At 37.8% G+C, this 69,961-nt stretch overlaps 1 long non-coding RNA gene across 1 annotated transcript; it reads right to left on the bottom strand.

Moving 5' to 3' along the window:
* Nucleotides 1-27,640: 27,640 nt before the first annotated feature.
* Nucleotides 27,641-28,169, bottom strand: LOC119617817. Its single transcript, XR_005234235.1, has 2 exons — nucleotides 27,941-28,169; nucleotides 27,641-27,748 (listed from the first exon to the last, which is right to left on the bottom strand). It is a non-coding gene; the product is annotated as an uncharacterized LOC119617817 (long non-coding RNA).
* Nucleotides 28,170-69,961: the final 41,792 nt, after the last annotated feature.

The following is a 69,961-nucleotide window of genomic DNA, read 5'->3' on the forward strand; positions in this document are numbered from 1 at the left end:
ACTTAGCTTAGTTACTGTACAGTTAGTTATCATATTCACTGTTAGCTAGATTCTTCGTGCCTTGGTTTAGTAATATCATGTTTTAGTAGTTTAGTTATCCTGTACCTTTGTTAGCATTGTCACGTTTTAGCTTAGTTATCTTGTCATGTTCTGTAACTCTGTCTGTAATTTTGTTCTTGTGTTGTAAAGCACCTTGAGTCGCCTCGTGCTGAAAAGTGCTATATAAATAAATGTACCTACCTACCTACCTACATGCGAGGACCCCATTCAGATGTGCCACTAACATCTGGATAATGCCAAATACAAGTGTGAATGTCCTCAATCAGCATCAAAAACATCTTAATTCAGAAAGGGTGGTCTGGACCTGTTTATCCACACATGTTTGGTAGTCTGAACACAATCTGTCCTGAGCCTGACCACCTACTGAACTAATGTAACCCCACACAAGCAGCAGAGTTATTACCTGGACATCTTGAGGTAAAACAATAATCTGCTTCAGTTGCTGGCTGATTAGAGATAATTGAATGCCCATTCTAGGGTACAATCTGACGATACAGCTTTTTTTGGTTTGTTTTTGGGGTTTGTTCGGCTTAAAGTTTCAACAAATGGTTTATGAGAATTTTTTTCAATGAAAATGTCCATTTTGAGATTTTATTATTTAGAGTGGTTACCAGATTACTACATGGTGAGTTTGTCTTTAGCTTAATATTTGCTCTGATTGTTTTAGAGCTGTTTGGACCTGTTGTGGTCACTGTAAGCTATAATGTGCTGTGTTAATCACAGCACAACTGTCTGAACAGCGTTATGTTGCATTATGTTTACCTAATTAAACACAGAGCTCATGTTCCATTCACATTTTGAAGCTGTGTAGGAAATCGTTTAACTGTGGTGTATTTTTATGTTTAAAATCGTCAGCGTCTGCTCTGACACTGATCTCTGTGATGTCACTTACCATTATATGCAGCTTTATTTCTCTTATATCACATCTGTTAGGTAATTAAAGCTATTAAGAGTTGTGTAAATAATTCCAAATAAATGTGATTCAAAAGGTCCTGAACCATGTTGATGTCAAAATAATAATGTAGTTCAGATGTTTTACAGTTTGTTGCCGCTCAGCTGCATAGGCCACTGTCTGGCGTGCCTGTGTGTATCTGCATACAGAGCGGGTAGCTGACAACTAATGACAAAACCATTTTGAGGTATGTATTTTACTGCCATGTACGAACGCTATCATCCAAAGCTGTCCACCTGCAGTCGAATCACCCAAGGAGCATGTCAGTGCCAGGTCTGAACAGGGCTTTACATGAGTGCCCGTTTGTATTAGTGTGTAACTGAGTAAGGGAAACTTTTGTGGCTCTTCTCTAGAATTACGCTGCAGACAAAAGTAGATAACAGCACAGTCACCGTGACTCAGTTTCAGCTGGTGATTAGCAGATGTGGAAACCTAAAAGATGTCAGAGTATCTCTTCGTATGCACTGATTACTTGTGAGCTAATTTTCCAGTGGAAACACTTCCTTCTTGTGTCTGCAACCCCTGTTTGGTCAAAATCAGGAGGAAACTTAAGGGTGGATTTGTCTTTTGGGAATAACAAAACAAATACAGGCATGAAGATGCTTTGATTTTAGAGGGGGTTTGTTTTTTGTTTGGCATTTTAGGCAGCATTTTGGCTTAGCATCTTAGCGATGCTCTGAGTGACATTTTTTATTTATATATTTTTAACGCTGATCTTGAATAGCCGTTGAGGCAATGAAAACATGGTTGACTAATACATATCCGAACAGGGAATCTCTGCTCCACAAACACAAGTGCACAACATACAACATCTCCTTGTTCCTCGAGCATCTGGGCTCAATTTTACACTTCAAAAACACAAGGATAAGAGAAGCCAGTGTTGGCCGGCACTGTGTGTGCGCAATTTGTGTGTGTGTATGTTGGACATCAGTTACTCAGTTGGAGAGAGATTTCACTGTTGATATTTTCCTGATTTTTATGTAGAGGGACCACCACCAACAATGCTAGGGACCAAAGTTTGTTCTCCGACGCAGAGCGTTTGGCGTGTAGTGGGCGACCTTGTTACACAAGTTATACAAATTTACAAAGAATACCACAATCTGATTTCAGAAGTTCAGAATAACACAAACACCTGAAGCATCTACAGTTCATCATGATTAATAGTAATCCAATCTCAGCCTTCAACCCAAATAAACTGAAAGATGAACTTGGAAGTTGAGCTGTGTGTTTCAGGGGGAAATCTTCTCAAAATTACCACATGAACCACTTCAAAACCAGTTTAACATTTTGTCAGAAAAGGTTGTGACAAAACCATGTTTTTCAAGGAGTCTGGCTGCAATTTCTCTTTGTAGAAAACAGTGAACCCAAAATTTGTTTACAGCTTTAATTCAGTTCTTTTGAAATGGGGTTTGGTGGAAAGATTTTGAACAATTAATATCTTATTTGTTGTAGTTAACATTTGAACAATCTCAGCTTAGAGAAATAGAGTTTAATTCTGCCTAATGACTAGTTCTAACAAGACCAGACCAAAGTGGATTCCTGCCGTCCTCAAACATCATCAGTCTAAAACATGTCAAAGTAGCTTATGCAGAATAAAACTCATAGTGGTGTAGAGATTTTGATTTCCTCTAAAAGTTTTTATGATTGATAAACAACAGCAATCCACTTTGGTCTTGGTTCTCTTGGACTTGCTGTCAGCTCGTCCATCTGGTCAGAATTCAACTCTGTTTCACAAAAATGAAGCTGTTCAAAGTTCTGTCTATGACAGGTAAGATATTAGTTGTTCATAACATTTCTGTGGAGCCCTACCTCAACACATCTGATCTACTCTTCAAGTTTAAAAAAAAAACAGCAACAACAAGGCCTCATAAAGTTGCTGTGAAACTTCATAATTTTAGCCTGTAAGACCATCCTGAGTGTTAGCTTAAAGCAGTGCTGTCCAATCATTGGGCCACTATCCTGTATGTTTTAGATGTTTCTCTGCTTCAAACATTCTCTATTTGAATAAATGAGTGATTAACAAGCTTATGTAAAGCTTGAGGACATCCTGAAGAGATCATTACATGCAGGGTATGGGGCCTTTGAGGACCAGGATTGAACACCAGTGGCTTAAAAGATCATCTTCAGATTCAATAAACGTAACTAATTAATAACGCATTAACTTGTTTAAGCTATGAATAAAAAGGAAAAGTGTAAAAATGGCCAAAGCTAGCAGCAGAAAAATAAAACATTAAATAGTTAAAAAAAAAGAGTGGAGATCCAAGGAATCAAACTTGGGTCTCCTACATAAAAGCAGAAGCTCTAAACATTTTACTAACACAGGAGCATTGGAGGTTGGGCTTTATGCTAATAGTGATGGACTGTACCACTGTTAGAATGATGTGGGTGGGGGGGTCATAACTTTTGAAAGGCATAAATATATTGTTTTGCCTAAATAAATAGTGGCTTTGCTTTCTGTTTGTTATATTGCTTAAAGTTAAAGTTTTGCCAAATGATTTATTTNCAATCTCTGTTTTTCCAAAATTGGGGGGGTCCAGACCTCCCCTGACCCCTCTGGGATTTATGCCCATGGACAGTAGTATTTATTTTCAAGTTAACTTCAAAATGGACAAAGCTGGCAAATAAAATGGGTGGTTTTTTTAGAGTTGTTTGGATTTTTGATTTTACTGGGAATCTGTCCAAAACCAGCGACAGTCAGTAGTTTTCCAGGTGAATGTGTCAAACATGCCGTTTTAATTGTACTGGGTGCAAATTAAAGATGTGAATGTTTTTCCTGGAAAACAATCGACCCTGAACAGACCGCTGTGCCTGAAGGCAACAAGACCCTCATCACAAACAGATGGATTTGAGAAACAGTTGTTGCTTTGAACGTCACTAACTACAAACGTGAACCTAAACCAGAAACCTAGAACCTGCATGGAGGCTCTGCTGTCCACAAAGAAGAGGACGTATGAGAATCATTTTGAACTTGAGAGAAGAGGAAGTAATCTCACAGAAAATTACAGCCATAAAAGTTCAAAGAGAGATGTCACGCATTAGGTTGTGGCCATTATAGGTGGAGGACGTAGAAGTTTTACCATCGATTTTAGCATGTGTTTTACTATTAACCAGACCAAGCTTAGCTTTGTTCATAAGTAAACAAATTTATAATAGAATTTTTGTGCTTTAGACTTTTAGCTAAATATCTTTCTTGGAAAAATGAGTAAATGTGCATGACTTTTTTATGGTCAACGCCTTTTAGCTTCATGAAAGTAGATGTGGGTATGGGGATAGTCCCGTATTTACAATTAAAAGTTAAGTCATCCACATATTTAGATATTTTACTGTTCACAGTACAGTAGATGATCAAACTAAATAAAGTGCCACCTGTTGATAGTGTTTTCAGATTTGTAGATGATTTGTACTTGTATAAGTGAACGTGTTGTCTGAAGCAGTAGTTCACAAAATCTTTCAGATCTTGATCCACAAAATCAAATTTGCAGAAACTCTTGACTCCAATCGGTTTTTAAAAAAGTCCCTCAACAGAGTCTCTTTAACCATTATCATTTTTTAAATCAACTTATGACTCCTTCTCTTATAACTCTCTTTGTAACAGTTGTTAAAAATGCTACTGGTAGCCATTGTTAGAGATAATTTGATTTCTGTAGCTCTTCTCAAACCCTCCTACGATGTTTCGTGACCCACAGTGAGATCCCGACCAGTGAACCACTGGTCTAAAGGGATTAACACCCTTTATTAACGTGTGAATATTTACTCTCAACAATTCTATGAAATAGGTCCAAAAAAGTCATTTGACTCTGACAAAACAAAAGTAGAAAAAGAGGTTTCAAATGTGAAACTACTAAAATAGACTTTGAGATGTCAGCAGAACACAATGAAACACTTTGCTCCCTGAAAAACATAAAATCAGAGAAAAAACTAAAACAAATAGACAAATTCTACACTTTTAACTGCAAAAACCTGAGAAAAAACAAATGTAAAATTCATGTCAAAGCTGCATCCTCCATAAGTACAAAGGTTTTGTGTTTACAGGCATGAGCAGCATAAATAAACAAAACTTTAATGAAAATCACTATAGGGACAGATAAAATGTGAATGTTTGGAAGGAACTCATCGACGAGTCATTGACTTCTACACTTATCAGATAATGTTTTTCAGTTTTGTTCGTGAGAAAATATACATTATTAACTGCAAAAACATTCGAGTTACCAATTTTTACAAGGAAAAAAGAAGAACATAAAGCAAGAATACACAACAACAAAAAAGCAGTAAATCAAGATGGCCTTAATGAAAGCATATAAAAGATTCCTAACCTCTGAACAACAATATAAAACACAAATCCAACAAAACATGACCCACATTTATTAATTTCATGGGTTTTCCTTGTTAATTTGAAATTTGTTCAAGTTTCAGGGCATCGTGTGTGCTTGTGAAATGCAAGTTATGTTCATTTATTATTTAAGAGAAACTCATCTTGTCATGACCATCTTACTTTTTCATATACTGTCTCTGTTAGAAATATTTAAGCCTAATTTTGGATCTAATCTTGTAAAGCTACATTGCACTTGTTAAACCCAGGATCCTTTGTTGCCCATTGTTTCCTGTAATTATATGTTAGATTTGAGACGATTAGCAGGAAATTGGACATGGGCTGTGACAAACAGCACTTCCTGTTCTTTATCATGGCTGAAAATGGTCTGGTTCTCTTTGTTCACTGAATGGTTGAGGAAAACGTTGACTGAGGTGAACAGGATCAGTGGGAAAGGGATTGCTTTGTATCTTGTGTCTCACACGAGCTGATACAACATTGTTTCAGAGTGTGCTCGTGTCTTGCTTCCAGGGTGGTTATCAGGTGCAGTAGGTGGGAGGGACCGCTGATATGCCTCCTATTCCTTGAGAGGACAAAATTGGACCTTGTGTTTAGTTTGTAATTGAGTGCATAAGATATGTGTTTGTGTGTGTGTGTCATCACAAACCCATGTGTGTGTGCTGGCACTGATAGTTATTTTTGTAGGCACACAGTAATTAGCTCCAGAAAGAGTCTCATTGGTTTCAATTGTTGAATCCTTTTGGAAGCTCTGTGTAAACTTTCAACACTTTGGCAGTTTTTTCACATCCTCCCTTGTGCCTGAGCACAACTCTATCTGAGGTCTGTGTAATGTTTATTGGATTCTTGTGGCTTTCCAACATACGCTGTGAGCAACGAGTCAGCTTCAGTTCTTGAGAGCAGCTATTATAAGAAAAGAATGTAATTGATGAGCTGAGAATAGGAATGTTTTGTCCTCTCTGATGGTTGATAAATCCAACTAAGGGTGGGTGAGAGCTTGAGTCTATCACAAAGGTTTCCCCATGATGTATGAAATGACTATATTGTAACTAGGGAGTACAGACAGTGATAGCTATATTTTAGCTACCTAATTCACTGGGAACTTAATTTTTCTCATGTATACTCTCCTAATGTTTCACTTAGAGCAAACAGCACACTCCCCCCACCCATCCCAAAAAACTTTCCCCTACACAGCATTTTGGTATCTGTTTCCTATGTTCCATTTGACAGTGAAATATTTAAAACACTATTCCTTGTGTTTTCAAATTAATGGCCAGGGGTAAGGGTAGTATTAGGGAATGTGATATGTCCTAAAGCCCTGCATACACTGTGATTTTTAAAAATAGTAAAAAACTTGTACTCATCATGCTGTGTGAGCTCGATATAAAATCTTGATAGTGACTGATCTCACGCTGTACAAAGATTTAAGAGATGCCGGACTGTATGACTTCTTGGGGCAGCAAAATCGTGTTACACGTATTCAACAGAGATGTCAGTCCAAGAATGAACAGAAAACTAAAACTGGTGTTAACACGCTTAATATTAGATATAAAGTCTAAAAGCAGAGGGAGAAGGATAAGGGGAAAAAAAGACAACTGTGGACGCACTCATGGGCTGGAAAAAGATGTCTGTTGCAGCAGCAGCATAATAAAAGATTTTGCCTAAACCTTGACCACTGTGAGCCATTGGGTCAATTTGACCCAAAGTTACAAGGGCTTCTCTACTTCTTTCTCTTTTGAGAACTTCAGGAGGATTAAGCATGGCTATAACCTGATCTGGAGCAGGGTAAGTCTGCAAATAAATCTCCATGGTAACTTATGTGCCACTGCTTTAGTGAGAAGAGAATCAAGGATAACTTAAGCCAAGATAGCCAGAAAACCCCAAATTAGTTCTCTAGTTCCGGTTTTGTGAAATAGCCCAATGGACTTCTGCCTTTGCTTTACTACTTTCAATTTACTATTTTTCTAATGGTTTGTTGAGACAAACACATCCAACTGGAAAAAAATGCACATTAATATAAATAGTTATTGTCTAAGTCCAGTTTTCAGGTTTTCCTGTTATATGTGTTGGCCACAAAAGGAAGAACCAACAACTTCTTTATTTTCCCTCTTCTTTAATGGTCATCAGACCTCACCTGACTTGGACTGATATAATGAGAAAATGAGTTTTTAGAAATAAAAGGGCAAAAAACAGAACATGAGGAAAGTAAATGAGCATATTAGCATAACTGAGACGATTAATATAAATTTTAGAGAATACCTGGAGTCAGTAAGGGGGTGAAAAGAAACCCTGATTCTTGTCTTGATTATTCAGGATGAATATTTTTGTCCAAGCTCAGGTTTATGCGTAACATGTATGAAGATGCAGTGAAGACTTGAACAGTAAAAAAAAGGAAAAGGAGCCAGACAGTTTGATCTAGTTTGATTGTCTGTTGAGAAAAGTTGTCATGTGTGGATTTGCTCTCTGATAGAAGTACTTTGTGGTGGAGCTTTTGTAGGTACAGTTGTGGTGGCGACCAATAAACAGACTGTCAGCTGACAGCATCAGACAGCAACATATTTGTACAGAGAAACATACAGTAAATGGTCTGAGGTTTTGTTTCTGTTCCGGGGTTTTAAATTTCTGAATGACTTATGAAAAACTGAAAACCAAAGAGTCGTCAGAAAGCAACAATATCTAAATCTGAATAAATCTGACAGGCATTACAGAGAAGTAAGATTTATTTCTAGACTTTTTAGGATTTATTTACCACTCATTCCAGTACATTTCTCACGTACTCCTGTGAAATCAATGAATGGAGAGTTGGCTTTCCGGTCAGTGAGGCCTCTGGTGTGTTTTGTGTGCTGATGTTGGGAAAGCATTTTGTTTTGGCATGTAGTGATGGACCTCTATTTTCAGCCCTAATTCCCATTCTGGGAGCAAAACAGTCCCAAACACAGAATTTCCCAAACTTGATTTTCAATATTACTGGCTGTGAAGGTTGTAATTCTATGAATTTAAGTCCGTAACCTTTGTACACACATGCACACCAAGATAAACAAAAGGACATTAATTATTCCCAATATTATACCACATCAGTGACCAACTTCTATTTTTGTTTTGATAAATAGTCTGCTGTACTTGATAACTGACTGGGGACTCGTGGAAAAAGTTTCAAAATTTGATTATATTTAACCAAAACCATATGTTAATAGGCTTAAGGAGCATAGTAGCGTCACTACTGTCGACACAAAGAAGGAGGTTTTTCAAATCCACTGTGATCGAGCCACGTTCTGATGGGTTGTGTAGGTCAAGAAGAGCGAAGTGGAGTCTTCAGTCAGTGTGAAGGGGATTCTAACAAGGTGGGTTGTGACTCTTGTGTCAGCAGTCAACCAGCCTGATCACAGGAGTGTGGAGGTAAACTGAATCAGAGCTGAATTCAGTTTCACTTCTTTAGTCAGAAAGAGCAGATTTTAGAATAAGGCAGTTTCTGTGATCGCTTACATTCAGGCCAAAAAAGAATAAATCAGAGGGTAGAAACTGAGTCAAAACTGAGACAGAAGAGAAGCTGAAACCATGGCCACGATTACTTTGGTTACTTTGATTACTTTGATTCTTTAACTCTCTCCAGCTCAGATTTTACTCAGAAAAGACCAGCTTTTAATGCAATTGGGCACATTTTCCTTTGTTATATTCATTGACTCAAATGTAAAAAAAGGTCAATAAAGGCCTTAAGATGATTCCTGATTTGGGTGGATGTTGAGAAAGTTAACATGAAATCCTTGCATAGTAACTACTATGCCATTTTTATACGTATTTATTTATACGTATCATTTATAAACATTTCAGGCCTTGTGTAAGTCTTTTTATGCTGTTAAGATTACAGACTAAAATTGTTAAGATTGGGGAAACCTTCAGGGCTGTAAGTCATCTCTTCACAGTACAACGTTTGTGATAATACAAAAATCACATACAGAACATACTGTATAAAACAAAAATGGACTCATAAATCATAGAAAAGATTCATTCATCACACATGTAGGCAGGATCAAAAAGATGCACCACATGCTGACTGTTGCACACACACACACACACACACACACACACACACACACACATCCACCCACATACCAACCGATGTGGTGGATTCTATTATATTGCAGATTTGTCCCTGACCACTGTTCTGAATAGATCCAGAACAGTGGGGATTCAAACCAGAGCCTGTAAGAGGTTTTGTTCTGTGGGATATGGAGCGCTGCACAGCGTCTCAACAAGTGAGAAACAATGTCCTGTAAAAATCAACATCACTGGTCAAGATCAAAACGTGGATCTGTGTGATAAAAAGCTATAAATGGCTCTTTTAGCAAATTAAGATACTGCAAGTCTTAATGCTCAATTAAAATCTTTTTCTGAGATCCGATTTTTTTGTTATTCACATTGTAGTTTAAATGCGACGGTCATCAAACTCCAGTGTCAGTCTGAAGCAACCCGCATGCGCAGAAGAAGATGTAACGTCACACGCAAGCAAGCAAAACGGATGCAACACAGATTAGCATGTGTTTATCATTGTGCATTCAGAGCCAACTCCGTTATTACCCGCGATGCTTGTTTTGTCCAATGTTCACATTTGATCTTCCTATCTACTCTAGCGCAGAATTACACTTCTGGAATGGAAGCAACCTACTGAAAGTGGAGGAGAGAAACAAACTATCGATCCCATCACGCTGGTTTTAAAACAACCCAACGCCAACATTGGTAACATCAATCAAAAACGCAAATAGAAAAAAAACAAAGCAACTGGATTTCTATTCTGAAGATGAGTGAAGTTCCAAGGTTTTAACTGCATAATGTTGGTGTCAATAATATCAATATTTGGATTGATCTGCATACCCATACTTCAGTGACGTAAGAGTCAGATGCAGTTTTACCATTCAGTCTTTAAAAAACATCAGTTATGTATTCGATTTAGTTAATTGGATTTGTCACATTTATACTGTCATAAAAAAACAAGATATGGGTTGCAAACAGGCAAATAAAGGATTTGACCACATTTGTCTGCAGTGTGAATGTAGCCTAAGTATCACTGGATAAGTATTTAAGAAAGTTTCAAGGTTGGTTTTATTCCTATTTTCACAACTCTGATTAAAAAGAGGGGGAATTCCAAATCCAATATAAACCTGTTGTAACATTAAGATTTTTTTTATATGTATAGATGCTTTTATTTTTTAATCAAATATTTTTTATTGGGTTTCATTAACGGAATCAAATGTTCAGATGATTCAGAATGAAAGGTGTGGTACAAACAAGAACAAATGCTTTGACCAACCATCTGAGTATTTAAGCAGCATGAAGAATTAACCTGTATACATGTAACGATAAAACTTGGTGTACAATGCACCAAATACACAATCAAACAGAGTTACTTTGACACAAATAAGAAAAAATTCCGCCTTTTGTCGAAGAATATTGCTTCTGCAGAGTACGGCTGGCACATGTGATTCTCTGTCGATTGTGACACAGAGGAGATAATAGATGTTTCATGGTTGGATCTGGTCTTTAAGCAGGTCATGCAGATGTCAAAGGTTAAAACAGATCTGCCTGTTTTTAAAGAACCACAACAAAAGTGCAACAGGTTAACATACTGCATGACGAATCTTCAACTAGAAACCTTAAAATTGTCAGTAAAATGAAAATACTGTGAAGGATTAGTGCTCCATATCAATGTGCCAAACAACAGGCTTTTTGGACAGTGGGAACTACAACCACAAAGATTGGTGCATTTCATAGTGAAAAAAGTTTTGAAGCAATAATTAGTAAGAGAAAAGTTGTTTGTTCCTTTACTATTAAAAAGACTTGTATACCATTGGGTTTCTGACTTAAAAACTTTAAAACAAATAAATAAACTCACTTTAATTTTGGCCTTTTTATTGTTATTGTTTTTATTATTCATGTCTCAGTTGGGGCTTTTCTGTGTGGAGCATTTTAGATAAAATGAAGATTTTTAATTGACATCTGTATGTGTGAGCAGCATGCATGTTATTTGTCTCTGTGGTGGTCCTGCAATAAATGGATGACCTGTCCAGGCTGTACCGCACCTCCCACCCACTGACTGCTGGAGACAGACACGAGCCCTGTGACCCGAAACAGGATTAAGTAGGTATAGAAGATGGATAAAAAATCCTACATTCACGACAACAGTAACAATTAAAGGTAATGACTTTGATTTTTCTTTTGTCACTCATTCTACTTCCTGGTGTATTTCACTGAAAGGGAACTTTTGAGAATAAGTACAATATAACCCCACTCGTGTACATTCTTGTATATCCCTTTCACTTTAAATCCTTCCTGTCCCTCCTGTCATTCTTTTTCTCAGTCAGGGGTTGACACATATTTTATGTAACTCCACATGGTTTCTATTTCCCAACCTCCTTTTGGCGTCTCCAGTTTGACTTTGCCCTATTTCAAATCTCTTTGTCAAGTCCCATTTTTCTCTCTTGTTCAAGTGAGTGCACTCTGCTTTGTGCTCCTTCTTCACCTTTGACTCCACATAACATCTCATTTTGTGTCTTTATATTGTCTGTCCCTCGGTGAGTTGTTGGAACCATGAAGAATAATCCATTATTTGACAGCGTTTTGACTGAAAAGACCATTGTGTATAATTTATTAACATATTTTTTGATATTTTGTGCAATGTTAAATGTGTAGAATTTTTTAAGGGATTAAAAATTGGCAACTTTGCACTAATTTTACAGAAATTCAATCCATGTATGGGAAGTATTTATCAGGTGATTAGAAACAATAAAACACCACCAATGTAATTTTCTGGCTTCAAAGCTTTGCTATAAAGCTAGTGTACAAAAAAGTTTGATTTTTTTCATTTTACTCAAACTGCTCTTCTTGTCTCTCTTAGTCTGTATGTAATATACAAACCACGTCAAGCAGTGATAATATAAAACTTAGGTTTGGGGCCCTCAGACACACCTCTCTGTCAGTCTAGCTAACTCAAGACAGACAACTCCTTAGATCAGAAGAGTGAAATGACTCGAATAAGTGCATCATATGTGGATGTGCTGCATTTTTTGTTTTATTTAGCTTTTTATGGAACCAATATTCATTATATTGTTACCCCATAGAAGGGCTGCATTTTGATATAAAGAGAAAAAATGAGAAGGGCTGAATCTCTCAAGTGAAATTGGGTTTCTTCCTTTGTATGTTGAAACTATGAACTCGCTAACTCAGTTTGTTACGTAACATGAGGTCAGGTACTGTTCAATGGCCTGCTTTTATTAATAAACTAAAATTTACAACCAAACAAAAGATTTGATTGAAAAGTAAATTAATTGAAACAGTTATACATAATAAAAGTGTTCAAAGTTATAAGTGAAAAGCAGGGATATGACTAACATTTGTAATATGACTAACGGTGCTGTTTTCTTTAGTGATGTGTTATTGAGACCTGAAGGTGAGCGAGAATCAGCTTCCTGCGATTGAAAGTCACAAAAATTAAAGTTCTGACTGGTGTTGTGTTAATACACCAAGCAACAGTTCAGACTACCCAGTCTTCCTGAAATCTCTTAATGCTGCTCTGGAAAATGTGCCGTTTGGGGATTCCATCGTTCTCCTGGAGAACATTACAGCCTATGTGGGCAATGACAGAGGTACCTGGAGGTATGTTTGGGAGGAATGACTTCCTTGATCTGAATCCAAGTAGAGTTTTTTGTAGGACTTTTGTGCTAATCATTGATTATATATCAAACACTATGTTCAAGCATAGAATGGTCCATAAATGGACTTTGTATCAGAACACATTGGGTCAAAGATTATTGACTGATTTTGGAGTTGTACCGTGTAGTTATATGTCTTGGATGCTCAAATGTAGAAAAGGAGCAGAGCTGGTAGTTGATCACAATCTGGTGATGAGTTAATCCAGGAGAAAGGAAGACTGCCGGACACACCTGGTAATTGTAAATCAATCATGAGGGTGAACTAGGAATGGCTTGGGGAGGGACCTGTCTGTCAGACTTTCAATTTACACCTCCAGAAGTAATAATTTACATGTCCAGAGGCAAATCTGAGAAACAGTGCTTCAGTAGGCCATGTTAAGAACTCCTATGGCAGAAGTGGCCAGAAGGTTGTTGATGCCAGTCATCAAACTGAAGAAGACAAAGACCTTTTGGTCTTGAAGCAGCTGAACGGTCCCTTACAGAAAACCCACATGAAATTTACCTGAGGAAATCACATGTGAAGATAATGTGATTATTTAATTTCATTTGCATAACCTTGGTCACTGCAAGGCAGCTTTCTCAAAATATTGCTGCAGTGTCTCAGTTTCATTTCTTTTTGCTGTCTTCCATCATTTCCCCTTTGATTTCACAAGTTGGACTGTCTGATAAGCTGTTCCTTTTATGTTAGGCTCAATTATTAAGGTTGGGTTAGACAGTTTCACCTTTGCGAATATGGTCTACGCTCCAGAAACAAGAGTAATCGATTTGACCATGACGAGGTGGAAGGCAGTTCACCTCAAATGTCATCATGCTGTGTCAAGTTACACACAGCAGGACTTGAGGTTTGGTTTGTCTAAAAGAGAGAAAAACAATATTCTCTTTGTTTCTTGTTCTGCTCTCCTGGTTTGTCTCTTGGTTTTACATGTCTTTGTCTTTTTGTGTGCTGAAACATTTTTTTTTTAATAAACAACCCATGTGAGACATGTTGCCTGCAGAAGTTGTCTGATAAAGGCTGTTTCATTTCCACAAAGAACACTGACATAAAGAGCTGCTATTTGCTAAGTAAATGATTTCCTCAGTGGATTACAGTAATGTCTCGTGCTGTTGAATAAAGTTAAATCAGTTGTCTAAACATATTGAAATAACATCTTGAAAAAATATGGGAGTGAAATAGGAAATCAGTGTGACAAAATATTAATTTTTCGATTAATTTTCTTCCCAAAATAATATGAACATTTTGGTTTAGATATTATTCACTTTTTTTTTTCAGAAACATCTCTATAAACCTAACCGGACTTTGTGAAACAGGACTTGTGCTGTTCACATGCACATAAATATATACTTTAGATGTAACAAAAGGTTCAAGATTCTTATTTTCAATTGAGTAAAGGTGGCATATTTATGAACATTGAAATTTTGACAAAAAAATCATGTTTAAACCACACATTGGAACTTTAAGCCTTTAAGTTTTCAGGCATAAATGCTTGTATAATTAAATTAGAAAATAAAAATGTCCATTGCAAAGCCTATACCTCTGAATAAGTTCTGTAAACATCCTCTGTTAGCATTTTCTGATGACAAATGGTTTCATCTAGTTAAATGTCTTTACTGGGTGTCTGTGGTCAGTTTTTATTAGGTGTGAAATCTGTTAGGAGCGTGAAACTGTGTCAGACAAAGCAATCTGTCCATCAACCCCAAGACATCTGTAACTAGCTAACAAGTCGAGCAAAAATATGGATCCAGTGTCCAATAAAGGAAGACAACTCAATCTAGTCCTAGGTTTACAACTAGGCAAGCGAAGAATGAAGGTCTTTGTGAAGTAAATTATCTTGTTTTTACACAAGAATATCTATCTCAGATACGGACTACTGTTTTCCACTGTTCTTTACTGTTGTTAATTTGACTTTTGATGGTTGTTCATCGATTCATTTTAGCCAAGAACAGGTAGCAGAGGCAGCAGAACAAGCCCAAACATCCCTGTCCCCAGCAACACTTCCAGCTCTTCCAGGTTATCCTAAAATGTTCTCAGTGTATATATATATATATATATACCATAAACACACAGTAAGCTATGTCTTAGGTAACATGGACCACTTTTTTGTTATCTGCTTTAAGTTATTTGAAACTCCAAACTGGACACAGCCTTTTCCAGTTAATGCAAGTGGAGTTATTCTCAAAACTAGCGATAAATAAACTTGCCCGTGATTGCTAGCCAGTACCACAAAAAGTGACAAATCAACCTCCCACTCATTCAATCATTCTTCCATCATCATAAAAAAACTAATCTATTTAAATTTGACATAATTATTGGTGTAATACTGTGTACAAGACCTGCTCTAAAATAACAATCAGTGATTTTATAAATGCCAAATTGCAGTAACCACAATTCTTGTGCTGGACGAGCATCACTGCTGATTTGTCTTTTAAACTTTGCTTAACTTTGCAATTTTCAATCCAGACTGTTTTTTTAGGCTGGCTGCCAGGCTGAGTGAGCCGTAACGGGATTCCCAAAAGAGATGGGTGGGATACAACTCTGAGCTCTGCCAGTCTGTAGTTACTGCTCAAAAAGAGATGTAGATCATTTTAGCACTAACAAAAATTGATTTTGTTGTTGAGATAGACAATTGAGGGTTGGATGAGAGTATTTTAAAAGGGAAGCTTGTAAATTTATCTAACTTGTGTTCAAGAGAACTGTCTATAAAACAACAAATCACTCTTGAGCACTCTCCTGATATAGTACATGTCTGCTAAGTCACCTCTGGCCAACATCAGTCTCTCCCACTTATTTTCCCAGCTCTCCGCTCCTGACCCTAATTTAGTGGCCAGCCCAGAACAGACCAAGTCAAATCACTTTCTTTAAAACTCTCTATCTCCTGCCGCCCTCCTTATCATCACAGTTCACTGTTTGCTCTCACCACTAGCTTCACAGTCGGCTCCTCCGATAAAAACCTGCTGGGGACTTTTTAGGTTAGATTTGTTATTTAATGACAATTGTTTTTATACATTATGTTTCAAGCCAATCATTAGATTGTCCACAATTTTAAGCCAGAACTGTCTAAAGCTCTAAGCTGACAAGGCTGTTTTACAATAAGTTTCAACCATATAGGGTCACTCAGTGAGGTTTCTAAAGTGAGCCATCCCAGAGGTTTTGATATTTTTCTGGCAGGGAAAACCTAACCCACCCTGCCTGTCTTTAACCTCAATGTGACCTCTCCAGACCAGCTTCAAGTATCTACTGCTGTCATTCTAAACACCATCTGTTACTCTAGTGTAGTGGTTCCCAAAGTTGGGGTTGGGACTCCTCTGGGGGGGCATAAAACACCAAGTGGCGGTCCTTAAATAGATATCTACTTGCGTTTAAAAATGATATCTAATACCACACATATAATGGTCACAAAAAAATTAAAACAGTAGTCATAAAGTAAAAAAAAAAAATAGTATTGTGTTTGCTAAAACTGTTTATGTTGGAATTATGCCATTGTTTAATAGGGTTGTTTGTAAAGTTTGTATATTTAAAGTGACAATAGGGGGCGTCACAAGCCTTTGTCACTATGATTTGGGAGCCTGAAAATTTTTGAAACCATTTCTCTAGTGGAGGCTGCTGTACCTGCAAAACGTAATATTGTCTGTAATCCAACACACATTAAAAAAGTCTGTCTTGTTAGTGTTTACAGGAAGAATCAGACAAGCCATGTTTGCAAAATAAAATTGCACAAGTTCCGTTTGTGCACAAAAACGTGTATAAATGAAACCGAATGCACTGACAAGCTGCTTTTTCTTTTGCAGGGTGTGGTGGTATTACGTTCACAACATGGACTTAGTGTCTATGCGTGTATGTGTGTGTGTTGGGTTTTTTGTGTGTGTGTGTGTGTGTTGCTGTCTGGCCAACATATGTTGAGGTCTGGCAGAAATACAATCACGAGGGTGTTCCTCCCTGGTAACTGTGAGAAAAATCGGAAAAGCTGTAGTCTGTCAGAGTTTCTTAAATTGTAGGTCAGGTCAGGATCTGCATGCTCTGTCAGCCTTTAGAGTTATCCAGGGTTTGATTTACGCAGGACTTGTACTCAAGGACACTTCAGCTGGGTGGACAGTTAAGCCTGTTGAGGAACAAACCTCAGCTCACATGTGATATTCTAATATCGTACGAGAATGATCCATTGTAAAAATTAGTTTTCTTCTCTATTTCTCTACATTTCTCATAATGTCAGAATTTTGAAAAATAGAAAATTAAAAATACATATGAACTCTTATTGCTTAAATACAACTTTTGTACTGTGAACTGTTGGCCAATGGTAGAACTCAGCTATGATGGTTTGTAAATGGACTTATTTTATTAGTTTCTTAACCTCTCTGTGTTTTACTTTCACTCTTTGTTCTGACCCTGCCCCACACATCTGTTTGCAATTAGTCCTCACTTTCCCATTTGATGTTCCCAATGCCAGATTGTCTTAGATCCAGTGTCCAGCTTTCCCAGCTGTTGTTTCTTGTCCAAACATCAGGATACATGCACCAATTTTCAATGAAGGTGCTGCTCTCAGAGCTCTAGGGGCTCTAAGAGATGGTATGAGTTTTTTATGTAGGATGCCCTGAGTTGATTATAAGTGTCAGCTAGAGGTCCTGATCGAAGCATCTTTTATTGACTGGTATCAGAGCAGCTCATCTTAGACTGTTGTTGACCTGCTGTCTTTAGTTTTACATCAGCTTGGTTATATTACAGCGGACATAAAACGTTGTGTTGTAACATGCCAACATGTCTGAAGTACAAAAATATTTTAAACACAAAATAAGAGCAGTTCATTAGCTACTTACATTGTTTGCAATTCAGGTATTTTTCCTGGTGGTAGCGATAAACATGCATTCAATACCCCCAACATAGAAAAAAGAATTATATAATGGGTGATTGAATTTATTGCTCTGGGTAGCCAACCCATTGTGGCGGTCCATGGCACGTTCTACTCTTCCAACACTACATGACCAATACAGCGCAGTTTGAGATGTATACAAATGTCACCTTAACCTGGTATATTTCTTTCCTTGTTAAAAAAAGGACAACTTCAGGACAACATGAACGCAGGGATTTTTACTGTAATGTAAAACTACTGTGGTGCCAATAAAGCACATCAAGAAGGTTGTAGGTTTAACACCCAGCTACTGGCTTTCTGTGTGGGGTTTGCATTCTCTCTCTGTGCATGTGTGGATTTCCTCCTGATACTCCAATTTCCTCCAAAAGTCCAAGAATATGGTTAATTGGCTACTCTAAATTGTCACTAGCTCTGAGTGTGTGAATGAATGGTTGCTTGTGTTGTTTGTCTCTATGTGGCCCTGTGAGGGACTGATGACCTATCCAGCATGTACCCTGCCTTTTGCCCAATGACTGCTGGAAATAGACACCAGTTGCTCACAACCCAGAACATGAACAAGCAAGTAAAGAAAATGAATGGATAGAAGACCAGATTCTCAGCATAGGCCATAGAGAATGTTGTGCTTTCCAAGTGCTTTAAAGTACAGTACTGCTAAGAGCCACTAGGCTCTGACCAAAGAATATACAAACAATGCACAGAAAAACCCCAGCTGAGGGTTAAATGAGGACTCTTCTGGCTGTAAACAACAGTGCCACCCCTGCAGAGCGTCTACTGTGTATGCAGGGATTGCACAATCTGTCTCACTACAGCCATACACACAGATTTGTTTTTGCTGACCCCTCCTATTAATTTTACAATTGTTTTTGTGTCAGTGAAAACTGATACCACAAAAACACACATATGAAACATAAGCACAGAACTGTGATTTTGGCTTTGAATGACGAGATTGTAAAGCCAAAAACAAGTCAAGACTGAAGATGTCAGGAAAGGAGAAGAAAACAATGATTATTTGGAGGTAAGATGTTTTTGCTAGTAATGGTCAGACACTTAAGCTTTTTATTCCAATTAGAGGGATCCATAGTGGTGATTTTGTCACAATCATTTGTCCAAACAAGAACAGCTAATTATAAAATGTTTTGTCAACACACATGCATTATGGATGTTTTTTTTTACTATATAAGTGAAACATTTGCAAACATTCTCTGACAGCATATTGTTATAAAATCAAAATCAATATAGTATCATGTTGCTTTGCAAATTTATTGGTCCTCCTAAAATTCTTTTAGGAATAACAAATTATTCATAATCACTTGTGTCAAAATAATCATTCCAACCTGTTCAAATCAGGTTGTAATTTAGAAATATGTTGTTTTGCAAGAGTTTTAGGAACTTTAGCTTTATATTCACTGTGCAATGTCAACAGGGAGGCCTCTGATCAATACGACATTAATTTTCACTATCACAGTAAGTCCAAACACATTGCCAGAGTTGTAGAGACATCTTCTCTTTCTCGCAAGAACACGGAGCCCTGTAACAGATATGGTCAGCATTATAAAGTTCCTAAGGGATGACATGACGAGACAGAACAAAACGATGGTAATTTTGCCAAGTTAGTTGGATCATACCTGCCAAGTTCCCCGAGGAACTGTACACAAGGGAAAAGAAATGTGCAGTTTTATGTTTCCTTCTTCAAAAGATCAGTCATTATATTAGATCCTGTGAGTGAGAGTGCTGTAGATATAAACACTCCAAGGAAGCTTTTTTGGCCAAAGCTGAGGGCTTCTACAAGCACACAAAGCACAAAGCTCAGGGTGGAACAAACTCTATTCTTATAAACACAGATTCTCTGACAACCTCTCTTGTACTCTAACTGGGCTCTCTGGGCATGAGTCAGAACAATGTTGGTTCACAAAATTCAAAATTGCATCTAATAGAAGACAGAATTTTGGAAACATGAACATGATGTGCTCTATTGTTATAAGATAAAGCAAATGCTATCATTCAACTTAATTAGCCACACTGCATGCTCATAAAACAAAACATTTCTAATACAAGACACACTCAGAAACGCAAATGCCTGTCAACAATTAGCAAAAAGATGACAATGCTTAGAACCTAGATGCGTGGTAAATTTAAGGTTACCACGTCTTACTTGAAATGATTTTATTCTCATCTTGGTGACTATAATACTTTTTGCAGCATAAATCTTAGCTTATATAGTCTTAGAAATACTTAAAATTAGATGGACTTGCCTGCGTTTGACATGCGTACTCACTAACTTGTGTACATTGTGGTCACTATATAGTAGACTAAATAGGGAATAGAGGACAGCCCAGTGATTTTACATGAAAATACCAACACTTCATAAATGTGCATATGGGTATTCAGTTAGGCACTGCATAAATAAATAAGCAAAATAATCCATGTCTGAATGTGGGTAACGGCCATCGTTTCACCACCACCCCAGTCTGCCATTGCAGTGGCACTGCCCCCGATGCCCATGTAATATTGCAAAAGTGTGTCAACCAAGACAGCCCAGCAACATCCAAAGCCTTGAGGAACTGAGGGCAGATCTCGTCCACCCCCAGAGCCCTGCTGCTGGAATCCTACTAGCTAACAAGGCCCGATAGGACACCTTCTTCAGCTTGACAGCCTCCCTCGCCTGGGGTGTCCACCACTGGGTTCGAGGATGACTACCACTAGCTTAGGGCAGCCACCTCAACAATAGGAACATGGAAGATAGCCGCTCAGACTCGATATCCCCCATTACATCTGGAATGCATTTGAAGTTGGAGGTGGGAGGTGAATATGTTTCTGACAGGTTCTTCTGACAGTCGTTCCCAGCAAACTGTCAGTACATGTTTGGGTCTACCCGGTAGACATAAGTTACTCTAATAATTTATGTCACGCTTGCCTTTTTTTTAATGGAATTTCAGGAAGCAATATTAGCAGCTGTACATTTGGATTTTACAGAGGAATTGCTTTAACTGATTTGAGAACCTGTGATAAAAGGTTTTGAAACAGAAAGAAAATAAAAATCGTCGCAACAGGGGAAGACTTAAGAATTTTAGAAATAAAGGCTATGATGGGTCAGATCAATTCAACTATGTTCTGATTTCCATACAAGTTTATATTTCTGTATGAATAATCAGACAAAATACATCTAAAGCACCTGGTCCATTTATGTAATCTTTTTACAACAAACACGTTCAGCTTTTCACTTAAGACCAAGTCCTAATTTTGCATCTTGTGTAATTGTGTTTGTCACTGTTGTGTTCAACTTTCTTATTTGAGCAAGGAAGATCTGCAACATCTTAAAAACCTCTCACTGACTTTCTGCTGCCCGTGCTTCTGTAGTGCCAGCACATACATTCATCACATTAAGAGTCAACACAGTATAGTGCCTATCCATATCTGTGAGAATCAGTCAAATTTTCAAATAGGAAAAAAAAAGAAACTATTGAAGAGAGATACAATAGTATTACTGGTAAAATATTCTTATGATTAGTCATCTGCAACACAAACACACTTACTCCAACATATACAGCTTTCAGCTATCTAAAACACTGTTCATGATATTTAGTAAGCTTTTCATTTTACCAATGATGTGTTGATGCTGTGTAACATGAGTTTCTCTTCATCTCATCAACAATTCTCATAAGTATCAGTTAGTGTAAACCACTCCATAAATCCAGTCTTGCGGGTTATTATTCTGTTAAAATTTTAAGCCAGAAAGGAAAAGAAAAGAGTGAGAGGAGGAGGCACTTGGAGAATTTTGATGCAAAGCAAAAATAGATGATGCCCTGGTTGCTTTGGTCTTGTCCTTTGTATGTGGAGGTTTGGGAAGCTGCCACTTTTGTTGAAGGGCCAACATATAGAGGTGCTCACGTGCATGATTGCATTTGTAAACACAAACTTAAACATGAAAATACACAGATGCATATCATGCTCATTCACACAAATACTGAGCCACATGCACATTCAGAAAGCTTGTTGGTTTTGGCTGAAGCTATCTCCTGTGCTGAGAGAAAAGGTTGGGAGCTTTGCCACTGTTTTATTTGCCTGGAAAACTGAAACTCAATTTAACATACACAGCTATGAGTATGTTCCCACAGCTGTATGTGCATTTGTTTGTAAAAGTACTGCATTGATACTGGGATGCTGAAGATTCTGGACATTGTGTGGTGGTCATAGTTGACACACCTCTTTAATGTCATATGTAGCGCTGAGACAACACATGCAGAGTGGCAGATTGCAGTGGTGGTCTTTGTTTTTTAAAAAAGGGGACTCAGACAAGATTGTTCCAACTGTCAAAGAGATCACACCTCCCAGCTGTGACCAATTGTCAAATTTCAGATTCAAAAGGAGCAGTGTGGCTTTCATCCTGGTTGTGGAACAATGAAACTGATTGATACTTTTACAGAGTTGCTAAGGAGTCATCGAAGCTTGACTGTCCAGTTTCTAGAGAAGGGTTACCAAGCACTCTGAGGGACTATGGAGTAACAGGGTCACTTTTAAGGGCTACTTAGTCAGTTTTGTTTGTGATGTTCAAGGACAGGATCTTAAGACACAGTTGTGGGGAAGAGGGTGTCTGGTTTGGGAACCTGAGTCTCAACTCTGCGTTTTACAAATGATGGGGTTCTGTTGGTGTCGTCAGGCCATGTCCTTTAATGTGCGCTGGGGTGGTGCACAGAAGTGTGGCATGCTTGGGAAGAGAGTCAGCTTTTTTAAGTCTGAGGTCGTGGTTCTCAACCAGTAAAAGATGGATTGCTTTGCCCAAGATGGGGAAGAATTTCTGCTTCAAGCAGAGGACTTCAAATATCAGGGAATCTTGTTCACAAGTGGTGTGTCAATGGATCAGGGCCTCATCCTTAGTAATGAAGGCATTGCTCTGGTTTGTTGTGATGAAGAAAAAGCTGAAGTTCTCAATTTACAGATTCATCTGCCGATCCATTCCTCACCTGGGACCACCTTGGGGTTCCCCAGGAGGAGCTGGATAGTGTCACAGGAAGAGAAATGTCTGTGTTTTGCTCCTGGACCTGATACCTCTTCAATGTGATCAAGTTTAAATAGCAGTGGTGAATTTACAAAGTCAGCTGCAAAGTGCTTTACACTCAACAAGATGGAAACATTTTAGGAGAAAAATTCTTTGTAAATAAATCTACAACTTTAAATGTGACAAGTGGAAGGACATTAACAGGATACACAAATATCTGATACATAAATGTATAAAGGGAAAAACTAATGATGTCACTAGATAATAAAGCTGGATGTTGCAATTTATTGACGGCTCTTAAACCTTTGTTTTACCAGTGTTGTGTTGACGTCTCTTTCTCCATTTAGATCAATCTCACCAGCTATACATTGAAAACACAACTCAGCACAATACCTGCTGCATTACACACAATCAATGATTTTGCAAAATCATGCATACAGTTTACTAAACTGAAGGAACCTTTTTACCCAACCTCCATTCTACCTCTACACTTGACCTTTGCCAGGTTCCGTACATTAACCTTTACTTGAAATTAACAAAAAGTAACCAATCATATGTCTTGAAAACAATAATTTTATATACAACAATACCACATTTTATTATGCCTGATATGGAGAAGCACATGTTGTGTCTGGTTTTTGGATTCTGGCGTAAATAAAGAGAAAGAATGATTGCAACATAGACCTCAATGTCAAGAATTACACAATAAACTTGGGAAACCGATTTCATACATCTCACTGTACATAATGATTGTAAACACTGTCAGGCCGGTGATGTTTTTCCTTTTTGAGCAACTCTCAGTGTTCAGGGAGTCCGTAGGTGTCAGGATCGCGGGACACAGAAAAGAACCCTGAGTGCAGACTCATGGTAAAAATAAACTAATTTATTAACTAAAGAAAAATAACAAAACAAAAGCTGACGGGGCAGCAAANATCTTCAAGCAAACGCCCCCCAAAAGAATATCAACGTCCCCTTTTTGAAAATATTGCTGCTAGCGCCCCCCGTCATCCTCTCAACACCGCCCCCGTTGAGAAACACTAATATAGACGCTCCTTACCAGTTAGAATCGTGTATTAATGTTCTGTAATTCTATTGATTGTATTATCCTGAGGATGAGTGCAACCATGCACTGGTGAGATCATGTGAGTTTGTGGTGTACATGACTGCCGGTACAAACTACAAAGATAACGAGGTCTAGAGTCAGCTAATTAGGAACCGAAACCCACTTGAAGAAAACCACCTGCATAAGATGGAGAAAAACAAGTCCATATATACAGGGTTCCGGAAAGATGACCAAAGGAGGATGGGCCAGTTCTTTGTTCAGGTTAAAATGCTATGTTTGAGAGATTTAGCTCAGACATTTTCTAGTGTTCCTGCTGTGAGCTAGTAAGGAGTGTCTCCCTTAGTACTAAGGCTAATATATCTTTTAAACTGAAGACACTGTTTCTGACCATTTTTGACTCCTGGTTTCATATCACTGCTATTACTTCCTGTTTCCTAAACTTGCCAGTTTTTGGTTGAATCCTTTCAAAGTGTATATGTATCCAGGGAAGCTTTAAACCTACCAACATGACAGTGTGTTTTATAATATTGTAAAATATGAAGCTTTTCCAAATTAAATTGATAGGGTTTTTTTTTCCTATTATTCTTATGTTTATTCTCTCTTTTATAAGAACATGATTATCACAATTAATGCAGAAACAGAAGAGGGTGAATGTTTTAATTGTTTTAGGTTTTGTTCAGTGCAAATTGTGCACAAATATATCTGACTAGCTCAGAGTAAGTTTCAGCTGATGATCCTGATTTTATTTGTGTGCAGAAATGTGACACCAACTACTCCCCCTAAATATCTGAATCCTTCAACATATTATTCACTTAACAGCCTGAGTTTTTAAAGTTACCATATCTGAATGACTTTTTAAATAACTTGATATATTTTAAAAGAACTTAGTGTCATCTTTCTGCAGCTGTTCAAAGTTCATTCTTATCTGAGTGAATCTTGATTGTTTTGAGTTACATGTATACACTTGCAAACCTCTAATCAGTTATTTATGGTTGTTTACATGCTTTCCTAAGGCTTAAGAAGGAAAACTTGTAACACAATTTGTCTATTTGTTTATGAAGCTTTTGAAATATAATAAATGATTGTTAATCATTATTTGTGTGCAAATATTCAATATGAAAAATTATTCAAATGTTTTAACGAATTTTCTGTCTTGTCTAATACACAGGTGTCAAACTCTGTTCCTCTGGGGCCACTCTCCTGCATGTTTTAGATATGTTCTTGGAAAGGAGTGACATTAAGTCTTTTTTGCTGTCCCAAGGTCTTTTAACTCACCAGCAATCTGAATACCCTAGTTATATCCAAAACTGAAGAGAAAGCCTTGGTGGGTGACTGGAATTCAGTTCATTATGCAGTTTTGTTTTGTGTTTGTTGTGTGAAAGTCTTCCTCTTGTTGATTTTGTTTCACATTTGTAACCTGAGAAAAAAAACATTTTTGCTCAGTATGTCCAGCAGACAAAACATAAATAAAGACAAAACCGTAAAGAGAAACTTCAGTTGAGAAATAACATTTTGTACCATTAACCTTTTCAGGTCGACACAGGTTCCAGAGCGGGTTCCAGAGCAGGCTCCAGAGCGTGCATGGACTTTAAAGGGTTAAAATACTCTAGCGGGAAAGATCCGCCCTCTCAGAAACTTTGTTTTAATCTATCTTGAACGTCCAGACTTCAAGATTTACACCAGTTTTTAAATTATCTTGATAGGTCAAGGAAAACCAGAGTTATGATAAATTATTCACGACACATATATTTTTTTTGAAAATCGTCTCATATTTTCAGCGTGTTGGAGCGAGAAGCGCCAAAACCGGGGAGTTCACAGGAGAAAACTCCCCCATCCCCCGTCCGATCTCATTCCCAACCCAGCCGAATGAAAAAACACCCCCTCCTCTCCAATCTGACAGAGGCTCAACGTTATTTGTCAAGCAACCAAAAATCCACAGGGAGAAGAAGAAAGAGGTGCAAAAATTAAAGGAAGTTTGGTGGCACCAAAAAACAAAACAAAAAAAACTAAAGCGAGCGCGGGAGTGATTTATGTGTTTGGTGATATTTAGCGTATTTAGATTTTAAAATTAGGGTGTAGTTTAGACTGGGACAGACAGTGAGGACTTTGTTGATGAACTAGGTGATCCAGTGTTTTTTTTTTAGAGAACGATTACTGGAAACAGAATCACATTTTGTCTGTCTCCCTTCCAGCCAAAATGATAACAAGAGACAGATTCAGATCCATATTTTGCAAGCATATTTTGAGCATGTGTAGCATATGTAAAATAATATGCCGCACTATCAGAGTAAGATGGTTAAAACCCCAAAACAGTGTCAAATGGGCTAGATCTCAGCAGTCTAGGTACAAGACTCATGAATGAGCAGACAGACTAAAAAAAGTTTGCAGTTGCTGATTGCGTGTATTTAAGTGGAGAAATATATACATATTTACAATATAAATGAAATCATATGGCCATATAATAAATGAAAAAAACAAACAACACCCAAAACGAAACACAAGAACCAATCCCACAAACCCACACCCCTCAGTTCTTTCACCCAAGCTGAGGGTAATCCAGGTTCCAAGCAGGTTATTCAAACTACTTGGTGTAGTGCAGGTCCGGCTAAAAAGAACGTCCTGTTGGAACGAAATGTTCAGCTAGCTGCGTGGAGTCTCCTACCAACTGGCAGGAGAAACAGTACTCTTCTGGCACTTCTAGTGCAATCTTTCCTTTAGGCTCTAGGCCTGGACCTCTAGCTCGCCATCCATCTGGCCTGCATGATGAAACAGGACCAACATATAATCACATCCTAGTGTGCACACAATTCCATAAATAGCGCTCTTCGCACAATAAATACATCCAATCAATTTCAATAAATAAATACCAGGTTCAATATACCTTACACTTCATGAGAAATTCAATAAATATACATCATATAATTTAATTAACATGAAAATGTAAAAAAATCCAACAAGTGTCCAATAAATACTTAAAGCACCTTATAAGTCTCAAATTCAGAGGCAGTACAGTTGTCTACATCTACTTAGCAGTGATCATTTCATTGTTACACAACAACCAATTAACGTCAGCAATAAGCTAACGCTAAATAGCACACAGAACCTCACCAGATCCGCAGTGAAATCCAGATCCTCACATAGTTTTCCTTCTTTCCGCAAAGGGTAAATGGCTCCCACAGCCCTGTTCCTCCTGGCGTGTTCTGATCGTTTCTACCGTCCCGCTCCAGCTGATATACTCTACCAAATTGGCTACGGTGGCACACATGACTCTAACACTGAACAGCGATTGGCTGCTCAGTGGTCCCGCAAGAACAGATGCCAATACATCAACGGTTTTAACTATCGCGGGATTTTCTGAACAGAAGGGGGATTAAAAGTGAAATTGCAGAGAATAGAAATTTAAAATCTATACCCGGGTTACACATGCATCAGGATATATTTTATAACATTTACCTGAATGATCCTGCATAAACAGGACATAGAAAATGACCAAAACTAAGAATGTGATTATTGTAGGTGAGTCTGCTTTGGGAACGGATCATAAGATACTGGACCGTGTTTATCACCGCTCTCAACCTGGAGTGTTGGCTAGAACACTACTTCAGCCAGGAATCAGATCAGGACAAGGTGTTAGGATGGGTGATGATGTAGGAGAATGAAGACACGAGGCTGGCTCCTTTCGATTATTCTGTATTCGAACTGAGTCATCAATACTGAACAGGGATGAGCACATACACAGCGTGGTTTAATTTGCCAGCATGGGTCGCCGTACGCGTGTGGTTTTTCTGTAAAATAAACAAATACCGAAATTAAGTTTCACCGTAATAAGCAGAATAATAACTGGCTTGCTTAGCCGTAAGCTAGTAAGTCCGCCTCCACCGTTAATAACGTGTATTTCGCGCACCGTTCCACAATATACACTGCCGTTAGCTCGGAATGAACACGTATAATAATAGGCATTCGAACAAATAACTCACTTTTAAATGACGCACACTCGTAAAGAAACAAATGCTGCAGTACGTCTCTCCCCGCGGTGGTTCGGCTCCCGAACGTTAGCAATGCTAAAACACTGGACGCAGTAACGTGATGACGTCAGACTAACTACGGTGAGCTCTAAGGACAAAAGGACGAGTAATAAACATTTATACCGAACACCGAAATTAAACTACTCGGACAACATTGAGGGTCTTTTTAACACTTTTGATAAACCATTTAGGAAGTATTTAACATAAAACCAGAGGGAAGTGGACAAGTATAAAGACACTAATTCCTTTCACAAATGCACACAAACAGATTTAGATATATACAGAAAAGAGAAAACATTAGGATTGTTATTTCAGTCATATTTTTGTTTCACCAGTTTCTCCAGCTAGGCAGCTGCATGATGTGAACAAAATGTAATCTATGCAAAGTTTTCTGACAGCAGCAATCCCACCCACTCTGCTGAAATGTGTATTAGAACGTGTGAGTGTGCATGTGGGTAAATCATTGTGTGCTATTGTATTTCACTTTTACTGCCATCACTTTTTGTTGTACGATGATTATCACAGAAACATGTCAAACTGATAAGTCTTCCAGAACCATTAATGGATGATTGATATTCATAAATGTAAATAAATCATTTTGATGCTTTCTCTGCGCTTATTTGTTGTCATTTTCCCCTCAAGTGAAAGGTGACAGCTTTATGTGACAACTCACATCACACGTATCTACATTTAATACTTCCACCGACTCATTTATGCAAACAGATACAGCTCCTCTTTCTGTCACTCACAGACATGCACACATACTGTATACACAAATCATGTCAACTCCACACATCTCAATTAATGATTCGCGTTTTTATTCTCTTGGCTTTTGTGGCATTCAGGCATTGTTTATTTCTGCAGTTGTAAACAGATGCAGATGCAGTCTTAAAAATGCAGCAATGCCCAGATGTTTCAGGGGTTGTGTATTATCAGGCAGCAGTTTTACAATCTCCACAGCAATTAGCCTGTTTTTGTTTTGAAAACTCAACTCTAAGTTTGATTTTTAATACATGAACAGCACACAAAATCAAGCATATGTTGTGCTCGACAATTATTTTTAAGAGCAGCAGCTGGAATTGTTTTTTTGTAAATCACATAAAACAGGTTGATCCAATCCAATACAACCTATGTTTGATAGGTGAATGTTTTTGTAAACATGAGTGAGCAATGCTATTCCTATGACCAATTGACCTGTAAATACACTTTATTCACCACTGTGAGCTCAGAGAAACTGAGATTGATTACAGGATTTGAAACAATAACACCACAAGATTAAACTGTTGTGCCTCATTAAAGAAAAAGAAGACATACATTTTGAATCTGGCAAAGTGCTGCAACAGGCATAAACAAGATGGATTTGAGATAGGATGGCTTCCAGTTTCATGTGCAAATATCCATGTAAACGACAGCCATTACGATTAACAGTCTGTCGTATGATAAATTACAACTCTTAAAGCCCCACCTGCAAAAAACAAATTGTTTTCAGTCTTGCTGTTATGTGAATGTGATGTTTTTTATACAATACTAAGAATACTAAGGATAATGAAGCAGTAGTGGAATGAGCACAATGACTGAGCATATCCACTACTGAACTGCAGTGTGTCAAACAATCAGAGAGTTTCATATAAACTTAAAGAACCAACACTAAATAGTTTCCCAAGGCAGAGGGTTGATTGGGTTGAACCTTTTGTTGACACAAACCAACCTTGGATAAGTGAACAGAAGTGGACAGACATTAAGTGAAATGGACTTTCAACTGAAGAGCAAAGAGTAGTCACTGCACTTAATGAATTTGAAACAAACCTTTAAGTGTTTGTTTTTCTTTTGGGTAAGATTACAGCAGCTGAAATTGATGGAGCTTAACTCTGGGATGCAGAGGACAAAAAAATACTGATCCGTTCTTCTTAGTCTCAGTATTTAAGCACACCAATGCATATACTGAAGCACACCTATATTTGTCCATTATTTTGGTCATAATTTTCAATTCCCATTTCCTCCCACAGCTTTTGGGAAAACCGGTACAGAAAATACATCAAAACTTGATGAATGAGGAATAGCGTGCTTTAACTGTTGGTTGCAGTAGTTCATATAATTCACAAAACCTTCAAAAACCTTACCAATGTACAACAATGGGATTTTGGCAAAACAAGTGAGAAAACCAAGCTATCTTTGGAGCTCTATTGCTGAAACAAACTTCACCAGAGAAGAATCATTCAGAGTTTAAACGGGTCACAGAAAGTGGGACTTTACATGACTAAACTGGCATTTTCATGTGTTTAACACTTTTTACACAATCACTGTTTAAGTTTTATGTTTTGGGGGGGAATTTTACAACAGATTATTGAACTTTGTGTGACAATGACACACTCTAACTTTTGAGTTGTCTAAACTTTTCAAAAGTTCTGCAAACACAATCTTTACACTTCTTATACAGTTTATACATCAAAACATAGGCGCTTTTGTCTTCTTTCACCCGCTGTGACTCTCACTGTTAAATAACTTAAAATTTTTTCTCAAATTGCCCCAGAAGGCAGAGTGTCCACATCTAAACCCTCATTGGTTTCCATTGTATCTGAGCATAGGATTGTTTTTACTAGCAGGGACCAAGCCACAACAAAGTGAGTTTCCAGCTTTATTCAAAGTGAGGATGAGAGGTTGTGTTGATCTGAAGGTTGAGTCTCATGGTTGGTAGCTGAAGAAGGAGACTCAGAGTGTGGGGAACTGTCTCACTGGGCAAACATCCTGGAGAACTTAGGACCCCTCAGATGGATAACTGGTTGGTGGTAGGAATAAAGGAGGAAAGTGATGAGAAGGTATGGAGTATTGAACTGCATGAAGATGGATCTGACCAAATCAGACGATGTAAAACTGGGTGTGGACTGAACCCACTCTGTGTAGTCTTCTGAAGTATCTTTACTAAAGATGAGGATTGTGCGGCAGACCTAAAAGATGCTGAGTTCACTGAAAGGATGAAGAGGTTAAGAGAGATGAAAAGAAGTAGGGATGAAGGACAAGGAAAAGGGATGAGATAAGGAAGAATTGATGAGAGGAAAGGAAGGTGGGAGTCGAGAGCACAAGACAAACTGTGCTGAAAGGGCGAGTTGACTATAAGAAGACCACACCGGTGATTAGAGGTGTGGCTGAGGCATGGCCTCGCTTGCAAACCAAAGTTAACATATTAACTTCATCTCTTTGAAACTGGAAGTGGGCTTTATAGAAGGAAGAAGCTGCATTGTCACCCTTCAAATTTTTTTTAGAAATTATTAGTCATTGATCTAATTCTGTATTTATTTGTGCCGTCATTTGCAATGATTGTCAGACTGTATAACTACCACTAGTGGTACTCAGAAATATTGACAAGATAAATAACCGTTTTAAGTTGAACACTGATTGAGACCTAAGAAGCCAATAAAACTAAAAATATCAGTGCATCATGCATATCACAATCCTAACTTCAAATGCAAAATACTAGAAGCAAAAATGCAATTTAAAAAATTTGAGAATCTCTGTGGAAACTGGACTGGACAGTGGTCTACTAACATGCTAGTGGCTATTTAAACAATACCAGAGATGTCTATATAGAACCTGCAAGCAACAAAAGATGCAAAACAGCAAGGAAATGTGATTCAAGTTATCTTAAATTCAGTTGTTGTGGTGCAGAGAGAGAACCAAGACTGCAGTATGTTGTGCTGTTCTCAGTAATGAATGCATGGAACCATCCCATCCTAAAGTGCACCCTTCAACAAAGATTAGGGGTTTGGCCAGTTTAGTCATCTTTGAGGTTTCATTCCTTAAACAAAGTTTGAGAACCATGAGGTTAGAGGACAGTTTATGCAATTTATGCATACAAATGAGACCTCAATAATTTATGTTTTAAATAGCTTATCAAACTGTACAGTGCAATTGAACAATGCTGAAAAAAACCCAGTGGCAACAAGGACCCTATCATAAAAATAAAGCATGAATGTTTAACAGCAGAACTACATGCAGCAATAAAAGAGAAGTTGAAGAAGAGGCAAAAAGAGAGACAGTTGTTCAACAGCTGCTTCTGGCTTCCTCTTCTGTAAACTGAGATGTGATGTTTCCAAACCTCTTAATACAAAAGATCTAACACATCCTTCGTTCTCTTTGACATCCTCTTCTTTTCTCAAATAATTTATATTCACCATGTGGGGAAGCAACTTTTGAACACAAGTAAGGAGAAGATCAATTTAATGGGCAGTAATGAGCCATCTACGATGTGGGGGATCAAAGGCAACATGGCTACGAGATGCAGATGTAAGATGCCACTTTCAAGAAACTTTATATGCAGTTCATGAGTAAAAAGGGTTGAGATGTTGAAAAGAGAAAGAAAAGAGAAGAAGGTAGTTGACATAGATGAAAGAATCCTAAAAACATGAACAAAATTGTGTGTGTGTTTGTATATATTACTGCAGCACTGGAGAACCCATATGAGGATCAGTCTTTCAGACATGCCACATTGGTCATTTTAAGCCATTCTCTTTCCCAACGTCAAATTACAGATAAGTGAACAATAGTGTTTGCATACTTGCCTTCAAAAGTTGTTTTTATGTATACTTCTTAGACAGTCAATTTCAGAGCTTTGAAACCATAAAATGGGAGGGAATTGAAGAATGGGGGAATAAGATAAACAAAAGAATGAAAGGCTTAGCATTCCTTGAAGGAGTGCATATTGTCCACTGTGTTTAATGGCAGAGTTTTAGACTCAAATCATCTAATAATATGAGATGCAGAGTTTCAGCTATTCTGGTCAAACCCTAAAAACAATGCTGTGTGTTTTAATGGGATATAGCAAGAGGTCATATCACCCTCACTTACGTCTTGTGAAAAACTCTGAGATACCACCATATCACATTATCACATAAGAGCTATTTTTGTTTTGGTTAAAGTCAATTTGTTGTGGCAGTCATCTTAAATTTGATTCTAAATTGGACTTTAAAAGGTAAACAGTTGCGTATGTACATTCAATTTTATTTTCCTAAAAAATTAATTCAAATCTGCCTACTGGTTCTTGAGGAAGTTTGCAAACAAACAGACAGAAATAATTTCAAATAGTTAATTTCAAAATAGATTAAAAAAACATCTGTTAGCTTTCAGAATATGTGATGGAAATCAGTTTTTGTCAGGATTTGGTTTTTCTTTGTGTTTTTGTATTTGGTTTATTGTTTCTTTTGTGGTCTTCATGTTTTGTCTTGTCTCTGTGCTTCTGTTATCGTCCACTTCTCCTCAGTCTATCGTTTTCCTGTCAAGCCCATCTACACCTGCTCCTAGCTTTGTAATCATCTCACCTGTGCCCACTTCCACTAATTACCTCCTGTTCTTAAAACCTGGTCATGTCCTCCACTTGTTGCTGATCCGTTGTTGCTTGATACGCTGTCTCGTTGCTTCATGGTTTGCCTCCTGTTTTGCTCATGTTTGGATTGTGTTATGTTTAGTTTTGCCCCCTCGTCAGCTTTTGTTTTTGGTTATCTTTTTATTTCAATAAATTAGTTTATTTTCTGAAGATGAGTCTGCGCTCTGGGTTCACCCCCACACCAAATTTTAGCTCAATATCTGTAAAATTGACAGAGCTTCACTGTATTATAGCCATTTTAATGTTTTTTTTTTAAAGGGCAGTGGGTGTGGCAGCCATTTTGAGTCGAATTAACTTCAAAGTTTGACCAGTTGTATACTGTATGTGCATTCAGTGATTTTGGTAATAGACAGAATACATACAAACACACAGATATGAGTTAAAACAATAAGACTGCCTTTGGCTTTCAGCAGCAGACAATAAAAAACACACAAGAACAAGGAAAATTTGTAAAATCTACAGAGAACCTCCAGTTCAAGCTGAGACATTCTTACTGTGAGGCAACATCTCAGCACTGAGCCACCATCACTGGAAAATACTGATTTTCCATGAGCTCAGGCTAAGTGGAGACCTACAGTAAATGGCTGTGCTTTAACTGCTGTGTCTGTTGTTGCAGGGGTCACAAACTGCGCACAGTACTGTAAAATTGGACGTGGTAAGTATTACATGCAATAATTAGATGTGCAATTAACTTATGTTGGGGAAAATCGCAATAAATGTGTTGCTCACTGTGAGATGTTACAGTCAAGCAGATGTTTAACTTTAAGTTATTTTCAAAAGTTTTTATAGTAAAAGTCTGCAGCTGCAAACCGTGTTTCCTTTTGAAACAAAATTTTATACAGTTTGATTTAGAGCATGGTGGTTCAAAGTTTGAGTTTTCTCAGCCCTGCCCCTCATCTCATCTTCGTTAGTCTCAGCTGTCACCACTTGGCCCATAACTCCCAGCCTGTTTAAACCACTGGGTTTTAGTCCCTTACCAATCAAACATCCTTTGCTTCCTTGTCTATTCCTTCTGAACGCCTTGTGTCTTCAGCTACTTTTGTATTTTGCAGTCCCATCAGGGTTTTTTTGTGCTTCAGTTTTCTTTTTTTGTAATAGTCTGCTTCCACGTCAGCCTTTTGTATTCTTGGGTGGCAGTGGCTCAGGAGATAGGGGTATGTCCTGTAACTGGAGGGTTGTCGGTTCAAATCCCCTCTCTGTCTGTCTCAGCTGTTGTGTCCTTGGGCAAGACAGTTCATCTGCCTTGCCTACTGGTGGTGATGAGAGGGTCTGGTGGTGTCAATTGAATGGTTGCCTGACTTCTGTTAGTTTGCAGCTGTGGCTACAGTGTACATTACCACCATCAATGGGTGAATGACTGAATGTGGTGTAAAGTGCTTTGGCGTCATCCGATTTGATAAAGCGCTGTACAAGTGCAGGCCATTTACTGTCTTTTATTAAACAGTTTTTTTTTTTTCAAGTCCTCATGTAAGTCCGCATCCTGGGGTCCTAATTGCAAATACTCACTAATCTTGACAAAATGTTAATCAGTCGTTGATTCAGTGAATACTTTGTGACAATTTCAATCAAATTAATACAGTAGTTTTTGACTTTGCTAACAGACACACACACACACAGTCAATTACATTATCGCCCGCCTTTTATAATGGTGGGAGAAAATTACATTTCTATTACCAAACAACCCCTATGAGGATGCATGCACCAGTGTCATGTTTTGACACTGGTGCATGGGTATCTTGGCAATATGAGAACAGCTCCTAATAAAAACAAGAAGAAATAGGTTAGCAGCATGCAAAAGAAAACAGCAGTTAGTTTTTTAACCCCCACTCAAATGTGTGTGCTGTTGATTGATCACATCATTATGATAAGTGATTGCTGTGTATTGGATTATGACATTAATAGGCAACATATACAACCATTGACTTACTATAGAAGCTTCTAAATGATGCACTGATCTCATCTACTTTATTATACAGGCTGTTATGGTCCCTGAGAGCATTTCCTCATATGTAATCTATAAATTATGGCAAAGATCAGAAACATATGTCTGTAATAAGTCCGTCCTCTAAGGACCATGAACTTGAAATATAGTTTTTAAATGTAATCCTTAGCCCCATACAACATTTCATCAAATAATGATCAAGAAAAAATAACGCTATCTGTTAAGTTCTTCAGGTGGCTCTATTAACAACAGAGATATTTTACTGACTTTTTTCGGCCAAAGAACAAAGAAGCGCATGCACATATAGCACAAATACAGATGTTCTAATGCATTTCTGTGCTTGGAATCAACATTGATTAATAAGCACAGTAGCAGATGCTTCGTTGACTTTGTGCTAACGCTGCGCAGAGCACTGTAATGTAAGTAAGGTCCATTACAGCCACAATTCTGACATGTTGAAACATGGCAAACACTGTACAGTCACTCCCCATGTCAGCTCAGATTAAACTGAGCTGAGAACTAAAACAGCTTCACCTAAAACCATAGGACTGCAGTGATTTATAGACAAAACCTGCTGGTGTCATTCAGAGCTGTTAGCCAGGTGTAGCAAATGATGGCCGCTCATTAAATATCAAAACCGTTTACACACTGACAAACCTGACAAAATCACCCACTGAAGGCAACAACCTCAATAAACAGGCTCATCACGTTGGGTGTACTTTATATACTCACCTATATCCTGCTCTAAACCCATGTTCTTACTCTTATAACATCTATTTATCCTGTCAGAATGAAATCATTATCCCGTCAAATAGCTCTTTGACTGGCCTCAGTCCAGACAAATTAAGTCCAGTTCCGACCAGATCGACCAGCTGACAACTAATCCGAGCAGGGCCAAGACCAAAGTGGACCGCTGCCATCTTAAAACAGCTTCATTCTCCAAAGCAGCAGTTTATGCAAACTATTTTATAAACATTTACAAGCTCCACAAGCATATTCATGCTTCCAAATAACCACAGAATTCTGTGTAAACACCCATAAAAAGCAATATTGATAGCAGTGTAAAAGTTTTATAAAATAGAGATCACATTACCCACTCTGAATTCTTTCAGATTTGAAAGATCTGAATTATCTCTTTAAGGATTTTCCCAGCGTAACTGAGCACAAGCATGTTTGTACGTACAGATGGCTAAACTCCCATAAACTTGAACTTAAGAATATTATGAAGGAAATCTGAAAGCATGTTCCCCCAGGAAGAAATATTTAGATGTAAAGCCCTTAAAAAAGTCCAGAGTCTAAGGTAGGTCCATGTGTTCTCAATAAATCTAGACTGTACGATATTTAGGAAAACTATGTATGTTTTTATCATCTGCATAAATCAGATAGCTTAAGTGATCAATTATGTTTCAGTGTTAAATAACTGATAGAAGTCTGTGCTTTGTTTCAGAAAACTTATTAAATGTCATACATAAGTGCTTAGTCCTGATTAAGACAATTAAAACTCTTGTTGATGATAAGCTTTTCTTCTTGTGGGTCCTGGAGTTTCCAAACGTCGAGTAGGACCCAAAGTTTCCTTTGAAGGGCTGAAGGCAGTCATTCTTTCTAGTTTTAAGATAAGAGTTAAACGTTTCCTTTTTAATAGATTTTATCTTGAAGGTTGGTTAAAGAGAGACTGAAGCATCACTTGATCACACTACTGTAAGCTCATGAGGCTGTGTGAACTCACACACAATCGTATGGTCCTGAACGCCTCATCTACTCTTCTTTATTCTCCGTGAACTTATATAAAAATTTGTGCTGGGCAGGTTAACGCATTATTATCACGTTAACCCAGCCAGTGTTTAACGGCTCACTTATGCTGTTAGTTTTTTTCTTCATTTTAAGTGTGTTGCACAGTGACTATGAACACACACACACACACACACAGACAAACACTTTGCTCTCAGGGAGTGGGATGTTGATCTGTACTGGCTTGGGATGGACATCATTGTTCATCTCATCCAATGAGAGCCTTTGTTTTGTGAGGCTGCTGCTGTACAACGCTCACACGAACCCTAACAGAAAATGAGCAGTGAGGACAGAAACATGGAGAAAGGTACCCGACTATAACATGGGCATTGATATTTAAAAACTCCTCCCAACGACAGGCTGGATAGAAGTAAAGTTATCTGTAATTACTGCAATGCTGAACTGTCTTACCACGGAAGTAGTCTGACCCTGAAATATCACTTATATTCAAAACACATCATCAATGCTAGCCAATCACCCACCATGACAGTGGAGGGAGCCTTCTGCAGACAAGGCTGAATGCAGCGTCTGGGAGAAAAAAACAGACAAACAAAATCAAGACAGGCTAACAGATGCTATATTGACATGGACAGCTACAAATTGCAGACAAATTAACATTGTGGAAGATGCTGGTTTGTGTGACATACTTAGGACCTTAATAAATGAGCCTCCCTCACAGCACACCTTTGGTTTCATATTTGATATGATACTGTTCATGTTTATGTCATGATTTCTGTGTTTTTGGTTCTTTGTTTGGGGTTTCTATCGGTCCTTGTTACCTTACTTTAGTTGTCTATTAGTTTTCTGTGTGTATATTTTACTTTAATAAATTAGTTTCTTTTTAAATGATGAGTCTGTGTTCTGGGTTCGCCTCCGTCTCCCCCCGCTATTGACAGTTTATGTTGAGATTTACTAGAAACACTTTAACTGCTCGAGGAATACTGTTGTTAAAAAAGTGCCTTATTTGTTTAAAGTTTTTGAAAATGTATTGAACCCTTTCTTTTTTTTACATAAACCACACCTTAAAAATGCTCTAAACAGCCTTGAGTTGTGCATAATAATGAGATTAATCACGATTGAAATTTTTAATCCTTGCCCTGCACTAATAAAAACACAGTTTAATTTTCTCTCCCAGCACCTCTGATTCCAGACCTGAGTGTTTATGATGTGTAACCAACCCAATCTGCCCATTTCTTGTTTGTTGCTGCTGTCACTCTCTGTCTCTGACCTGCTTCCTGTCCCCTCACCTCTAAGGCAGATGGTCACAGCCCCCCTGACTCTCCTTCTGCTGGAGGTATCTGCTGTTAAAAAAAGAAGCCTGATATTGTAAAGACACTCTCTGCTTTTTTGAACTGGGAAAGCTCCCCGGATGAGAAGCGAAACGTCTTCAGCTACAGAATAGAAGTCCACTTGTCTTTGTTTTTAACCCAATTTTGGATTGTAAAGAACTATTGTTGTAATGGCTCACATGTTCCTGCAATGATTAATGTGCACTGAGCTAATTTGCCTCTGTCATTAAATCGACAAAGATTGATAATTGAAAACATGGAGCAGTGCATTCAAAGCCAGAGCACACTTTCTGTGAACCAAAACCAAAATTAAGTTTCCCACACACTAATATAGTCTTTTAAACAAATCAGATATAAAGATATGGAATGATTATATGTTATTTTTATTTGAAACCTCAGAGCATTATTATGGTTTAAAGAGTAAAGAGAACTCCTCCTATTTTTAAACACTTGATTTAAGGATAACCCATGAAGAAGACCTTGCTGTGTACCAGTAAATCATTACACAATATATAAATATAAATGTATAAATTGCTTGTTTTTACTGAGACATATAGAGCTGTTTCTAAACATTAATATGAGTTGAGGTAAGGTGATATGCATTTAACTGATATCGTAATTTTATTATAAACTAAAACTAAAGAGGTTAAAGAGGTTAGTCATTAAAAGCCGAAAGTTAGACACTAAAAGCCAGGAGTGTTGTAAAAGTAGACAATATTCAGACACTGGGATTGTACTTTTATTAGTCTTTAAAATGTTCTCCTCTCATTCTTTACATTACATGGAAAATACTCAAGACAGATTGTAAAAGAAGACCTAGGTGGCATCTTTGTTTCCACAATGATCTCTTCTGTATTTTCCAACTATAAATCATGTTTTTTATGTTTTCCCTCTGTTGCTACTGTTTAAATTATAGTTCAAGGTTTAAAAAGAAAAAAAAAGAAAAGAAAAGCAAACTAGCAAAAAAACAGAAGCAGCTGAGTATGACAGCTTTTAATAAAGAGCAGATTATTAAACAAGTTTTGTTCCATACATGATTAGAAGACATAACTCTGGTTTCCTCCCACAGACCAAACACATGCATGTTAAGATAATTGGCAAGTTTAAAATTATCCCTTTGTGTGAGTGAGAGCGTGAATGGTTGTTTGTCTCTAAGTGTCCCTGTGATGGACTTGTTACCTGTCCAGGATGTCCCCGTCTCTCTCACAGTGACTGCTGGAGACAGACACCATCTTCCTGTGACCCTGAATGGATAATAGATGACATATACAAACAAGAAAGGGTGCCAGTGCAGCTATACTACTCAAAATTCTCACAAACATCCATTTTCTTTTGTAAACCCAAATAATAATTGGAGACTTACTTATGTAATAATCTAAGATGACAAAACACCAGTGTTTTGATGTATAAACTGTATACGAAATGTAAAGTAAACCAAGATCAAAAGAAATGTTAAAAAAGCTGCCAGTAGCTCATTAGGGTCACCATGGTAACCATACACTTCTGGCTGTCACTTCTGAATGACATTCTCCACCAGAAAGGCAGAAATAAAGAACAGAAATTAAGCCTCAGACAAACGCTGTGTTCAAACTATGTAGTCTAAATTTTTTAAAAATAAAATCCTGATTTGTAATAGAAAACTGTAATAGTCTAGAAAATTCTGAACTCAGAGAAGATTGACGTAAGTGAAAGTTAGCATGTGTACAATTGACATTTTTAGAGAAAACTATAAGTTCTATAGGAGTGAGAAACAAGAAGACAAAAATATCTACCCCCTGAGTTTCAGCAAATACATTTTTAACACAGTAAATGACACCTCTATTCTATAAATATTTAAGAGCAGCTTTGCAGTGTGATTAGAAAAGCAGTGGGTTTTTCAGTGTTAGTGGTCTTGTGGTCATGAACCAGCTTGAAAACCTTCATAACCATTACTGGAAGACATTAAGAGGCCATAAACTTGCATATTACCCAGTGGTAGGTGAAATATAATGTACACGTAGTCATTTTCATTTACCAGAGTTATAAATTTACAACCCTAAGTTGAAGTAATTTCAAAAGGTTTGCTCCATGGAGACAAAAAGGAGTAAATTATGAACAGGATTTAAAGCTCCTAACTCACAATGCTTTTTGCAGGTTGCAGATGGTGGGAAGACAGTGGGAAAAGCATGCATCTGTCTAGACGAAACGGTGAAAGAGCAGCTGGAGAAGTGCACTGATTTTACCGTCTACAGCCATTTGCTTCCTGTTGTTTTACCTTTGAGCTTCAGGTTGAGATGAGTTTAGCTGGAAAAAGGCCTTCTGCTCACTGTAAGAGTGTGCAGACGAGGCCCTGCGTATGCTCAAGAGTCCGTTAGATGTTCATGAGTTAAAACAACCAGTTACTGCACAGTAAGCTTCCTACTGTAATTTCTGTGGTCTTAGATAACACACGAGCCAAACCACAGAGCTCTGCAGGTAGGCCGAAAAGAAAACATCTGCGTGGTGGGAATTTGATGGATGCACTGTTGTTTGTTTTAGAATAAAGCGTAACAAAGTGTGACAGGAATAACATTTGGCTGGCTTGTGTCTGTGTGTGCTCGCCTATCTGCAAGAGTGTGTGTGTGTGTGTGTGTTAGGTGTTTGGGAAGAGAAGTCAGTGACAGGAAATTCCTTCTGATAGTGAGAACCAAAAGGTGTTGTCTTACTTACTGACTTGCAAGTTGAAACCAGAACATGTGACCTTCTCGCCGGGTGGCTGACTAGTTAACCACCTGGACAGCTGATTGGCTGACTGAGGATATTATTGTCCAGCTGATTGGACAATATTGGCAGATAGAGGCTGGTTCACGGAAGATGTTTTCAGACTGTCAATCAGGGTGAGCACAGGGGGTTTGGGGGGGGGGGGTTGTTTATGGGGAGGGGTATGCTAATGTGTTGTTAAACAAAGCTGAAACAACATGATCACCCACTCTGTCCCCCCATCTCTTTACAGCTGTGCCTGTTATCTAAAGAAACCCAACAACCAGGGTTTGTGATGAAAGGTGTTAGAGAAGAAATACTTATCTTTAAACTAATGGGCAAATTCTTAAACTTCCTGTGTATGTATCAGAAAACAGATGACAAATGCTTTCAAATACGGTAGTGTGTAAAAGTTTAAAACATTATCTTATTCCATTATATTCTCCTTCCAAGGAGCCAGACTTTCTTGTTTTTGTTCAATCAATAACTTACCTTGACTTAAAATACTTAGGTGTTATTTTAGCTTCACTTGGATTTTCAACTTTAACTTCATATCTGTTGAAGTGGGGTTTTGTGGAATATCTTTAAACTATTAATATCTTACCTGCTATCTTTACACAACCTCAGTTTCAAGGGATAGCGTTCAGTAGCAGCTAGCTGTTTCACTTCAATCTTAATTATCTGCTATAATTATCATGTGAAGATAAATTAATGGTGATGTAAAAGTTATTTCAAATAACATTTTTCCAATTTCTTCAATATTTTGACATTGAATTTGATTTTAGATGGCAGGAAGTAATTTTGTTGTTAACATTGCTTAAACTAACCACAAACTTTTTAATCTGGTCAGATTTATGTTTTATGTTTTTCTAAACTAAGTCTGTTCAAATCTTTGTTTATAACGTTTCTATAGAACCTCGCTTCAAAAGATGTGAACTACTGCTTTAAATATACAGTGTATTTAAATCAGTTGTTTTTACATGTTTTGAACAGGAAAAAAAAGAATTTTGTCAAATTTTGTATGATTTTTTTCAATTATTAAAATTTTACCAATAATTAAGTTTTTACTTTTTACACATTAAAATACATTTAATAAAACAAACCTCAGAAGCATCAGTAACCAAAACCTTCCTGTTTCACCAGTCAGCTCACAGAACTAGTAGCTATTAGGCTAACAGTTAAACAACAATGTCATCTTAGCCCTTCATTATAAACAGACCTGCTTCCTTTTTGATTCAACTAATTAAAGCTGACCACAGTAATAACACTCAGTGAAATGAAGACCACAGGCGGAAATGTCCTTTAAATTGAAATGATGTGAGCTCTTTTCTCTAACACTAATAACACACAATGATGATCTGATTTTACCTTTTAGTGATTTGGCAAAACTTCGTTCTCCATCAACTGCAGTTTCCTTTCTTTTGTTTTTTTTTTCAAACATTTTCTGTATCAATTTCTGTTTTGTCTGCAGGGAGAAACAAATTCAGCAGTACTGATGTTTCCCACTGCTGCTTTATTTGAATAGTAACAGATTGAATTTCTCTTTCTGGAACGGCTCATAGTGAACTGACAGAAAATCACTCCAATTTGTCTTCACGTTTTAGAGTAACCGCCAGTCATAACATGATGCTTAATGAGAGAAGAGAAAAGCCAAATCCCCATATGAATGCAAAGGTCCCAGTTGAATCAGGTGATGTGTTGCTGTGTGGGCCTGTAGTGGTTTGAATGAGAAACACAGACTGTAATCCATTTCAAGGCATTCCTGTCGAGCGCAGCCTCACACTAAGTTGTGTGATGATGCCGTAACAATAAAAGCTTAAGTCAGTTTGTCACTGGGCTGCAACTGTTGGAGACAGTTGGAGAAAAATTGTGAGAAAATATGCCTAATTTTTTAGCTGCAGCCTAACTGAATTTAAACTTGTGACACATATGTGCATATCGCACAAATGCCTTTCAAATATCTTACTAACAAAACCGAATATGGGTCAAAATTCTCGAGAAGTTTGCAGTTTTGTTGTGTTGACTGTCGCAGGAATGTTTCAGGACTTTTCTGCAAATATTCTAAAGTGGAAGGATTATACACCTTACACATTTAATGGATTTAAAAACAAGAACTAGCAGCATGAGTTTGATATTTTTGGAGATTTTCTCTAATTCATACAGAGTCAAGATTATGCATATAAGCTGAAATATACATTATGCATTAATTCACCTAAATCCTTTAATCAGTGCTGCTGAAAGTCCTAGAATGTCTTTTGACTTGACGAAGACCAGCATCTCAGCTCAGAAACCATCTTTCTGTGAAACACGCAAACAGAGACCCTAATGGCCCTCAGGAGGGAGAGGAGGGAGAGGAGGGAGATTAATCTGTATGTAAATCTAGCTGAATAAACAGAGCATCTCATGCAGTTTACAGCTTGAAACTCCACACTCTCCAGCTTTGAACTGAAAAAGCTCCCTGGATGGAAAGCAAAATGTCTTCAACTAGAGAATAAAAGTCCAGTTGTTTTGTTTTTGAAATGTTTGAATTTTCTTGTTTTGTTAGTTGCTTTAAAACACTAACCCCCCCCCCATTTGCCTACAAGGTGAAGGATCTATGTTATGCCTTGACATATACAGTATTATATCATGGCCAGGGTATGTATTCGTATGAAACTGAAGCTACAGTTTCAGGTGTGGGATGTTTCGTCAGGACATGTATGCTGGTTTTGTATAACACTATAATCTGTCATTGTTTTGCATTTGGGGAACATGCTGAACTCTCCAACATGCTGAAGTAATCATCAGAATGTATCACATTGTACACTTTGAGACATGATCAAAGATGATATTCACGCTCCAGATATTCAAATCCATTGAGAGATAAATGACTAAGAAATGTTATACCAGTCAGCACATCACACATGGGAACATTTTTTTTAACAATTTGTTTGATCACAGAGGCCACCACCAATCTTTACTGTACATGCCAACAAGCAGAAATCTTTTTCTGTGTGGATCCCATGGCTGTTCACAATAAAGTGGCACAAAGATCACTGAAGTGACTGATTATACATATATATATTCATAAACACACCCCTCTTTTAAAATGCCACAAACTGATTCAGTTATAGATCAAACAACACTAACAAAAAGACATTTAAAAAGGAAGTATATGTGCGGTCAAGTGCAAATCAAACCAATTCTGAGCAAAATAAAGAACACATTTTCTGCCCTATGTCTCATGAGGGTTTGACAATTCAACTCGTGACATGGATCTCAGTGTACTAAAGTGCTAATAAATATGCTTTTAGATAAAAGCCTTCTTCATTTTATGTGCCTTTTTGTGTTTTATGGTCATCAGCATTCCAGCAGCTGTTCAATTCTTTAAAAAGGGTTTGCATGTACAAGAAAACAAGACTGGAATAGGTGTTAAAACTGTGATTGTGGTTACAGACTAATTAAACATAGTCTGCTGTGACACTGTTTTGTATTTTGCCACATATGTTGACGAATTTTGACATTCTTTTTAATGGGGGTGCTCTCAATGTGGTCCCATTTTGCCTTTATAATGGGTTAAAGGGTGAGAAAGTTACAGCACACTACAATGTAGGCGTGTCACATTGTTGTGGTGTAACTGCCTCAGTGTTTTTGTTGGCGAGGCCTTTTACTCTTACCTCTGACGTTCCTGCAGCATGTCTGTGGTGTTCACCAGTATCTTCTTGTCACAGTGCTTCCAGTAGTTCTGACAAGTAGGCATTGTTGGTATTCACATATACTAAACTAGCGTAACATGTATGAAAAAGCAACCACATGGTATTGTGGACAATCTTGTATTTACACAATAAAAAAGCCAAGAACACAAAGGTATGCACATATATGCAGCTCTAATGAGATGGATTAGAAAGACAAGCAATGTTTGCCTAGCAGAGTATAAGACAGTGTTGCGCTATAAGGCACTTTCACAAAACAGTTCAAACCAGGACTGAGATGCCTTCTGGCCATCTCTGTGTGATTTCTGAATGGACCAGGACTAAAGTTAGCCTACAGCAGTTGCACATTTGAGCCGCCAAACGGGGTAGAAAGAGAACCGTGACTGTCGACATGTGAAAAAGTCAGCTGGCTTTGTGATTCAAAGATGTGATGTAGCAGTGACTTAAGGCTCCATCATACTCCATAAGAAGTCACTGAATCGGCTCTCGTTCACGTGGTTGCATGAAGAAAATTGCGTCATTTTGTTCACGTAGCAGCTTCATCCACAAGGCCCTGGGCGAACCTATTCCAGTCTTGTTGTGGGCGTGTTTATGTGTTTATGTGGAAAAGCTGGTGAGCTTTAATGGAGTCATTCAGCTTCTATAGCTCCGGTGAGAAGCACCTGGAGGCTGTTAGAAAATACAGCCATCTTTACAACTGTTCTAGCAAAACTTAGAAACCTATGAACTTAAAAAGAAAGTTGACGAAGAACTTGTGGAAGGAGACATTACAGTTACTGAGCACAGAGGAGACCGCAAGGAGACCCTGGTGGTTCTTCATGGCCGTGGTGGATAGGAGAAAGTGTGCCTCGGCCAGCCAGTGTAGAGACACATTCCCTTCGTTCTCTCATTATTGTACACTGTCAAATTTGCAAATGCCAAGTGGTGTGTACTGGTTCAGTCTGTTTAATAAAAAAGCAAAAATCTGTACAAGGACAGGAGAATTGAGAAGGCAGCGGGAAGAAACCTGTTCTGGCGCTGCAGGAGGAGGGAGGAACTTTCCAGGAGTTCTGATCCGAGTGTCTCGTGGATGAAGAAAGGTGTGTGAGAAAACAAACGTCTCACAACCACGTGCCAACGAACCAACTTGACTTCTTATGGAGTATGAGGGAGACTTTACAGTCTGTGCAAACACCCAGCTTTGGTATTTAAAAGTCTAAACAGCAACAAACAGATTTATTTCTGAGGAAAAGATCTATGATGATGCACTGCAACTTTGTATTTATTTTAAAATTTGGTTCATCAAGAGAAAGAAGATTTCTAAACTGAGTTAATTTTTCATGTTTTGAAAATAACATGAGGAAGATTTCTGTCACACATTTATTAGTACTCTATGTCAATGCAGCTGAGTTCTGCTCCACACCTTCTTTGGTTTTGCTTCATCCCTGAAAGCTCACATCTATGCGGGACGTGGCTGGCTTCATTACTGATTTGTGAACAATGAGAAGCAGCTTAAAGAGGGTCTAGTCTTTGCAGCCATTTCGTGGAACTGTTTTGTGGAAGAGCCTCGAGTTGGGTCACTGCTACTTAACTTTCTTTATTCTGGCATGTGATGTTTCAAAGTTGCTTTGTTCATTCTACAGAAGTTTTCAACATGAACAATAAAACCATAGAAACCTGGCATTGCTGGAGATCGTGCTGCCTTTGCCAGAGGATCAGATACGTAAAGAGACAATGGGATGTTATTTTTTTACAGCCATGTTTCTTGATCCGCCATAAAACTGCAAGTCAAATATGCAAAAGTGAGACAGGGAAATTATCCAACAAGTTGCAAATTGTAGGGTCTCCATCTTTGCCAAGACAATCAGAGGAGATCCTGATCTGGTAGGTCTGTGGGAAAAGCAAAGTGGGTGGCTAAGAGCTGTAAATGATCTACTAAGGCCACCCTTGTTAGGGCAAGTGCAGGATAGTTTGCCACTAAAATTGCTGCATTTCATTGTGTTATCCTTGCTTTTTACCACACGATTCTCAGCATGGGAAAATGCTGAGTTGCTCGGTCTATGTTCAATTATCTGGTCACATAAGGCAATGATTCAACAACTAAAGCACATGTCAAACAGACTAAACTGGCCTTTCCTGAAAGAAAAAAAAATTAACATCAAAACCGAGCATCTTTATTTTATGATGAATCATGCACACTTCAACTTGAACTGATAAGCTGAAACATGTAGGTGCTGAGAGTGCCACTATTTTACTTCTGCACTAAACGTAGCATTAGAAGACAAAACTAGAGCAAGTATGCTGAAGCAGATTTTAAAAATAATAATAATTTTGAAAGAACTGATGACATCCCAAAGTATTTCTTTGTGAAATTTTATTTTAAATAAAGTTCCATGTATCATATTTGGGAAAGTATAAAAGCAAAAACCAAAAGTCACGGCTGATTGTTGTAATACGCCGTATGAAGGGGTAAAATAGCACAAAGTATGCAGAGGTATAGTTTGACTGCAAAACAAATTTATACAGAAGAAACTATGAACAGGGAAACTATAATGTGAATGCTGACTCAGTTTTCAGTTCAGTTCTGACTGCAAAAGCAAACGAAGAAAATTGCTCAACAGATTTCCCACGATTTGTTTTACAAAACCCTTCTTCAGTCTGAAAATGTCACACACAAACTTGCACAAAACCAGATGGCAGTTAAAGGAAATAAATTAATGTTGTGGTCTATATGATTTTTTAAATTTATGTTTTATTCTGGTTTGCTTTCATTTTTTGGTACTTTATAGTTATTCGTGTTTGAGGGCCTATTTTTCTGAGTTGGTTTTGCTCCCTGCTCTCCTCACACCTGGTTACAGTTACTGATTAGCCCACTTGCTCTTTGTTAGTCATTTGCTTCTTCAGTTCCTGGTTTGTGGTTGTCGTTTGTCAAATCTGTTTTGTCTTCGTGTTACTACCACGGCTCTGGTAAGGCTTTGGAGTTTTGTCTTTGAGTTCTTGGTCCACTTGCTTTTGTAAAATAGGTGTTTAGTTATTATACCTGCCTGCTCAGTCCTGCATTCAGATCTGTTTTATAGCAATTAACAATTTTTTACTTCAAATAATGTAGGTGGTTTGTTTTATTACACTTCTGTTATTAAATGTACTTTCATACAAAAATACCAGTATGTGTGAACATAAATAAACAGGACATATATTAATGCAGCTTTTACTGAAGTTTCACTTGCACTTGACATTGTTGTTTAAGTTGTTTCCAATTAACTAGATTTTGAAAACCCAACCATATCTGGATCCAGATGCGCAGTCAAGTACTTACTTATGATTTACTCATTTTGACTTTTTGAGAGATGCTATTCAAACATTAGTTGTCCATAAACTGGGGGAAATCCATGACATAATATCTTCAGTGTTCCCCACAGAGGACTTGACAAGTGTCTGTCTCAAAAACAACAAACTACTGTGTTTCTTGGCTCCAACAAATCTCAATCTAATTCCCTGAGTCTACTTTGGCCGCTGTCCCAGAACCATATGCAACATGTGGTGAACGTGACAAAAAGCTGAGAAGCAGAGCTACAGGAAGAGAGGCCACGATGGCACCAGAGAAAGCAGGACAGGAGGTCAAAGGGCAAAAGGAACAGGCACATCAACTGACTACATTCTGAAAAATGATGGTGGAAGTAGTTTGCTTTGTTTTTCTTTTCGAATAATGACAAATACATGTATGGTTAATGATGCCTTCCATTTATAGTGCACATGAAATTCTGCGTTTTAAAAAAGTGTGCCACACTTGATTTGCAATCTATCTGTTGTGAACAATTCTGTGGATTTGCTGTTAAATTTGACACATATTTGTCTGAAAACAACTACAATCAGCATGGGGGAGTTTTCTCAAGTGACAGTATATTGTGGACTGAACCTCGCTCATATTCTTTGGATTTATGTATCGAGACCAGTATCATCATTTTCCAGCACAGTATAGTAATTTTAAAGCATCTTTCAGTAAAGTAAACATAAACATCTGAAGCAACATTGATAGATCTAGAGTCAGACATCCTGGGTTAAGTGACTAAATAAGCAGCTTTTAGTGCAAATAAGTGTGATCTTCATTGTTAGGTCAAGGTTGTTAAGGTTGAGTAGCTGTGGTGGCCATCTTGACTTGAGTTGACTCCAACATTTGTGCAGTTGTAGATGTAAATTCACTCACTACTTCCTAGGAGTTTACATCCATACAACTATCACTGGCACATCATTAAAGCACAAATATGATTATTACTGTGTATTTTGTTGAATTATTGTGCTGCAGGTGTCGCCTTTTGCTGAAATACGAGAGAGCCATATTTAAATGCAATCCAAATTTCTTTAAATCGCCTACTTTTGCACTAAATAAAAAACAAAAATAAAAGTAAATTGAGCCTGAGAGTAGGCCTATAAATATAAGTTTATGTCCTGTCATTACAATTGGCAAAGTTCCCCCATAATTTTAAAATATTTTATAAGACAAATGTGGAAATAAAATGAGCATTGTTAGGTTTCCAACACAAGTTACAATGATTACAGATCCAGGTAAGAAGTAAACCAGTTTTGTAATACTGAAAATCCCAAACTGAACCTGAAGGTAACTCATGAAGCCACTAGTCCTGCTTTGAAGTACAGTTTCCAGGCCAGACAATGGATGGTCATCCACAAACAAGACTTGTAGTCAGTGTTTCTGGACCCAGAAAACAGACTCATTTGACTAAATTCAATCTAAAGAATCATTGTGTGCAGCCGATTCATAATTGACAATTTTACATGTCACGATTTGTCTGCTGCCAGAATTCACTGGAAGTGCACACATTAGTGCTCTCTCTGTGAAGATGGTTTGAAATAGTGTCTTAGGAAGTTGGATTTTTGCAAATCTGGCTTTTTGTTTTTATCAACAAAACCAGTTTTTATTTGGCAAAAGAACTCAGACTGATAATGCTTTTAATTATGTATGATCATTTATATCCTCAAGTAAATGTTTGTCTTAAACTCAACTATGATATGTGTGTTAAAAGTGTTTGTTGTTGTTGTTTGTTTTGGTGAGGATGCCAATGGTTGTATGCATTTCTATGAATGTTGTATATTCAAAATCTTTGGAAGGAAAGATGTGGTTAGTTAAGAATTATGGTAATTAGTAAAATTAAAAAAAATAGATTAAAAACTTTTCATAAAGATTTGTATGGAAAACAATGGGGATTTGCTTAACTTTTTTTTCTTGCTGTCAAACATTCCAAACTTGACTTGAATTTTATTTCAGCAAACAAATAATTCACAACAACACAATAAGTAGTTCTGAAATAAGATGGTGGGATTGCAGATTGAAATCGCTCAATCATCTGCCAGTGAAGCATGTTTGCACTTGTATGCTGGGGAACTACAAGTTCCTGTGACTCAGACTGTGGCGGGGATTGCAAAATTTGTAGTTTTATTTTCATCGTTCTTAATAAACTAAGCTCTGATTTATTTTTTTTTATTTCTGTGTCAGTTTGACAAGTATTGAATAGAGGAAAACTGTGTTTATATCAATCTAGCTCTAGTTTTCTCCCATGGGTCAGAAAAAAAAAAGTTGATTTACATGAAGAGATGAACTGACTCTAGATCAAGAAAGTACATTTGTCACCGATTAACATACAAATTGAAACCAGGAAGAGATCATAACATATCGTTCTCAATCGCCAGTTAACAATCTGCCTCAAATCATGTTAAACTGTATATTGAAAATCCACATTTTTGAAAGTATTAAAAACTAAATAAATCACAACAAGGGAGTCACTGTGAGTTACAATTTTCTGTCAGTTTTTTTTTTAATGTTCAGGATCTCACAATAGGAAATGCACGAGTCAAACATGCCCACTACTGAGGATGAGAACAATATGAGAAACTGTTTGTACCAAGAGAGAAAAAAAATACACACATTCATGAGTCATTTCCCCCAAAATACAGTACATGCACAGTCCTTGATTGACTCCGTGTAAAAATGAGTCTAAAATTCTTCCTAGACTTGGTGAATCAGAAGAGCTCTTCTGGTGAAGACAGTTGTGCAATATCTGCAATCTAAAAAATCTGAGTCTTTGGGTTCTCCTACCTGTCCTCATGGGAAAACTTAAGAACAAAGAGGGGGGATAAAAGCAGAAGAAAAGCAAATGGGAGGTAAGGCTTTGGGGTAAACAGATAAAAAAGAAGACGAAAGGAACAAACTAAGAGTTTAAAAAAAATATGTGAAAGTGTAAAACAGTTAACACAGAGAGAAGAAGATAGTGGGGGGTAAGAGGCAGTGTGTGTGATTCACTGGTAGGAGACCACAGATGTCAATGCAGGGGGTAAAAGCTTTCTACAAATTAAACAGCCCCCCTAGGCAGATTAGTTACTTACAGACCTAGAGGAGCTTGTGGGGGAGGAGGAGAAGCGAGTAAAGTAAAAGAAAAGAGGTAAACATGGATATAGAAAGGAAAACAAATGGAAGAGATGTGGAGATAAATAAGCTGCAGATTTAAGGAAATCGAGACAGTGCAAGCATATAAATGGAGAGGGAAGTAAAACACAAGCCCACTTGGATATTAGATCCCAATAATATACATATGTTGAACTTTGTCAAACAAAGGTCACCATCATGTTTTCAAGCTGTTTTTTATGGTGGAAATTAGTTACTTGCTGATCCTGGTAACAGTTAGTCACCAGGCTTAACAACTTATTTTTAGAAAAGGTAGGGAATTTTATTGCACCTCTGTGAGATAAAGGTTTCTGTCCTGGGAGCTAGTTCACAAAAGTAGACTTTAAGAAACCGGAATAGGAGGAGACTTGGCCCAACCTTATCAAGCATCCTGGCTTAATTTTACAAACCTTATGCCAATTGTGAAGTAGAAGTTTAATCACGTCTTTTAATAACAAGAGTAATACAGGATAAACCTAACTGTATGTCAATACGAGCAGCACTCAGCACATACAGGGACTACTTTAATTGTCACTATCAGCCTGTTCTCACCTGGCATTAACATTCATCTTGACTAATCAGATTGCATCTGGATAGCACTAAGTACAGGTCTGAATGGCCTAAATGTGCATTCTGGACTGCTTTTATCTGCATACATTTGGTAGTCTGAACACAATCTGTCTGGAGCCTGATCACCTACTGAACTAGCGCAATCTCACAGAAGCAGCAGAGCAGAGTTATTACCTGGATGTCTTGGCGGGAGAAGACAGCGGCAGCTTTAGCTGCCAGATGATTAAAGATAATTGAACAGCTATCCTTTGTTAATATTCTGATAATAAATTGTACCTGTACAACTGGAAAGCACCAAAATATTTAATCGTAACTTGTGTGCCACTGCTTATGGAAAACTAAATCCATCCATCCATTTTCTTTACCCACTTCTCCTTTCCAGGTCACGGGGAGCTGGTGCCTGTCTCCACCCGTCACTGTGCGAGAGGCGGGGGACACCCTGGACAGGTCCCAAGTCCATCACAGGGACACATAGAGACAAACAAACATTCATGCTCTCACTCACACCTAGGGACAATTTAGAGAGACCAATTAAGCTAACATGCATGTTTTTAGTCTGTGAAAGGAAATTGGAGTACCCAAAGTAAACCCATGTGAGCACAGGGAGAACATGTAAACTCCACCCAGGAAGGCCCCAGGTCAGGAGGCGATACTGCAACCTTCTTGCTGGGAGGTGACAGCTCCAACCACTGTGCCACTCAAAACTAAATCTAGAATAAGTTAATTAATGATAACTAAAAATTCCTGCTTGATGCTTTATCTTGATATCACTTGAGATTATGCAAAATGTTATTTTCAAGGTTTGCTAAAAATGAGTAGAACTGGAATTTCTAACACAAAATGATCTTTATTTAAAATGTATTTTTCTTTTCTGACATGACAGGCAATAGGCAATATGCATTCCTTCAAGGAATGCTAGGCCTTTAATTGTATATGTGAATATAACTAAAGTTGTTTTCTTGAAATGATGCATTTGGTGATTTTATAAGTTATTCAGTGTTATATTTAGAGTTTAGAGTGTGTGCTAATACAGAAAACCTGGTTACAAGAAAATTGTGTATAAAAATATGTTTATGGACTGCAGAAGACCAGATTAATCACAACAGGTAGATTTCTGTGTATGTTCGGAGCAAACGTTCAAACTAAAACCAGAGAAACTGTCCTTCAGAGCTGAAAATGAAAAGTACAGTTACTGCTGGCATCCTTGTTCACATTTCATGTTTTCAGTTTGAGGGCACAGATGATTAACAGCTTTAGAAGGTTTGTTTTGACTTGTTGTAAGCAGATGGCTCCATCTGACAGCTCCTCTGACAGGAAAAGCTGTGCTGAAGAATGTGTCAATCTGTCTGAAACACACAACTGCTGACCAAGTAAATTGACCGTGATCTTTGTTGGCACATCCTGTTGGCGAGTGAAAACTGTGAAACCGCATCGTCCCCCAAGAACATTCCTTGAAGCTTTGAGAAATAAAACATTCTTAGAATCCACCAGTATTTTGAAAATATTTTCACATCACTCTTCATGTGTCTTGACGATACCATTTGGAAATAAAACTTGCATAACACTTATTTGTGCGAACCTTTAGTTTTTGTATTTTTTACAGTGCAAAACTCAGCTTTCTCCTAATAGCTTTTATTACATTGTGTTTTCTTTCAGCAGCCCATTTGCAATGTGGTGACAGTGGTAGCAGTTCTCCTTATGCATACTGTAAAGTTTTATGTTCATTATACAACATAAACAGGCCAGCACTTTACTGACTAAGAATGGCTTTTAGATTATGATCTGTACTTTTAGAGTTCATGTTGTCAAGTGAAAGTGGTTCTAATATAGGTAAATATTTGTTGGACCTTCTGAGTAATCACACACGGCCAAAAAAAAGAAAAATTAAGATAAGATACAAACACAGTGATGAGGAATTATTGTCCTTGGCATCTGTTGGGTTTATGTTAGAACATGTGAACACTGGACTCTCAGCTATTACTACATCAAATTTGAGCTCAATATCTGTAACATGGATTGAGTTATGGCCATTTCTGTTTTCTAAGGTCAGCTGGCTGTTTTACTTGTTTTTTACTTTCTTGCAGCATATGATAACTGTCGTGGAAGAAATAACAAAGGAGACCTGAAGACCCAGTGTGTTAATATTTATTAATTTAGCATAAAGAAACTTCAATCAGACAGAAAGTCCCAGAGATCTGAGAAAATGCCAAGCAGCAAGAAATGTCTGACAGAAAGATGGATGTATTTACTGGTTGCACCCTGTAACTGAATCCAAACAAGAATAAATTCCTTTATTATTTATTTTTGAGAGTCTCCAAATGTGAGAAAGGCTTTTCCCCCTCACCTACTTTGTCTCAAGTAAATGCATGAGTCAACTGTTTGATTTTGCAATCATGTGTTGTGGTGGCTGCCGCCAAAATCTGTGTAATTATTAAAAGACATTGCATAAAACCTGGAAGTAAAATGTCTTGGGTTTTGGGAAACAAAGAGGTTAAATAAAGACATTAGTTGTATTCAAAACAACCCAAGAGTATCTCTGGTCTTTCTAGATCTTGTTTTTGTTTTTTGGGTTTTCTTTGGCCCTTTCTTAGTGCCACTAAAACTTGGCCTCACATACGGCCATAGCTGCTCACCCAGACACATTCAACTGCGTCAGAGCTGTGATTACTGGTGTAAAGTAAGTGTGATTAATGACGAAATGTAATCTGTTTTCAGCTCCAGATCAGGACCAGTGTTTTAGTACCAGGCTGGCTGGTAAAGTAGGTGTCGAGAAACATGTTGGGTTAATTCCAGCAGTACTTATTACTTCTTGAGAAAAACGTGACTTTAATGAATTAACCTACTACAAATGAAATAAAATGATTGACAGTGGAGTTTGACTATGATGTTTCCCTTTTTAATTATATTTGAGAGCACTATAACAAATTTAACTTGAGTGCCAAGATTTTAACCAACAATCTTGCTTGAACTGTTGGCACTCAAAGTATGTGTTGGGGATGACTTTCAGCTACTACCACACGAAAGTTGATTACCTATGGTGGCCATCTTAAATTGGCTCTAAAAATTAATCAGTTGTAGATGGAGATTCATCAGACTCTGTCTAATTTTTACCTGCCACTGAAAGCTGGGTGATAATGGATCTCGAGCCTCCTTCTTTCACCATTAAACCAATCAGATCTCCACCTTTTGGTGTTCTGCCCAGCCCAACAATCTTTGCTCCAGCCACAACTACCTCAGACATAAGATGCCCAAAGCCTCAGGTTTGATCACACTCTCTCGATCACAGCTCCAGGTTTCCTTTATCCCAGTTTCTCCCCTTCAGCAGATTCAGTTTCAGCCTGGCCCAAGTCATTGCTCAGCTCAATCCAAACAAGAGCCCTGCCAGTGTAAAACAGGGTGCACTTCATAAAAAAGGTGATGTCAGCTGGCAGCACGGACAGACAGCTCTCTGTAGTCTGAGTGTGTGAACGTGTGCAACGGTGAGCGCAGGCCTGGATGTGTGAATGTTGTGTGTGTGTGTCACTCTGACCTAGTCTCCATCAACAGACAGTTTTCAGTAGGTTTAAGCTGGCTTTGAAGTGATCTCATGGGAGTCGTTAGCCAAAGCAACTGTGGCACTTGAAGAAGAGCGGCATCACTGAATAGAGAGAGGTGACAGCATTCAACAAGCACGTTTCTGGATGACAGAAACAGTTAATGACTGCTTTCAAAATGTCTGGAGTCAGTGGAGCGCTCGAGAGAGTTCATTTTGTTTCACTTTACTGATGACATTCAAAGCTAACGTGAACTCATTAGCTTCAACAAACATCTAAATATAAATTCATTAAAAATGTCATCTTTAATGTTTATTCAAGTCCTATGACAATCTTTCTAAACTAAGTATATTTTTGTTTGGTTAGTTCAGGCATCTGGTATGGTAAGGTGAAAGCAATAACACTAGAATCACCAAATGGTAATTTTTACTCCTAATCTATTTTTAACTGTAAACTTAATTAATTGATGTTAGAACCTATGGGTACATGAAGGCACCCACACACTCCATCCATCCATCCATCCATCCATCCATCCATCCATCCATCCATCCATTTTCTTTACCCACATCTCCTTTGAAGGTGTCAATCATCCAAGAAAGACCACACCAGTGAAGGACTGTCATCTTGTGCAGCAAACATTACAGAACCCCACTACATCTGGACACTGGTATTTCATGTTTTACAACACCCTGATTTTCAACAACTAGCATCAGCCAGACTAAGGATTTATATCCCTTGTGTAGGCTGCCATTAACACCAGAGAAGAGGCAGTGAGGTTTGAAGTAGTGTTGTAACCAGGAGGCATTGACTGATGATGAATGGCGCTGTGACGTTCAGCAGTGAATCTCAGTTCTGCATTACCATGGTTGACCATCATATGGCAGTACTGAAGGATGAGGACCAACACTGCCAATGCTGTGGAAAAACACACCGGAGTTACTCCTGGCAACATGGTATGGGTATGACGTAAAGATATGGGACCTTGACAGCACAGGGCTGCATCAGTAACATCTTGCATTTACATGTCTTACATGTCACTCCCTGATGACACTGTTATTAAGAAAGGCAGACAGAAATGCAGAAAAAAAAATTAAACCAACAATCACTGTGCAAAAAATTGTAAGCCAGGTGGGCAAATTCATGAACAAATGTCTGGTCACTACACATATCAGTTCTACTTCAGTGTTTTTTTATATAAAGGATCTGTGAAGATAAAAAGACTCTTCACTTACAGTTTTGAAGAGAAAATTCTGAGCTTAAATACAGTGAAAGTCAATGAGAGTTTGGGTGTGCACACTCTGCACTCACAAGTTATATGGCAGCGAGAGACACGTTGGCTGAAAGATGACAAAAATGCCTAGGTTTTAATTTATAAACTGTATAAAAAGAGTAAATATTGTAAGAATGAGAAGATTGTAGTTACAAAACAATTGGAAAGTTTAGACAGAAGTTAGTGTGAGACATCATCGCACTCCAAGCTGAACATTCTGTGGTAAAATCTCCAAAATTCGTAAAACCTATACTGCAATTGTGTAAAAGCCATAAATGTTATCAAAATCTCAGTTCAGTCATGTGAAGTCCAACTTTCCGTGTTTGATATAAATTCTGAATGATGTCTGCTGTTGAGTATGCTTGAGCTATAAAGCTCCACAGAAGGCTGGGCTTTCTCACTTGTTTTACCAAAATCCCATTGTTCTCTCGCACTTTATTTATTTGCTAATTTTTGTCCACACTGTACAATGTACTGCTACCAACACTCACAGCATGCTATTCCCAGTAGGGCCACCTTTTTTGTTTTGCATGGGTTTTTCAAAGTTATGGAAGGTGCAAATCTATATTCATGATGCTGAATAGCAACACGGGCGCTTTAATCCTCATGCACAGGCACCTTTAATTAAAACATTTTGCACTGAATCAACAAGAGTTACTAACTTGAAGAAGAATGATTTAAGAACTTGCTTTTTGGTTTGCATTTTTATTTTATACATCACTTTGTAGGAAATAACTGCTGAACAGTGCTGCAGAATCAACACAGTATTTGTGTCTTAAGTGGGCCTGTGTTGCTTTTAAACTTCTGGAAGACTAGGAAGAACTGGAACAGTTATCTTCTTTGTAAGAAATCCAAGATGTTCAGTACTTGGCTCTCTCGGCTCACAGCTGCTGTGTGTGCATCTTTGTTCCTGGGGTGTGTGTGCAATAAAAAGTGTGTATCTCTGCAAGCATTTGCAATAATCAAAATGCACGTATCTCCATGAAAACCTGATATGTGTTATATGGACATATATTTTTAAAGTTTTTCTTTTCTCTGACTGTTTGTATTTCTCACTTAGCTGGTGTGTTTATATGAATGTGCGCACGAGTTTCCAGCCAAACACAGTGTTTCTTAGAAGGCTACCTTGTCGATGAGCAGAGTAGTGGTCTGGCTCTTTGGGTCTGAGAGCAGGGGATTTTCTCTAGCTGTGTAATTAAATCCAGAAATGATGTCATGAGCCAACCACGGATCACTGTTGTCAAGACGACAGGTACAACGTAAACCCAGAACCATTCAGACAAACTTTAGACAGTTTTGTTAACACACTGCTTTGCTGTGGTTAATGAAAACTTTACAGGTCACCTGGTTTCTTTAAACCTGTGTTTGATTTTAGCTTAACAAACTGGGTCACACATGTAATGTTGCTTACTCACACATTAGCAGAAATCCGTGTGGTGTGTTTTTATGAGGCTTTCCAATCCTGTTGCAAAGGTGACTAATTAAAAGTAATTTACATGTGACATTAACTTGTACAAATAAACATAAATGCTTGCATAGATGCTTGCAGGTTAATCACACACACAAGCATGTTATTCAGCAGGATGTGTGTGTGTTAGCATAATTGTCTTAAAACAATACTGTCTTTCTTTGTTTTAAAGAAACAACAAGCAACATATGCCCAGATGTTGCCAGGGTAGTCATCAACCTCTATACGCACATGCACAAAACCTAAGTACTTATTATGTTATTGTACTGGCTTCCATTTATTTCTGTAGCCTAACCCTGACCCTTACCCTAAACCTAATCATTACCAGTACATGCCTAACCCTAACCTAAACTTAATTCACGCCTGAGCCCTAGACCTAATCCATAACCCAAAAATTATATTTCACTGTTAAGACTGGTTGTTGGTCCCCATGGACTACTAAAATGATAAAAAAAAAACACAAACAAGTTAGTATTTCCATCCGTTTTTGCTTTGACATCAATTCATCTGTATAGCCTAACCCTCAAACCCTAACCCTAATCATTACCAGTACATGCCCAACCCTAATCTAAACTCAATTCATACCTTCAACCGAACCAAAAAATTATGTTCCACCACATTGGTCCCCATAAGGCCCACAGGTCCCAACAAAGTAGGGGATTATACCAGAAAAAGTTCTGAAAAGGTAACAAAAACCAGAACAAACAAACATACACATGCACACAGTTTTCAGTCAATATGGTCCTCATTTGATGAGCCAATCTAACACACCACAATCCCACTATTTCAACTTACAGGTTCACACAAGTTACACAAATGAATAAACTCTCTGTTCACTAAACACACTTGAACACAAAGACACATCCTGTTTGTTTTTAACATAAAGCTTTTGTGTGCCTGTATGCATTGTTTTTAACATGCTGTCATCACAGAATTTGTGGTCTAACCATCCTTTTCTTATCAGAGCAAAGATCGGTCCACCAAAAAGCTGTTGTGAAGCCTTTCACAACACAATCCGCTACAGATATCTTCTTATTGAACAATAATCTGTTCAGTTCAGCCTTGTGGGAAACAATGCCAGATGCCAGGAGGCAATTTGTTTGAAATATGTACACAAAAAGGCAAAAGGAGCAACAGATTACTATGCTGCCAAGAGGTAAGAAAGCTAAAGACAAAGACACACATGGTCCAAAGAAAATAAAGAAAAAACAAACCACAACATATACTTTATTAATTCCTCTAAAAGAAACATGTGCGAAGGATCTCTCGCAAAAAACAGAAACCCTCAAAAAGTAATTAATGGATCGTTCAAGAAGTAAGAACAGACTAAGTAAATGGGATTCTGGGAATGGAGAAACAGAGAAGACTGTGCTGTTTATCACCCAAACACAGAGCTGACCAACGTGCTGGAAACAACCTGGTAGTAATTTTACGAGACAAAAGGTGGTCTGTCTCATCCTTACACAGATCAGGCTCTACTGTCGAACACTGTGAAATGCTGTATGTACATAATGATGATATAATAGTGGAGCTGGAGAGCAGAGAGGGAGATGGCGAGGCTCGAAGAAACCGATATACTGTAGCAGCTCAGTAGGAGAGGGAAGAGGAGAGAACAGCAGGGAGAAAGGTATGAAACAAAGATAAATTCAAAAAGGAGTGGACAGGAGAAAAAAAAGAAATAAAAGTCAGGAGGTTGAAAAACAAAAGAAGTGTGAATGAAAAGGTGCGCAAGGGAGAAGGATGTAAGTTTAGTTATTAGATCTAAGGAGTGAAACGCTGAAGAAAGAATTCCTGGCAAACACACTAACATTTGTTGTAAGTTAAAGTGTTTGTTTTATACAGGTGTTGGAAGAGAAAACTTAATTCACTCTACGTAAATTATGTTAGGATATGCTGATTTGTTTAAAGTATGTATGATATCAGCAGCAACGGATGAGTGAAAACAGGTCTTACATAAAAATGACGTCAGCTGCACTGACAGGCAAATTGAAGTCACTACGTGTAATTTCCAGTAGAGCTACATTGAAAGAAACTCCTTAAGATCTATTAGGATCAATTAAGATATCTGGTCCAATTTCAACTGTCTGAAGGCCTGATTCACTAAACATGAACTGCACCTAATTTAGGCATCAAATCCCAAGTGTTTTTGCCAACACTATCTACACCATCCATTTGATTTATAAAACAAATACTGTTAATGATTTGACAACGCCAATGTGCCCATCAAGTTAACCATATGTATACAATGAGTGCTATTCTGCGAACTGCGCTCATGAATCTAAATGTGTTTTTTGCAATAATCCAGCTGGCACAGAAATTACAAAAAATAAAAGAAAAATGTTCGCTGACAGTAAGCTCCAGGTTGTGACAAGATGTAGCACAGAGGCACTCATCAAAACTGCAAAAACGTCTAATTTTATCAGAGACAGCTCACATTTGGAATAGATGTTCATTTTAAATAAGTAATTGCTGTAGATGCTTTTAAATGCACAGCTACAGGCCACAAAAGAGAGTGACATAATTTATCTCTTACTTTCTCCTTACAACTCAAAGAAAAAGCTACATTTTTTATGCTGGGTGTGGAAAACAGCTAACATTTGAAAACTAAACGTTTTTGTTTGTTTTTGCCACAATGGTATTTTGTATAATAATGGGAAATTTTTTCTCTCAAAATGTGTTTTAGTGATGTGAAGGAAGGATTGCTGTGTCCCAATTCATCACATATGCACACGAAGCAACTGCATTGATAGAGCAGTCGTGTACCAATGCAAATTTGCAAGTAAATCTAGATGTATCTGTCTTGGAACTGGTGAAATTCAATCTCGATGATGAATAAATACAAAAATATTTGAAATGTTATATTTAAAAAAAAGGGTAGTTTAATTTGTGTGTGAAAAACTAATCCCTTCTCTTCACGGTTTTCAGCAGACAGCTCTTCTCCTGGTTGTACTCCTGTTGTTCGGTTTCTTCATTAGTGACACCTACTGTTCAGGAGGAGAACTGCAGCAGCGCTGGTTTAAAAACTGCAACAAATACCATGCAAGTGTGCTTCAACCTGATCATGAGAAACAAAAAACGTGTTTTAAAATTTATAATGCACAAAATACATTTCCTGCTCACTGCGGCATTACTGCCAGATTGTTTGTTAAATGTGAGTCAGATTTTATGAAAGTGCAATTTTAAAACAAGATTTTTGCTCTTCCAGAATGATCATTTTTATTGGGTAGTAAATAATTAATCTCAATAGCTCTCAGAATTATTTATTTGCTTTGTTGAATTGTATAACCTTGAATCATCATATTGCATATTCATACATTGTCAAAAGTGTTTTCATTCCATATTCATGTTACCATGAGTGACTTTTCTCAGTGTTTCAATTTCTATAATAATGTGGTTATTATTATTGTTATTTTATTTCTTGTAACGAAAACTCTTTGTATTCACAGTAGAGTTAAGCAGCCTTTCACTGATGTCTGCAAGCCTTTGATTCAGTATATCATGCGTCTTTGATCACTTACTGTAAAGTGTATACTTATTCCATTATTTTACTCAGCACTTATCTAAATACTTTGGTGGCAGTCATCAATTATTCTTAAACAGGAAACATTTGTGTAACCACAGCAACTGTTGAGTTCTTTAATGCTCTGAAGCCAAAAAGTGTATGTTTTAGGCGTTCTGGGACTTCTGGATCATTAACACTTGGTGAAAACTCCTTGTATTTTTGGCCCTAACACCTCGACGCGTACGCCTACTAATATTCTCAGGGCTCCTCCAAAGCATTAGTCTTAGGTTCACATGCGTCTATGTTAGACCTCCGCACGAATATAGTGTCACCTTTTCAGGAAAAGAGGAAAAACTGCTCAGTTTTGCCACTGATCTCACTGCATCTTCACCACTTAACATCATGTTCTGATGCAGGAGGTCACTGTGAGCTCATGTAGAAGGAAATTATTGCCTAGGGATGCTAACATCGAACTGATTCTCTAATAAACCCGCATGTCCCGAATTAGCAGGATGAAGGACCAGATTAAGTTTTTCAAACAGGGAAATATAACTGCTGAAGGTTAAAGTGGCCTGGAGGAAACTCAGAGGTGGTCAGGTCTTCCTAGGTAAAATAAATAAAGACGGAGGAGTTTATTTTCACAGTGGTTAAATAGAAGGTACAAAGATAAAGAAAAGAAAAAAACTAGTGAAGAGAGAAGAGAAGGAAGTGATTTATTTTTACTGCAGCAGAATGGGTTTGTTTTGACTCTGCATGCTGTGTTTGGACCTGAGGTTACCCCCCCGTGCCAGCCACAAAAAATGTTAACGAAATGACAGAGCAATACATATTCATAGGTTTCTGTACCGCAGCCAAATCTGAGCCCCTCTAAGTAACAGTTATTGTTTCCTGTTGTCAGAACATACACATCAGTGAGTGTGTGCACATTACCCGAGCCAACTTTGTTCTTGCGCATTTGCAGCTTTGTGATGTCACTGATCTAATTGATCACAGAGTGAAGACGTACAAAAAAACAAACAACAACAATAAAAAATTCGTACTTGGGAATATGCATCTGTGAACACTTCTGACAATGGGCACAGCAAATAAAACATCTGAACACTGAGTTATTTTCCCAGCTATTATGAATTTTGAAACAGCATAAGTATGTACTGAACTAAAAACAAGTGAGTGTCTGATCAAAGTCATACTTAGTCGCTCTGATTGTGCTGATTTTGCACAAGTTCAGAAATCAAACAAATCCAGACACATAAACTTCTACCTTTTAAGGTTAAACAAATACTACTGTAATTCTGTTTACATTAGGACATCTTGATCTGCATCTACAATCACAAGAAATCAGTCAAAAATCTGGAAAGTCATTCTGCTAAAACCTTTGAATGTAGCTAGACAAAGTCTTATGTGATCTGCCAAGGCTCAAAAACAATTCCATTCTCATTTGTAAAGAAGTCTTTTATGGTATTGAAAGTGACAACAGTTACATTAAATGCCAATATATGCTTTCTGCCAACCAAAATAAGCCTTAAAGCAGTGGTTCCCAAACTGTTCAGCTTCCAATCCACAAAATAACAACAACAGAGTCCTGCTACCCCAATTATCAATAATTAAAACCCTTTTTTTGTCCATTTTATCTCTTGTAAATATGTTAGTATCAATCACTTTTAACTCTAAATCTTTGTCAAGACGTCATCACAAGACCCAACACTTTAGGAGGTCCTGACACCAGCATTGGGAACTATTCTGCGCTTTTGGAACAGTGGACCAGTTCACAGTGTTTATAACCATTTGAGGTATTTTTTCTCTTTTTTAAGAACTACCCATACTGCAGCTATTTGTAGTCCCTAAACATTTATCGGGTCTATTTAGCTCAATCTTAGGCCCTTTCTTAGCTCAATTGGGACTCGTGTAAGTGGATGTGAATGAGGCAAATATAAATGAACATTAGCTGTTTGAGCAAGCTGAAAACTTGCACTATCAAAACATTTCCATCGCTAAAATAGAAGCTACATAAGTTTTGCTGCTGTCTGCTATGACATGCCCTTCTTTGTCTTGTGCACCACAAAGTAAACTGATCTGTCATATGAGTCTTGGCTCTTATAACTCCTTCTGAATAAATTTAGGTTTTTGCTTTATAAAAATTTCACCAAAGATTCATGACACACAGCTCCAACTATGGACTCTTCGTTTGCTATTGTTGGTGAATGTCACATGCATAAGTGATGTGGTCGCATTGACTGTCGGCCAACTGTTGCATAATAACAAAATTCTCCTCGGGGTCCAAAATTAAAAACACGTACAGTAGGTCTTCATAAGTGCTCCACTGTGGGACAAACAGTCCTAATGACCCGTAGAGAGTCATTAAATAATTGGTCCAAAAACACCTATGGCCTTAAAGCATATAGAGACTAACTGAAATGACCCAGTGACCTTCCTTAGATACAACACCAAGTCAAAGACCACAAGTCTTCATGCACCACATGTGGTGACAAATACTACTAATAGTTGACCTGTTGACCAAAACATGCCATGAAGGATTTCTTTTGGATATGAAACAGACATGTTTCAGTCAAACTATACACGCTCACTGACATCATGTTAATTCACCAGTTTCAAATACATCCAAAAATGATTGTTTAGAATGATTTAAATGAGGATGATTCAAAGACTGTTCCCACATATCAGCCTATGATAATTTGACAGTGTACTTTGGCTTTGAAAGTTTTCATGTCTTGAGATACAACAGGCCTAAATTTCAATGATTATCTGTAGCACCTGAAATCTCACCAACGCCCTCTCAGCATTTGTCTTGGCAGTGTTATTTTCAGCTTATCTGTGATTGTTTGTTCTGCTTTTTATCTGTCACTGACAGATTTCAGTTTACTGTCCAGAAAGTGTGAATAAATGTCTACTGAGCCACCACTGCTGAAATCAGTACTGACTGAAGAACAAATATCATCAGTATAGTGTGTCATTAAAATCTCCACCCAAACACTGTGTCGAGTTACTGTATATCTCTAGACTGTGTGAATCTGTGCCCCATTTCTGTCCTCTTTATAAAGTATTGTTATAGTTGTCCTGTTTCTTTAGAAATAAAGAAGCATGTTCCAAGGATGGGTTCGATTTCAACTCAAACCCTTTGCTGCATTTCATCCTGATGTATTTCCTTTTTCCAGTCTTTTGTGGTTTCCTTTTATTGCAGTGTCTCCCATTGATGAACCTTCTACATGATGAGAATCTGCTGAGACATTTCTTAAAATGTTTGCGTAGGTCAGCCTCCTACATCATCACCTTCCCATTCACTGATAACTGGTAAAAACTGTGTTATTATGAAAATGTATCTGAATGATTCCAAATCCATTTAATTTTCCTTCATAATGATGTGTGTGCAAAATATACAAGCACAGTAGTGGAAGTTCTGATACGGGACTACATTCACTTTTACTGAAGAAAAACTGAGTGGAGCCACATGAGTCAATGGAGTCAGATGGACTGTAGAGCCTCTAACTATAGCTGGTATCTCACTGGGCAGCAACCAGTGGCGACAAATTGTGAGCAGCATTAGCAAGTGAGTTTCCAAAATATTTCGAAAAATTCACAATATTCTCAAATGTGTTATTTGAGTGTGATTCCAAGTGAAAATGAGCATATTTTTGCCACAGTTTTGTGTCTCCAACTAGCTGCCAGCAGTCTTTCAACAGCCCAATGAGACACTGGCTCATTAAATGAATTGTGAGAGAATATTATCAGCATGAATCATTTGACTTTAGTGAGCGACTGTTTTTCATTTAGTTTCATAAATCTAACACGACTCAATAACAGCAAACAATAACTTTGATTACACACTAGGTTGCCAGTTTCTTTTGATGTGGTCTTCCAATTATGTATCGTGGTTGAAGAGGTTGCTCTGGCATTGTCGTTCTTGAGGTCCAAAAGAACACAGTTTTTCTCGTGTTTTGTACTATATTTCATTACAAATACAAAACATTACAAAGTCTTTTCTGCTGTGTAGCAGCTTTTTAACTTATTTTTGCCAGAATGCTATTTTAAGTTTGTATAGATCTGAAATCAAAGCAACAAAAACAAACAGTAAAGGTAGGTGGATACACAGAAAGTCATGAATGAAAGGCTTAAGCTTTTGGATCAGAGAGAATTACTGTGAAAGGTCAGGTAACCGTGAGTAAGGGGGTCCTTGAGAAAGAAATCAGCGTGTCGGTCAGAAGTGGGGGTGGGATGCTTGGGTTAAGCTATGGATTACTGATCACTGAAGGTCTACCACTTCTTCTTACTTTGGACAGCTGCACTTTGTCCACTCTGACCTCAGGATGAAAAATACAAGCATTTCAGCAGCCTGGCTTATATCCTCTTGTGTTATCTCTCTACCAGGCCCGCTGGTAGAGGAGTGAAAAAGGACAGATTGGTTTCTGGGAAAAACATCATTCAAAAGCCTCTCCAGCACAAGGTTTGGAATCCCTTTTGTAAGACGATGACATTACACCATGGAGGCCATTTAGGCTCTTATCACTTACATAACAGACCCCCTGAAAGGTGAAACTGCAGCACTAAAACATATAGGATTGCCTTTGTAGTGTAAACGTAGGAAGCAGGGTTTGTCATCCAGTAACACTAGGCTCTTTCACAGAACACTTCAAGCCAGGATTTAGACACCTTCTGGCCGTCTCTGTGTGATTTCTGAATGAACCGAGATGGGAAGGGGGGTTGAAGCTAACTCAGCCCTGATGCGCCTTTGTGCCGCAAAGCGAGGTGGTAACAAAGCCGAAACGACATGTGAAAAGGTAAGCCGACTTTGTGGCTCAACAATGTGATGAAGTGATGACGTGATCTGTGCGACCACCTGGTCATGGGATTAAACAACAACAAACACGTTTATGAGAGAAGATCGATAAAGACGCACAGCAATTTTGCTTTTAGTAAAAAAAAACAAAAAAAAAAACAGTTAACCACAAAAACAAAAAAAAAATTTGCTAAACTGAGTTAATTCCTCATGTTTTGAAAACAATACAAGGAAGACAGCCATCACACTTTTAGTAAGTTGCTGAATTTTACTTCATGTCTCTTTTGGTTCTGCGATGTTTACTTCATTTCTGAAGGAATACTTCATTTCTCGCACGTCTGTGCAAGAACTAGCCAGCTCCATCTGTGATCTGAAATGAAATAAAGAGTATTAATGAAAACAGTAACCAAGAAGTCATCAATTACAACCCCTGTTCTGAATAAGCTAAGACACTGTGTAAAATGTAAATAAAAACAGAATGTCATAAATGGCTGGCCTTTGCAGCCATTTCGCAGAAATGTTTTATGAAAGTGCTTAGTGATTAGGCTCAGAAACTCAGAGCTGATAATATTTGTTGATTTCAGCACTGGTGGAGGTAAAATCACAATCCTGTAATGCTCCGTGTGAAGATGACTCACAACATCATTACTTGGTTTTGTTGTTGTTTTTTCAACTAGGTATTGTAAGTAAACTAATTTGAGGAAGTAAAATACTTTGAAGTGTTTTATTAGTTGAATTTTTTTATGCTTTGGAAAAATCTAAACTATTTCATTACTGGCATAAAGAAAATTGAGGTCTTCCTGTCACTCAGGTTAATATTTGTGAATCTAGAAGAAGATCTGTAAATTAAAATTAAAACCCTTTCACTGGCACAATTTTTCCTTTAAGGTTTTATCAGATGTTCATATTAAGACTCATAAAGATAGTGATGTTTCAGATCGTTTAATTACCCATTCTTTTATACCTAACTTTCAAGCTTTCAACCATAGACCCAAAGGCTCAATTCTGACCTGGCACCATGCACTTTGAACTCTGAGGCTACAGATCAGTGAGGTGATTATGTCTGGTCACTGACCATGTTGAAATCAAAGGGAAAGCAGTGCTTTGGTTTACGTGCAAAACGTGGTATTCAGACAGCTACGCCTGCCGAGTAGGCAACTCATCCTCTGAACTAAATGACACATTGTGTTTCGCATGAGAAAACCTGTGTCTCAGATAAAACACAGAGCTGGCAGATTTTGACAAACATTTTCTCTGAATGTGGCCAAGCAGGGGTCCAGTTCTGTCATGTGTTTGCTTGTCTTCTCAGATAAAACCAGGGCCCAGACAAAACCAACCACAGAGTGGTCAGAGAGCAGGATGATTCAATAGTGTAATCAGTAAAAAGCCCATGTGTCATGTACCGAAAAATGTAAAGGTCCTATCTGAACCTTACAAAAGAAACAAACAAACAAAAACACATTAAATGTTTATTAGTGTGACTGCCGTGCTTAAAGCAAAATTAGGATTTTTCAACATGAAAAAAACATTTAATAAAAATAATTAAAATGGCAAAGACGTAGATATCATGTTCAATGTGTGTCGGACATCTCCCACTCTAAATCTCATGGCTGTCTGACATCACTACATCACACCGCTTACTTGAGATGCCGCCTAACCCTCACACCCACTAACCTTGTCAGCTCTGTGACTTCCCTTGATGGCTCAGAAGCATGAAGACAGTGGGTTGACTTCAATGCCCCATGCTGCCTTGATGTTGATTGAAAGTGTTTCATGAAAGTGGCCAGTGATTCAGTGGCTGGTTAACAGAACGTAATTAGGTTTAAAACTGAAAAATGAGTCCAAATTAAAATGAAAGTCATCCTGGAAAGAAAAGTTTACTACCTTTGTGTTTAAATATTAGATTTTATTTCACACTTTAATTCAATGTCATCTATGGCTGAAAGAATTTTATTGATTTAGTTACCTAAATTTATTTAACTAAAAAGCAGCACAAAAAATAGTGTTACATGTCCGAAAAATGCCACCATTGTTTTGTACATAAGTTTTCTAACTAATAAATAAATTGCAAACATAGCCCCTAATTACACTTAAAACTTAATAAAACTATTTACTTCATTATTTAAAAATTCAAATAAATCTTTAAAACTACCAGCACACAAAGGAAACTGCACACCTAAAAGCAGCATTAGAACTACACATTTTACACGTCTCTATTCTTAATACTCAGGGAGAACGAGCTTGATTCTTTGTGGCATCCATTAGAACTGAGCAGCAAAGGCCTGTTTCCTTTTAATATCAGTTTCAAGTCTCACCGCTGTTAGAGAAAAATGTTGCCAGGTTCATTTAAGAGGCAATATTTTTTTTCTACAGTAGTGTCTGGAAGTGGTTTTCAGCTCAAGACACGATGCTGAACTCAAGGCCAGAATGTGACCGGTGAGTAATGTACTTAAAGACAACAGTGTTTGTTCCTCCATTTTTACTTACGATAACTAAAACTATTATAATAATTATTTTTTCATGTTGTTTGTACTTTGAAAGTATGGCAACGCAGATCTTTTGACCAAGTGAAAGCTACTTACACAATTAAAAATCAAATATATTTTTTTAACTATATTACCCCACAGCTTGCCATGTGATAGCAGCATCTTTTCAGTCAACAGAGCCTATTAGTAACTTTTAGCGCTCATTAAACTCTCAAAGAAAAAGCAGGGAGTCCTGTGAGTGAAACCACTTCTTTCAGTGAAAGCAGCTCTTTGAAGCAGAGGAGAGGACAGCAGTGGCAGTAAACATTGATCGTTTAGACCTGTGCCGTTACCTCAGTATGTTTTGAAACAAAAGGTATTCTTCTAATGACCAACAAATGTTGCTTCGACGTAAACCACCCACTTGTAAAACTCCCCTTCCCCCAGACACCCCTTTTGACAGGCGTGAACAGACCCCCCCCCCTCACCCCCTCAAAGCTAAGAAAAACTAGAGAACACACTTCTAACATTTCGTGGTACAGACTGTGCCAGTCTGTTTTCTTGGTTAAAAGTGGACCCCTCAGATTGTATTAATCTTGTGGCTGAATAGAACTGATACAGTATGTTCAAGTAACAATATAGTAAGAAAAAACTTTGCTCATAAACATGTAAAAGAAAAATAGTTACCATGAAAAAGACAATTTATTACTTATGCTAGAAGCTTTTAGAAAGAAAAAACAAGATATTGAAACAAAAAGTTCAGATTTTTTGAAAGGGGGTTCTGTGTAAAGGTTAGAAACATTTAATAAATAGCTGTTGTAGATAGTTGTTTGAACAGCCTCAGTTTGGAGAAAACTGTGAGGATCTGGGTTTTGGTTCCGCCCTCTGGGCGGCGCCACTAATTATTGTTCCACAGGTGTTCCTCATAGCACTGATGAGACCAGCCAGGATTTAAGCAGCAGGTGGTGATCAGACCTTCGCTGGAGCGTCGAACCTACTGGGTTAGATTCTCCGCCTCAGCGTCTAACCTGAACTCTTGCTCCTAGTATTAACCACGTTCTTTGTTGCTGCCTATGTCCTAGGTTTTCTTGCCACGCCACGACTACGGATACTAAGGATCACTTACCTGGAACC

The sequence above is a fragment of the Kryptolebias marmoratus genome, linkage group LG16 (genome assembly GCF_001649575.2).
Source record: "Kryptolebias marmoratus isolate JLee-2015 linkage group LG16, ASM164957v2, whole genome shotgun sequence".
Classification (NCBI taxonomy): domain Eukaryota; kingdom Metazoa; phylum Chordata; class Actinopteri; order Cyprinodontiformes; family Rivulidae; genus Kryptolebias; species Kryptolebias marmoratus.